Source organism: Eucalyptus grandis, chromosome 5 (assembly GCF_016545825.1).
Source record: "Eucalyptus grandis isolate ANBG69807.140 chromosome 5, ASM1654582v1, whole genome shotgun sequence".
In the NCBI taxonomy this organism is placed as follows: domain Eukaryota; kingdom Viridiplantae; phylum Streptophyta; class Magnoliopsida; order Myrtales; family Myrtaceae; genus Eucalyptus; species Eucalyptus grandis.
In genome coordinates, this window is record NC_052616.1 from 52,147,927 (window position 1) to 52,220,015 (window position 72,089).

The 72,089-nt window shown below is 38.5% G+C and overlaps 5 protein-coding genes, 1 long non-coding RNA gene and 1 pseudogene across 6 annotated transcripts; 6 read left to right on the plus strand and 1 right to left on the minus strand.

The window, feature by feature from the left end:
* Positions 1 to 3,239: 3,239 nt before the first annotated feature.
* LOC104445488 (G-type lectin S-receptor-like serine/threonine-protein kinase At4g27290) lies at positions 3,240 to 7,053 on the plus strand. The gene is made up of 7 exons (XM_010059395.3): positions 3,240 to 4,594; positions 4,686 to 4,796; positions 5,142 to 5,281; positions 5,645 to 5,855; positions 6,005 to 6,242; positions 6,357 to 6,507; positions 6,586 to 7,053. Exons 1-7 carry the CDS (start codon positions 3,310 to 3,312, stop codon positions 6,868 to 6,870), a joined length of 2,421 nt encoding a protein of 806 aa, XP_010057697.2. The 5' UTR covers positions 3,240 to 3,309; the 3' UTR covers positions 6,871 to 7,053.
* Positions 7,054 to 25,816: 18,763 nt separating this feature from the next.
* Positions 25,817 to 26,536, plus strand: LOC120293400 (S-locus-specific glycoprotein S13-like; the record flags this gene model as incomplete). Its single annotated transcript, XM_039312588.1, has 1 exon — positions 25,817 to 26,536. A coding segment is annotated over exon 1 (633 nt), but the record flags the coding sequence as incomplete, so codon positions are not given.
* Positions 26,537 to 26,553: 17 nt separating this feature from the next.
* Positions 26,554 to 27,081, plus strand: LOC120294004 (G-type lectin S-receptor-like serine/threonine-protein kinase At4g27290). Its single transcript, XM_039313858.1, has one exon. It carries the CDS (start codon positions 26,554 to 26,556, stop codon positions 27,079 to 27,081), a length of 528 nt encoding a protein of 175 aa, XP_039169792.1.
* Positions 27,082 to 27,094: 13 nt separating this feature from the next.
* LOC120293399 lies at positions 27,095 to 30,390 on the plus strand (annotated as a pseudogene).
* A 7,044-nt stretch (positions 30,391 to 37,434) lies between these two features.
* LOC104447421 (G-type lectin S-receptor-like serine/threonine-protein kinase At4g27290) lies at positions 37,435 to 41,178 on the plus strand. Its single transcript, XM_039313859.1, is given in 9 exon segments — positions 37,435 to 38,019; positions 38,021 to 38,717; positions 38,809 to 38,919; positions 39,262 to 39,401; positions 39,755 to 39,969; positions 40,035 to 40,042; positions 40,126 to 40,351; positions 40,467 to 40,617; positions 40,696 to 41,178. Coding segments are annotated over 9 exon segments (2,367 nt in total). The 3' UTR covers positions 40,930 to 41,178.
* Positions 41,179 to 47,254: 6,076 nt separating this feature from the next.
* LOC104447403 (G-type lectin S-receptor-like serine/threonine-protein kinase At4g27290) lies at positions 47,255 to 50,970 on the plus strand. Its single transcript, XM_039312336.1, has 7 exons — positions 47,255 to 48,542; positions 48,633 to 48,743; positions 49,089 to 49,228; positions 49,517 to 49,727; positions 49,878 to 50,115; positions 50,228 to 50,378; positions 50,457 to 50,970. Exons 1-7 carry the CDS (start codon positions 47,258 to 47,260, stop codon positions 50,739 to 50,741), a joined length of 2,421 nt encoding a protein of 806 aa, XP_039168270.1. The 5' UTR covers positions 47,255 to 47,257; the 3' UTR covers positions 50,742 to 50,970.
* A 4,185-nt stretch (positions 50,971 to 55,155) lies between these two features.
* Positions 55,156 to 57,470, minus strand: LOC120293414. Its single transcript, XR_005551176.1, has 2 exons — positions 56,505 to 57,470; positions 55,156 to 55,309 (listed from the first exon to the last, which is right to left on the minus strand). It is a non-coding gene; the product is annotated as an uncharacterized LOC120293414 (long non-coding RNA).
* Between the last annotated feature and the right edge of the window lie 14,619 nt (positions 57,471 to 72,089).

Here is a 72,089-nt window from a genome sequence, read left to right on the forward strand (position 1 = left end):
TTTTTAAAAAATAAAAATAAATCCCACTTTTTGACCCAAGTTAAAAAGACCAAAAAAGAAAAGGCAGATATTGCAATAGGAGCATAATTTGGTTTACTGTACAGTCAACCACTATCGGACTTAAACGATACGTCAAGAATACTGTCATCCTCAGTGCACATCGGATCGTGCGTGTATCAAGTTCGTATCGTTTCGCAATGGACACGTCTATCATGCTCTTTTTGTTCTTCAGCACGAATTTGCGTGTGCTCTTCCGCTAGTTATAATGGAAAAAGTGACAGACTACAGAGAATTAGCTAGGAGAGGCGAGAAATACAGATACTCTCACCACCAGTTTCAGGGCGGTGCATACTTCTCCTACATAATATCCTTATCTTCTAGAAGTGGACCAAGAGGTTGGTGATACATGTGGTGATGGGAGACTGACACCACCCAATGATTAATTACTGAAGTCATGGTCTTCATGGCTGACCCAGGACCTGTGCTTGTCTCCCGTCGAGTCTCTCTCACGAGGTCTTGTAGAAAAACAGCGAGTCAAGCACGACACCCACAATCGTCAACGGGGTCAGTCCACGTGAATCAGACCTACACATACCCTAGACATGCTTGCCTTCTCTCATCTTTTATCACTTGGCACTCTCTATTTTCGTAACTACAAATTTGCACCCCCAATTTCAAGGGAGAGTAGATCAATTCAACTCGCGTATTTTTATCGATGTTAAATTTGATTCTTGATCTTTTAATTTTGTTAAATTTACTGTTCATATTATTTTAATAAAATCAATTTAGCCTGTCAAAAAGTATAAGGATCACATTTAGCATTAACCGGGCATGTATAAACTATTTTTGACATTTCCCCCACTTTCTTATAACGGTGCCCCTATCCAATTTCATCTGTCACAGCCACAAACATACGATCTTCGTCCATACAACCATAACCTATACCACTAGCTTAGTCGCCGCCACACCCCAGCAACATCATTGCCATCACCAAACGTCGAGGTCATGTCACCACCTGCTTTTTCCTTCGCCATTACTGCGACGGTACCCACCAGCCATAGCTCTTCCTCTCTCTCATAAAAAAATAAAATAAAATATAAAATATAAAATAAATAAAAAAGCCAAAAAGCATGCATTTCATTACAAGTCTTATAACTAAGTTAGTATTTTGCCATATCTATGTTAGTATTTCGCATACCATATTTGGTTGATTTTATAAGATATCCCCTCCCAAGCTCTACTCAATTATATTTTCATCTTGGATTTTGAGCACATGCTCAAACTAATAAATTTCATTAGAATTTTATAACTTTACGTGCGGGTTTCATTGATCAATTGACTCATTTGATTATGCAATTAAGTCCTTGAGCATTTTCAGGAAATTATGATGAAGTCCTTTGTCATCACTTCTCTTACGCCGGCCAAGTTGAGGCTGTCACTGGTGGGACGTCCCATTGTCACTGTGGACTACACCCGGCAAAGGACTTTGTCGCACTTCTTTAAAGACAAATTACAAAACCAATGGGCCCATGCATATAAATCCAGCCGACCCCACTATTTAATATCTCGTTCATTGAAATTAGCCTTCACTTATGTTGGTAAAAGTCTTGCTCGGAGAGAATAACCCTTATCGCCAAAGTGAGCATTCTTAAACCTGGAACATGTTAGAGGGAAACAATATGAGAACCTCAAAACATTCACTAGCAAGATCTGATTCCGCTACCTGAATCCGAATACCCCCACAAGTCTTTGGAGGTCAAGCTCAGTTTAATTCAAAATTGATCCGCCACTTCCAACACATTTAACTAATTATATATATCATCTAGTAAAAAACATACACATTCGAATTTAGGTTACATACTTATGTCCATTTCATGCAACCATTTTCCCCCGTGTTGGGCTCCAACTTGACCATGAGCTTTCCGCCACGCGTCAAAGATTAAGGTGTCATACTGTAGCTAGCCTGCCGTAAACTTCTTGGATTCTACCAATTTCTACCGTACAAATTATTTTTTTATTAAAAACCCGAAACATTAAAAAGTTGGAACATTTCCTCAAAAGATAGTGTCGGGTCAAATCCCTTTGACTTTGCCATCCGTATTGAATAGGTAATAATGGTGCTTAGCGCTTCTGTTGCTCTCCCGTATTGTCTTCGTTTCGCATGGTTGCAGACTCGAATTGACTTCAATTGTGGGTGCTTTCTCGAGTCCCGTGGGGACAAAGGGGGACCGGTCCGAACTTTCTACTTCTTTTAATTTGTCGGAATTTATCTTGAATCATGTGAACGTTAGTCAATCTGATATAAAGCTATTTCGCTTTGTAGATCGAAATTTACTTATAATCGTTATAACTCGTTTGTTCTTAAAACTAGTAATTTATAGTTTTGGATGGTAGTTTGACAATAGTCTTTTAAAGCAAAAATGTTAAACACTCAATAATTGACCTACAATATAGTGATATGCCTAAATTTTCCATAATTGATGATACATGTTTTCCCAAATAATTGTAATTTTCCGATAAGCCATCGTAATTCACAAGTCAATGCCTCAAAGTATCGTAACTTTGAATGTCCTATAATTGATGGTTTTTCTACGAAAAGTCATGAACTATATCAATTTATCGCAAATTTGCTTTTCCAATCTCGGGATATTGACTAGATGATTGTAACACCTTCTTCAGTTTGTAAGCCTTAGTAATTATTCTCATATGTTGTAACTTTTTCTTAATCAGTAGTGTTATTGACAATCTTACAATCAATAATTTTGCTTAAAATGTTCGTATGTAATTATATTAAATAATATGATGGTCAAAATTTATTATTATTATTATTTTGTTAAAATTTAGAATAGATTGCACAATTATCCAATCATTATTAATGAGATGAGTGGATTCTTTATGAACTATCTAACTAACCTCATGAATTAGATCAAGTGTGAATCATAACCAATTCGAGTAATCCAAACACGAGATTATAATGTGCCTAAAGCACACAGATTGGTCCGTTGTTTGCCGACTAAGCCAATGATGAACCTAATCAACATCTGTACTCTGTCTCTGGGGTATATCCAACAAAATTTTCACTCGGTCTTCCACCAAATTGAATATATCTTTCTGCCACCATCAAGCTTGCCTGAATAACCAATACTGCCACAGAATTTATACTTACGTCTCTTTCTTGCAACCTTCTTTCCAGAGAAAATACCCTCCTCCGTGGCCGCCAACCATGTTTGAAGAAACAAAAATCCGACAAAACTCCAAGCCTGACCGCCACTATTACATATAATTCGCTATCCGGCTTCTGTCTCTTCAATGGAGATTCTTTACTCTCCTTTTCACTTCTTCGTCTTCATCACATTGCTTTCAACAGCAGCAGAGCTCAGCAGATCTGCTGACATGATAACTCGGTTTCAGCCGGTGAGAGATAACGAGACTCTAGTTTCCGCGGGAGCAAAGTTCGAGCTTGGATTCTTCAGCGCTGGAAATTGGTCTAACCGGTATGTTGGGATATGGTTCTACAACATCCCAGTCAAGACTGTTGTCTGGGTCGCGAATAGGGACGATCCAATCAATGGCTCGTCAGGAGTCCTGCGGATTACGAGAGGAGGGAATCTGGTCATTGTTGACGGAACAGGAAGAGCTGTTTGGTCCACGGACACAGCAAATGTGACCTCCGGTACCGTGGCTGCGCAGCTCCTGGACTCCGGGAATCTGGTCCTCACAGATGAAAGCAACAACGGTTCGAGGAATATCCTGTGGCAGAGTTTTGACCATCCTTTCGATACGTTACTCGCAGGGATGAAGCTAGGGTGGGACCTGAGGATCGGTTTGAATCGGTATCTCACTTCTTGGAGGAATTCAGACGATCCTTCAACAGGAGACATCACATACAAAGTCGAACTCAAGGGACTGCCCCAGAAGTTCCTCCGCAGGAATGCTTCAGTAATTGAAAGAAGCGGGCCATGGGAAGGTATCCAGTTCAGTGGATTGCCCCTGAACCCAAATGCAATCATCAAACCCGAGTTCGTGAACACCGCTAAAGAATCGTACTATACCTATCAACTCAACAACAATTCCAACATCACGAGGGCCGTGCTCAACTACTCTGGCACGCTTCAACGCTGGCTCTGGGACAATAATACACACTGGACAGTCATACATGAGTTGCCAAATGATCACTGCGACGAGTACGCAAAATGTGGGCCTAACGCTGTGTGCACGATTGGTGATGCCCCAATATGCAGCTGCCTGACTGGGTACACCACTAGATCGCCCCAGCAATGGGCAATGAACTCTTGGTCCAGCGGGTGCGTTAAGAAGAAGCCCCTGAATTGTCCTAAAGGAGAAGGGTTCAAGAAGCTGAAGGGTGTGAAGGTGCCGGATATGTTGAGTTACTGGGTGAACTTGAGCACGAGCCTTGACAGATGCAGAGCCAAGTGCCTGAAAAATTGTACTTGCACCGCATATTCCAATGCAGACATTGCCAATAAGGGTAGCGGGTGTCTGCTTTGGTATGGAGATCTTCTCGACATCAGAAAGCTCGTTCAACCAAACCACAATCAGAATGTTTTCATCAGGGTCATGGCGTCTGACATAGGTATGTTTTCGAAATTCAGTGAAGTTAGATATATGTCTCCATCGCGTCTCCCTAGCCGTTCCTGAAATTTTTCTTCCATCGTGGGTAATAGGCAATTATAAGTGGAAATTGTGGTTGGTGGCACCAGTAATCGCCGCATCACTCTCTCTAGCAATGCTTTTGCTAATCTGTTTCTGGAAGAGGAGAACCAAAAAACGCCTAGGTAAAGTGTCTTTCTTCCTCAGCAAATATTGACCTCGGTTAATAATCTCCAGTGCAATTGTTTCAGTTTCCTTGAAGCACTTTCAAATATTGTAGTCTATTAGGCATCTTTCATGCTCGACTTTGTAAGAATGCTAGAATCCGGGCTTCATCAGTATTGTTGCAGCAATAAATGTGAGGTTTACATAGATGAGCAATTAAACTAGCCAATGGACCAACTTAAGTTCATTGCTATTCAAACTTCAGGAAGATCTTTTTCCTAAAAGATAAAGTGGGTCGAACAATTTCGAGCTGATATACTGGAAAGGTCTCTAGCCTACACAATTCATCGGCTATTTTTTTGCAGGGAAAACATCAGAAGTGCAGGCTGGGAGTGGAGACAACTTAGAGCTGCCTACGCTAGACTTGGAAGTCATTACTAAAGCGACTAATAGCTTTTCGTCTCTCAATAAAATCGGAGAGGGTGGTTTTGGTCCTGTCTATAAGGTAAGGACCTTTTAAGTATTACTATCTATGAATATGGATATTGGTTCTATGGATATTGACCAGATCTATAAGAATTCGCCTGTCCCAATAACTAGAAAGAGAGAAGGGTGCTTCCTCACAAAGGGGGCAGTCCATCACGATAAAAGTTAAAAGAGGGTATGTATGCTCGTCAACTCTCAAACGAGCTCTGGAGTTTCATTCCTCTTTATATATTTCATTTCAGAGCAGTTGGACAATACCATGATGGCACCCATATAAAGAAAAGAAGACTTGGTTATGTACTTATCGAATTAGACATGGATATGTGATTTTAGCTTCGTCATTTTCAATAGTTGTCTTAAGCGATGAACGTAAATATTGCAGGGTTTAATGTCCGATGGAGTTCAAATAGCTGTCAAGAGGCTGTCGCAGAACTCCAGACAGGGTTGTGATGAGTTCAAGAATGAAGTCTTGCTGATTGCGAGACTTCAGCACCGAAATCTTGTCAAACTATTGGGATGCTGTATTAACGGAGAGGAAAGGATGTTAGTATATGAATATATGCCGAACGGAAGCCTCGACTCCTTAATATTTGGTCTGTTCCAAGCACCTCATCTTAGTATGAAAATGTGGTTAATTACATCAAACGTTTCTTTTCAGATAGGATTGATCCTATTTTAAGTTAGTTTGTGGTTTTGTTTGTGAATTCCTATGGTTGATTTGGGTCCCCAAAAACACTTGTAGGTAATAGAGGAGGTAATTCTCTCGTGTGGAGGCGGCGTTTCAATATCATTGTGGGTGTTGCAAGGGGACTTCTATATTTACACCGCGACTCAAGATTGAGAATAATTCATCGGGATCTAAAAGCTAGTAATGTGCTGCTAGATAGTGAGATGAACCCAAAGATATCAGATTTTGGCATGGCTAGGGCTTGCGGAGGAGATCAATCCGGGGAACAAACGACACGTGTAGTCGGGACTTAGTAAGTGCCTTTAAAAGTTCTCACCATACTAGATATTATCCATATTTTGATGCATGATTTTGTGGCTATTTTTTTTTAATTGACTATGCATTCTTGCCTCGAAATGTAATGCAGTGGATACATGCCTCCAGAGTATGCAATAGATGGAATTTTCTCGACTAAATCAGATGTTTTTAGCTTTGGAGTCCTAGTCCTGGAAATAATTAGCGGCAGGAGGAACAAAGAATTCCATCACCATGATCACAATTTTAACCTTCTTGGACATGTAAGCTTCTACTCCAAGATTCTACTTCGAGTTCTGACATTACTCAAATAAAATTGCCTTGGACTCTGCAACTTTCAGGCCTGGAAATTATGGCTTCAAGGGGAGGCCACCGAACTCATAGACAAACAAATGGAGGATTCATTTCCAAGATCGGAAGTTATCAGGTGCATCCAGATAGGCCTCTTGTGTGTTCAGCGAAGTCCGGAACAAAGGCCGACCATGTCATCTGTAATACGAATGTTGGACAGCGAGAGTGCCTCATTGCCACAGCCCAAGCAACCGGGATTTTACGCAGAGAGGTTCAATGATCAAATAGACGGTGAAACAAACGAGTTAACCATTTCCATAGTCGAGGGTCGGTGAAGATCCACGAGATTTCATGCACACAAAGTTAACACCACGTAATAGTCAAGGTATTAGCTGTTACATTGGAGATTGAAACTCTAGTACACGTAATTTGTCAGGTATTTTCGGCATGAAAATACGAAAAGATTCTCTGCTTTCTTCGACAAAGTACTTGCTCTTGAGAATGCCCTTGGAGTAAACTTCTCTTTCGCTATATGTGTGAAACTCCATTCATATTGACAAATGTCGCGACCTAGATTTTCGGGGACAATCCTAAAGTTTAGGTTAATGGATTACTAAGTCTTTAAGCTTGGCTCAGGCTCTCCCAAGCCCATACCAATTCGCGACTTAGGTTTGAATTTTTAACATGCAAATAATTTTCAATCAGGAGTCGCCACTAATCTATTTTTGGTGGGTTGATTAGAAACCCAAGTAAAGTAACGGGAGATTTACTTTACTCCTACGAACCAGAGATTTATGAGTTCGGGGACTTGGTTACGCTAGATTAATCTAACGCCCTTTCGGTACCTTTTATTTTAATTTCAAAAATATTTTGCAGGCAATGTTGATTAATTTTAACCTAAGCTACTAACATGCAAGTGGTGGTCATGCGAGTGCACAATCAATAAAATAACATTAAAAAAAATGCTAATAAAAATGCATGTCCTAAACATGATCTCTAAATGACGTGACACCTAATTTTTCTTTTTCTTTTAAAAAAATATTTAATTATATGCAATCTTAATTTAAACTTAATATGCATGAATTTTGCTTTAATGACATATGAGATGCAATTCATGTGGCATAATTCAAATCATTACAATATGTGTGCAATCTAATTTACATAATCCTAAATATGCATATGCTGTATGATATGAAATGTATGACGTGATAATTTTATATGCATGTTCTTTTTATGATTTTTAATATTTTTTTATTACACATATGCAACCTGCACTAACAATGATGACATGAAATATGTTCAACTATAAACTAATTTATTAACTAACCAAGTAAATGACCTCTTGTGTTTTCTTTTTCAAATGACTTAATGATTCTTATTAAAAAGAAAATAATGATGCAATATTAATCTTCGGCCTTTTTTATTAAAAAAATGCATGACTAGAATATTAAAATATTAACCTATGACCCACTAACTAAAGCGCAACATGTGGTGTACACATTATGAAATCTATATAACCTAAATAACATTTTTTGTTCTTTTTTGTTTTATTAAAGGAAAATTAATCTAATCCTATATGAATCTAAAAAATCGAAACGCAAAGCTTTAAATATGAAATGCATATGAACCTAAGTACTTAAATTCTAGATATGTGATGTGCAAATAACAATGATGCATCAAAATATATGTACCATTGAAAATTTATCTATGTAAATCAATGACCTTTCAATGATGCAAAGCAAATCATGAATTTGTCATAAAAAGTCAAAATAATCAAAAATCTAACCCGCCGTCTCGCAGTCAATATTTTTTATTATTATGGCTTAATATGACAAATTTCCTGATGGGGGTAATGATAAAATAAATCAGAACAAATCAAGTCGAATTCATAGATTACGAAAACGAATATTTGATCTAAATTGAGTCTATAGGAATTACCTAACCTAGTCAAGGGTACGGCTTCTTATCACTAATAACAGCACCTGCACAAAGAGAAATTAGAGAACACCCCCAAGGAAAAATCACGTCTCGATGCGGGGGTGTAATTTAGCTGAGTATGAATGATGGGAGAGAACCAGTATCGGAACAGCCACGTCAAACTCACAGCAACACTTGTTCCTCCAGTAACAAAAGTGATAAAAACCAGTCAACAAAACCGCCGAGTTGACATAACGTTGGACGGTAACTCAAAGGCAACAGGAACCAGCAAGTGACCTCCGGAAAACAGCGGTGGCGAGCGGCGGAGGTGCAGGCACAGCGGAGGGCAGGTGTCGCGGTAGTCGGAGCGAGACGCCGGCGTTCGGAGTCTCAGTGGTGCAGCGAGGTGCGGGGACGTGGGCTCGCAGGCAAGGGTTCCTGGCGAGATGGGACGGTGACGACTTCGCGGGTGTAGCTCTGGCGGAGGCGTGTCGACTAGCTCGGGATCTACTGGCGTCGGGGCAAGAGCGTCGGTCGAGAGTATTGCAGCAGCGGTGGATCGCGGTGAGGCAGGGCGCGACGGTGCTGGGTTGAGGGTTGCAGAGGCGCGGTCGTCGGGCGTCAGGCACCGGGTGGTCGCGGACGGAACAGGAGCGGCGGTGTTGGTGCAGTGGGCCGCGGAGCGATGGTGGGCGACAGTAGCAGCGCGGCGATCAGGGGGGTTTGGGGACCGGCGGTGCTCGGGGAGATGCAAGGACGTTGGCTGCTCGGGGCTGTAGCGGAGGTGCTGGATCAACGGCGTCGGGGCAAACTCGCGGGTGCAGAGGTGCGGCGGGCCACAATGCGGTGGCCGAGCAGCAGGTGGTGCCTCGCGACGGTCAGCGCAATGGAGAAGATGAACAGTTCTCTGCTCTGCTTTTCTTTTTTGCTTTTTGTTTCTTCTTTTCCACTGCTGCACGTCCTCTTTCTCTCACGTCATTTTCATGTCTCCTCCTTCTGTCTCTCTCTGCATTTTCTGCAGCTTCTTTTCTTTTTGACTTTTTCTCCTTTGCTCCCCCTCCCTCAAAGTTGTTGAAGATTTGCAAATATTCGCTCAACCATCTAACAGTAAAAAAGCTCCAAAAATCAAACGGTTAATTTTTTAAATATTAGGTGTCAACAACAAATAACAGTTATCTGCTTGGATGTTACAAATTCCAAATCAAAGGCATTAGTTGATAGATTAGGTGGATGAGATTCCGTGTGGGCCATCGAAAATTCATAGTACATTTGTAAAGCGGAAATCCTTCCACTTTCCAAGATGCCTTTGAGAAGGGGCGACATCAGGGTTGGAAGTTTCCCGTTCCCCCCTGTTATCTGAAATCGTGGGTATTGCTTTTTTTCTTCTCTTTCATCGTGTGGAAAGCAACTGCAAGCCCACGCAATTAATCAGTATTTGGTCAAAATTCTGGCTCGAACTTGCTTTCATCCTCATGCTTTGAGTACCTATCTAATCAGCAATCTAAAAAAGGACAGAAGGCAATGTCAGTTGCTGAAAATAAGGAATGAAGTATATAATCATCATGACGTATGTTCGTCGGGAAATGGAAAATTTCTCTGCTGTCGCGTTTATCGAATGTTTCATCGACTGAAGGAAACACTTCCGCTGACCTCATTCCCCACATAAGAACTTGTCGAAAAATCTAGCTTGTCCTGGACAACGAACAGATGAAAAGGAAAGAGTTAAGGTGCAAAGAGTAATCAATATTCAACAGAGGACAAAACCACAGAACATGGGAAATGATGCTTGCCAGAGAATACAGAAATTTTGGGAAATTTGAAATGGTATATATTTGAAGTCGATAGATCGATGCTGTCCAAATCATCTGACATTGCCTAGTCTGATTGCACTGTTCATCAACAGGCGGGTCAATCTAGCTATCTAAAATTTAAGGGTTAATACTCTGAAAAATTCTAAACTGGTATATCTGTAATAAATTTATCCCAAATTATTTTTTGACTATGAAAAATCCAAACTAGTATCACCCGTGACAAATTTACCTCGACTAACCATAAAAAACCATAAACCGGTTTGTTCATGATAAATTTACCCCAAACTAATTTATTCAACTGAAAAATATCAAAAACTGGTAAATTTATGATGAATATACCCTATGCTAAATTGGATTAATACTACAAAAACATCACAAAAATTGTAAATTGTGACAAACGAAGCATAAAATCTCAAATTGATATACCAGTCAACGGTCACGTGTCATTTAACTTAATAATTTAACGATAAAATTTAACTAACCGAAGGTAAATTTGTCACAAGTATACCGGTTTATAATAAATTTGTCAAAAATATATCAGTTTTGGGTTTTTGGTGGTTAAAAAAATAATTTTGGGTAAATTTGTTACAGGTGTATCAATTTGGGATTTTTCACGGTATTAACCCAAAATTTAAAGCATGGGATTGTGTAGCACTGCAACCGTTGACTTGGGTGGAAAAAGATGACCTAACCTACTAAATTTCATTATGAGTTATCTACATTCCACCTCTATATTAATCTTAGCATTTTCCAATATATGGCAAAATGATAGATTATTGTAAAATAAAAAAGAAGAAGAGATGATCACTCTATTCGTCCAAAGATAGAATAGTAGGGCGTGACAAATCAATAACAATAACAGCATGATAAATGTGAAGCTTGATGCACTCATTGCATAGTAGTATGACCCATGTGATTGTATATGACGTGTGTCACATTAAATGCATGCTGGCATTACTCGTGTGACTGGAAATGATCTCTCATTATAGAGCACCCGTCATGCTAGAGGGCGAGCATTACGAGTTTATCGATCTGGACTTTATGGGCATGGTGTTTGTTCGTGTTAAATTATTGATCCAATTTTCTAGAAACTTCAAGATAAATATGAGCTAGAAAATTCAAGAAAATTTATAGAAGACTCTATGGAATTATCTCTGAAAATGGCAGAGATATTTGCCTTTAAAAAAAGCCTATTTTTCTAGAAAAAATTGTAAAAGAAACTCCTAGAAGATGGGCTAAGTCGGTGGAGTGTCCCTATAAATAGGGAAGGAGGGGGGGAGCATAGAAGGGCAGAGCAAAAGGTAAGCTCCTCCCCTTCCTTTGTACTTTGTACTACAACTAAGGGCCCATTTGGTTCAACTTTGGGGAAATGTCCTTGGGAGAATGCAAATATCTTTAAGATAAAGGGTTTCCCAAAATCTTCACCGTTTGGTAAATTAAATCTCAAGTAGCTTTGAAAAATAATTTTAGCAAAAAAAAACGTTTGGCAAAACTTGCATTTCTAATTAGCTTTTGCTATTTTTTTTAAGTCTGAAAATAAAATCCGGTGATCGGCGAACCGTCGGCGAACAACCGGCCAACCGCGACGGCCAATCTAGCCGCCGGACCGCCGATCTGGCGGCTTTGAGGTCGCGGAGGCCGGCGGGAGGCGGATCTGGCCGTCGACAGCCAGATCTGGCCTCCCGACGGCCTCTGGCGGGGGCGTGACCTCGGGCGGCGTCACCTAGTCGCCCGGGTCCGCATGACCTCGGCGGCGTCGCCTGGTTCGCGCGCGCCGGGCGATGCCGCCAGGTCCGCGCGACCTCGGGGGCGTCGCTGGGTTCGCGCGCGCCCGAGCGACGCTTTGCCTGGTCGCGGGTCGCGACGCTGCACGGGTCGCGGGTCGCGACGCCGCCTAGGTCGCGGTCGCGCCACCCCGGGCGGTGGTCACCGGGGACGCGCGACCCCCACGCGGTGGTGGTGGTTGCCGGAGAAGCCGAACTCTGAGGCGGCGGGAAGACGAAGACGAATGGAGAAGAAGATGAGCCGGAGAAGAAGATGAACAAGAATGACGATGAACAGTAAATTTGCATTTCCAAAATGCCCAATGCTCAAAGCTGGTCCTACCCAGCATTCAGCTTTCAGCTTGTAGAATGCCCGCATTTCGCAAATGGGCATTCAAAAATCATTGCCAAACACACAAAATTTTCCCCAAGGGGCTTTGGGGCTCAAAGCCCCTTGGGAAAGCCCAACCAAACGCCCCCTAAATAAAAAAGCTTTCTTTTGTTGTTCCCTTGCTGCCATTCTCTTTTATATATCCTTATAATTACTTTGTCCAACCATTTCTTACCCATATTGTTCTTTACTTAGCCCTCTTGAAAGTTCACACACAAAACACACTTGCACACACATTAATCACACGCTTCCGCAAATACTAATAGTGGTATCAGAGCCACGTTCTTTGGTTGGTATTGGACGTTTGTCCTACCTACCCATTCCTAAAACTACCCTTTCCAAATACCCACTAACTAAACCATGGCCATTCTACCTCATCCTCATTTCCCATTCCCATTTTGATGGGAACAACTATGACTTTTGGAGCATAAAAATGACTACATTCTTGATGGCCCAAGACTTATGGGAGATCGTGGAAAAAGGTTGTGAGGCTCCGCCAGAAGGTGCAAGTGTTTCAAAGGATCAACTACAAAAGGATGCAAGAGAGCTATATTTTATCCAACAAGCACTCTCGGAAACCGTATTTCCAAGAATTATTGGAGCGAGGACTGCAAAAGAGGCTTGGGATATACTACGAGAAGAATTTCAAGGATTGGAAAAGGTACGCACTATTCACCTTCAAACTCTAAGAAGAGATTTTGAGAATTCTAAAATGAAAAATTATGAGACCGTACAAGACTATTGTGGAAAATTAAAGGAACTCGTTAATCAAATGAGAGCCTATGGAGATGGGATAACTGATCAAAGGGTTGTTGAGAAAATATTTGTGTCACTTATCAAAAAATACAACTCCATAGTTACAACTATAGAAGGAACTAAAGACTTGACGACCCTATCAATAAGTGAATTAATTGGCTCTCTAGAAGCACATGAGAAAAGACTAATGGCACAAGATGAAGATTCAGTTGAAAGTGCCTTTCAGTCTAAAGTAAATATACGGTCTCATCAAACTAAAAATGGTGGAAGGAGCTCATGGAAAAACAAAAGAGGAGGAGAAATAATAAAAAAAAAAAAAAAAAAAGGAAAAGTATCCACCTTGTGGTATTTGCAAGAAAACAAATCATTTGGAGAAGGATTGTTGGTTTAAAAATGAAAAACAATGCCGCTTTTGTAAAAGATATGGCCACGTAGAAAAAAGATTGTCGCTCAAAAACAAATAATCGAGCAAACTATGTAGAAAAAAAAAGAAAGTGAAGAGAATACATTCTACGTAGTTCAAGCGGCAAATGACAATAAAAGTGAAACATGGTACATCGATAATGGGTGTAGCAATCACATGACAGGGGACGAATCTATATTCACTGATATTGATAAGTCGGTGAAATCCCAAGTAAAGTTGGGCAATGGTGCATTAGTAGATGTCAAAGGAAAAGGCACCATCATTGTGGAAATGATTTAAGGCCCAAAATATATACATAACGTATATCTAGTCCCTCGTCTTGCACAAAATCTTTTAAGTGTGGGCCAAATGATACAAAGTGGGTATTCTCTATATTTTAATAGAGATACCTGCATTATCTATGATAAATATAAAAATATCATTGCCTCTGTTAAGATGAAAAATAACAATTTTCCTATTCAATGGAAATATGTCAAAGATATAGCCATGAAAGCTCAACTTGATGATTCATGGCTATGGCATCGAAGATTTGGCCACTTCAATTTTGCTAGGCTAAAAATTCTCCATCAGAAAAATATAATGAGAGATTTTCCAGCCATCATAGAAATTTCAGATGTTTGTGAAGGCTGTCTTCTTGGAAAACAACATAGACAGTCCTTCCCATCTGGAGTTGCATGGAAAGCTAAGGAGCCATTAGAACTTGTCCACACGAACGTGTGCGGTCCGATGAGGACACCTACACCTAGTCAAAATAAATATTTTATCCTATTCATTGACAATTACACAAGAATGACGTGAGTATGCTTTCTTCAAGAAATATCTGAGGTTTTCTCTATCTTTAGAATATTCAAGAACCACGTCGAGAATCAAAGTCCTAAGGAGTGATAGAGGCATAGAATACAATTCAAAGGAGTTTAATAAATTTTGTGAAGATAAAGGAGTCCATCATCAACTAACTGTTGGCTACGGCCAAAAACAAAATGGAGTAGCTGAAAGAAAAAATAGAACTGTCATGGAGATGGCAAGATCCATGCTAAAGGAGAAATGCCTTCCCAACACTTTCTGGACAGAAGCAGTTTATACTGCTATATACCTACTAAAAAGGTGTCCAACTAAAGTAGTTCAAAATAAAACTCCAGTAGAAGCATGGAGTGGACGGAAGCCTTCAGCAAAGCATCTCAAAGTGTTTGGATGCATTTCCTACGTCCACATCCCTGCTCAGAAAAGGAGTAAGCAAGATGAAAAGACAGAAAAATGAATATTCCTTGGCTACAATGACCAATCAAAAGGCTATCGGGTTTACAACCTAAGAACCAAGAAGCTTATGATTAGTCCAGACGTCGAGTTCGATGAAAATGCTGCCTGGAATTGGGAGAGCGAGAAGATCGAGAAAAAGTACATCACTTTGCCAGACATACCACCTGCTCAAGAAGAGTCAACGTCACAAGAAGAATGAGAAGTACCGGATTCCACCACTCATGACATAACTCCACCAAGCTCTCCAAGAGCAACACAAGAAGAATATACTCCAGAGTCTCCAATACTAAGGGTAAAAGCCCTTAGAAGAATTTACGACACATGCAACTTTGCTATTTTGGAACCAGAAAACTACGAACAAGCATCCAAAGAAGAAGTTTGGATAAAAGCCATGGAGGAAGAGATCAAGATGATTGAGAAAAATGAAACTTGGGAGCTTGTCGACCGACTTGAAGATAAAGAGATCATTGGAGTCAAGTGGGTCTACAAGATGAAGCTCAATGTGGATGGATCAATCCAGAAGCATAAAGCAAGGCTTGTGGCGAAAGAATACTTGCAACAACTAGGTATCGACTATACTGAAACTTTTGCTCCCGTTGCTCGTCTTGATACTATTCGAGCACTCATAGCCCTAGCGGCACAAAAAGAATGGAAGATCTATCAACTAGATATAAAATCAGCATTCCTAAATGGATATCTTCAAGAAGAAATTTATGTAGTTCAACCAGAAGGCTTTATTGTCAAAGGCAACGAAGAAAAAGTCTTAAAGCTTAAGAAGGCCCTATACGGGTTAAAACAAGCACCACGTGCGTGGTATAGTAGAATCGATGAGTACTTCATCAAACAAGGATTTAGGAGGAGTATGAGTGAGCCGACACCCTACATCAAGACCCAAGGTAAGTCCAACACTCTCATTGTCTCTCTATATGTAGATGATCTTATATATACAGGGAACAATGAGACAATGACCCAATAATTCAAAGAAGAAATGATGAAAACATTTGAAATGACGGACTTGGGCTTGATGAACTATTTCCTCGGTATTGAAGTCAATCAAGATGAAGGAATTTTCATCTCGCAAAAGAAATATACCGAAAACCTCTTAAAGAAATTCAAGATGAACTATTGCAAAGCAATTTCAACTCTGCTCATGACAAATGAGAAACTATTGAAGGAAGATTGAGCAGAAAAAACAGATGCCTCTCTCTACAGAAGTCTGATTGGCAGTCTACCATATCTCACTGCTACACGACCGGATATTATGTATGCGACAATTCTACTATCACGATTCATGTAAAGTCTGAGTCAAATTCACTTCGGAGCTACCAAGAGAATTCTCAAATATTTACGATGAACTATAGATTACGGCATTTGGTATCGCCCAAGTGCTAACGCCAAGCTCATTGGCTACACTGATAGCGACTAGGCTGGTTCAGCTGATGATAGGAAAAGTACAACTGGCTATGAATTCACTCTAGGTTCTGGAATATTCTCATGGGCATCCAAAAAACAAGACTCAGTGGTACAATCTACTGCCGAAGTTGAATACATCGCAGCTGCAATGACCGCCGGTCAAGCAATATGGCTTCGAAGAATTCTAGAAGACATTGGAGAAGCACAGATGGAATCAACTCCAATACTTTGTGACAATAAGTCCGCAATTGCTATATCAAAGAATCCAGTATTCCATAGAAGAACCAAACATATCGACATCAAATATCACTTCATACAAGAGGCGCAATATAACAAAGAGATCGAGCTGAAATATTGCAAAACCGAGGAACAAGTAGCCGACATCTTCACTAAAGTACTATCGCGAGCCAAGTTTGAGACATTTCGGGAAATGCTCGGAGTAACACGAAATTGGATCAAGGAGGAGTATTAAATTATTGACCCAATTTTCTAGAAACTTCAAGATAAATATGAGCTAGAAAATTCTAGAAAAATTCTAGAAGACTCTATGGAATTATCTCTGAAAATGGCAGAGATATTTGCCTTAAAAAAGCCTATTTTTCTAGAAAAAAAATTGTAAAAGAAACTCCTAGAAGATGGGCTAAGTCGGTGGAGTGTCTCTATAAATAGGGAAGGAGGGGGAGCGTAGAAGGGCAGAGCAAAAGGTAAGCTCCTCCCTTTCCTTTGTACTTTGTACTACAACTAAATTAAAAAAAAAGCTTTCTTTTGTTGTTCCCTTGCTGCCATTCTCTTTTATATATTCTTATAATTACTTTGTCCAACCATTTCTTACCCATATTGTTCTTTCCTTAGCCCTCTTGAAAGTTCACACACAAAACACACTTGCACACACATTAATCACATACTTCCGCAAATACCAACAGTTCGTACACGATTGTCTTTCTATTGGATATAGGATAGTTTGGTCTGATTTCCTACCATTTTGTTGCTATATTTGTACTAATGAACGGTCACCTATTAGGACCAATTCCATTCCTGATGCTCTTGGTATAGGTGGAGGTAGGAGTGATGTGGACGATTAGAAGCCGGGGTTGGACGGAGCAAAGGGGTCATCCATGTATTTTGACATGATCGTAACTTTTTGGGCGTGGGATCATGTAGTCGGGATAGTCGGATGGAGGGACTTATGTACAGATAAGGAACTTGCTATAATAGGGTTTAGGGAGGCATACACCTTTTTGATTTCTCCCAGTTTAGGTCCTTCCTTTTGATGTATAATTCGCCACCCGATGTACATATATGTATGGTAAATAATGGAAGCATGATTCCCTCTCTTATTGTGTTTTTAGAGGCACGTGTATAAGTCATGTTATAAATTCTAACCTTTAGAAAAGACTTACGCTTGCATGATAACTTAAAGTAAATACAAAACAAGGATTAATGAGTGGTGGACTGGGACACCACAAGGTCACCCTCGCTTGGGTGAGCATGGGCCACATTTGTTTAGGCTGGTGAGGGCATCAGATCTGGCAAAGGCCTCCCTTGCCCTCGCATGAGGTCAGCCATTGACCATCGATTAGGTCTGGTGAAGACCATTGGAGGGAAAAAGGGAAAAAGAAAAAAGAAAAGGAAAGGAAAAAAAAAAAACTGTAAAATTCAAAATAATTTAAAAATTGGCCTTGCCATGTTGGATGGTCAGCATTGATTAGACTGCCAGTTCAGTAATTTTTTTTATCAAAATTGGAAAATTGTTAAAATATTTAAAACTAAATCGACAAATTATCAAAAGGTTTTGGATTAAATTGGTAAGTTATCAAGAACAATTTTCTTGTTAGAGTTAACTCCTGATTTTCTAAAGTAATGAAAATAAGAAGACAGATGGCAAATAAGATGGAGAAACTTGGCATTTGCTCGCTAATCGAACATAAAATCCGGGTGTTGATTATCTAGCTTACAAGCATTTCTACTCTAAAGTTTCACCTAAGAAGTCTAAAGGACACAACTTGTCCAAAAAAGCAATGACAAGAATAATAGGACTTTATTTGGAAGATGAACCCACCCATTTCCCAAAATCATCTTAAATTGTCATCAATTATTGTCAAAACAAATCAAATTATATAACACCCTTATTATTCCTCATCTCCAATGAACATCATTAATGCACAGATTATAGACACAATACTATAGTAGATAGATTATGGATATTGTCGTGACCTACCCCTTGGTGGAGGGAATATCGATTTAGGAGTATTGCTTAAGTGACAGGACTACGACCAACGATTAGGCACGGATTCTCTCAAGTCCATACCTCACGCGACATTGAGGTGTTCATAATTTTACGTGAAATGATTATGCAGGTGCACATTCATTAACATAACAATCGGCTACCGAAGAAAGTATTAAATAGATTGCATTTAATAAAAAGACCTAACATAAAGAAAAAAGATAAATACCAATCCTAACTAGACTAAAAGGAGCCATAAACGACAAAAGCATGTGAATGAGAGTAATTATCTTCGAGGACAATTAAAACCCAAATGTAAAGTTCTATGAGCTTACTAAATTTTATAGCACAACTTTAGAATTAAGAAGCTTCCATTTTTTCTAAGAAGATAACTCAAAAAGTCCATTTTAAAAAATTTTCAAGGAATTATAAATTTTGAGGGATTTTGTAATTTTTAATGAACTTTTGAATTTTCCAATTTTTTTTTTTTTTTTTTTTTATATTTATTTAAAATATTATAATTTTAAAAAAATCAAAGAACATCATATTTTCAAATTTTCTGAAAAATGTTGAATTTTTTTATATTTTCTGAATTTTTATAATTCTTGAAAGTTTTGAATTATTTTATATTTTCTGAATTTTTCATTTTCATTTTTCAAAATTTGAATTTATTAAAGAATTTAATTTTTTTAAAATTTTTCTGCAATTTTTAATATTTTAAATTATTTTTGATGTTCTTTTCTCTTTTCTTTCTAATTTTTAAGACTTTTAATTTTGATTAATTTTTTTAATTTTTTAATTCTTTAAATATTATATCCAAGAAAAGCGGGTTCAGATTAAGTGAACCCGATTTAGTTGGTTGATTGGATCCGACTACTTTTTTTAATCTCTTTTTCTCTCTTTTTAAGGCTTAATACCCTGAAATATCCTAAGCGATACACGTGTGATAAATCTATCATAAACTAATTTTTTTACTATAAAAAATCAACTAGTACATATATGATAAATTTACCCCAACTGACCATAAAAAAAACCCCAAATTGGTATACTTGTGACAAATTATTCAACCGCCAAAAACCTAAGATGATATATTTATGACAATACCCTCCGTTGAATTGGATTAATATCACAAAAAATCACAAAAATTGTATAATTGTGACAAACGGAAAGTAAAATCACAAATTTGTACACTAGTCAAAACTGTCATGTGTCATTTAATTTAGTAATTTGACAATAAAATTTAACGGAAATGAGTTAACACACATATAAAGGAATATTAGTTAACACTAACCACCATTAATCTCATCCCTAAACGCAATTAATTCTCTAATCAAGGATTATGAGTTAACTCACATTTTTCGATAGCAGTGAGTTCACGGCAACGGTGGCATGGTGGCGATGAGAATGAGGGGCTCACAATTCTAATGGCGGCATGAACGGCATCGGCTCGGTAGCTTAAGCTCGCAACTTGGGCTTGGGGCAGCTTGGTGGTGGCTCATGGACAAAGGACAGCGTGAGGGATAGTATCGAGTGGACGATGATGGCACGGCGGTGTGAGGGACGAATGGTGGTGGAAGGGCGACGAAGGTGGAGGAAGTGAATGGGCAGCAATTTGGGGGGGGGGTTGGCCATGGAGAGAAATGGAGGAAGAAGAAGAAGATGAGAGAGAGAGATGGTGGAGGAGGAAGGGTCGGCCAAGGGGGAAAGAATGGAGGGGAGAGAGAAAGAAAGAAAGAGGAAGAGAGAGGTTTTTGGATAGGGTTTTGCCAAAAAAATCCAACTAACCTTCCTCAAATTCCTCTCATCTATGCTTCATGTCTCCTCTTGTCTTTTTCTTAAATGCCAAAACCCTTCCAGAAGGGGCAAAATGGTCTTTTTACACTTTTAACTCAAATTCCAATTTTACCCTTGGGCTCGCTTACTTGAAATTGGCTTGAAATGGCTTGGGGGGCTTGTCTTGGGCCAACTTGGGCCCTCATCACTGAATCCAATGAGCGTGAGGCTGTTGGGCCTTCGCTCAGCCCAACTCCCTTTTTCTGCCCGATTCTCAACTTGCTAATTCTTATCGAGAATTTTAAGCTTGTTGATAAATTGACAAATAAATGAGGCGACATCCAATAAATTAGTCTCATAATCCTTGAAATAATCTAATTAAAATCTGTGGTTAAAATCACTTAGATGCGACTTTAGTATGACCTAAACTATTGGGTGGCTTTTAAGGGTTTTCATGCAGTTGACCCGTGGCCGATTATATTCGATCCATATTTGTGCCTCTTCAATAGTTGATGACCATCGCTTATCATGTAATCGCGAGGATCAATTACTAATCCTCGAGTACAAGATCAATAGAAAATTGATTTATTGTCATTCATCGCGAATATCGTAATCATGAAGAATTACTTGCAAATTAACTATATATTTCTGTCAAATCGATTTATATTCGTTTTCTAATTGACTTATAACATTGTAGTATTGACAATTGTCGATCCTTATGATTGAGCAATCTATTCTTGATTGAATTCTTTGGTCGTTTGCGTTTTAATCATTTATAGCCGCTTTCAATAGATTAGTTAACTTATGAGTGATCAATTCATAATCAATTAACTATCAGTGCATTGATGAAATAACTATTTCATATATTTTGAAGGGGTTGAATTTTTGGATATCACAAGTGAGGCCTCGTCGACCCTCGCTTAGGGCCATAAGGCTCACCTAGATTTGGGTAACGTCTCACCGGCCCTTGCCTAAGGTGGCGAGAGCTATACTTCCCCCCTCTCACCCTTAGGGTTAGCAACGTTTGCCAACCTCTTTAATGAAGGGCACTTGTTGTCACTAACCCTTCGACGATAACGCAACAACATTGCCTAGCCACGAGTCCTTGCCTTTTTTTCTTTTCTTTTCTTCCTATTTTATTTTTGATTTTTTTAGTTTTCTAATATTATTTAAATAAGATTGGAAGAAAAATTAATTAAAAAAATGCCATGTAAGAGAGAAAAATAATTTTAAAATACCACATCAACATTTTTCATTAGAGAAACTAATGATGTTAACGGGGGAGGGGACTTGATTATGTCAATTTAACAAGTTTTAAAACTTGATTGCATTTTGAAAGTTTTAAGATTTGATTGTATTTTCACAATAAGTTTTAGAACTTATAGTACATATATTCATTTTAATGATAACTCCACACTTCTTGCTGGGGTAATATCGTCCCTTGTCACCTTTAGTGCACCAAGGTTTTGCTCAATTACCATATCACAACCCTTCAGGCCTATAATAATAGCCTTCACATTATCTACAAGGTCTTCCAATACTATTAAGTATCAAACAAAATTCCACTTAGGAGCCATAATTTCGGAAATTCCTCCCATTTAACAAATAAAAAGGTCAAGCACTAACCAAACATTGCAAAACATAATTAATCCGGCTTGTTAACGTTCTCGTGGCGTGGACGCACAAAACCCCCTTTTCTCTTTTTTTACTCTTCTTTTCCTCTCTCTTTTCTCCTCCTCCTTTCTTTTCTCTTCTCTCTCTTTTTCCCTTCTTTTTAGTGCAAGGTCTCTGCCTTTTAGAACACTTATTTCCCCTTTTTCTTTTCTCTTTTTTTTTTTAATTAAAATCAATCCCACTTTTTGACCCAAGTTAAAAGGACCAAAAAAGAAAAGGTAGATATTGAAATAGGAGCATTATTTGGTTTACTGTACAGTCAACCACTATCGGACTTAAACGATACGTCAAGAACACTGTCATCCTCAGTGCACATCGGATCACGTTCGAACCGTGTCGCTATGGACACGTCTATCATGCTCTTTTTGTTCTTTAGCACGAATTTGCGTGTGCTCTTCCGCTAGTTACAATGGAAAAAGTGACAGGCTACAGAGAATTAGCTAGGAGAGGCGAGAAATACAGATACTCTCACCACCAGTTTCAGGGCGGTGCATACTTCTCCTACATAATATCCTTATCTTCTAGAAGAGGGCCAAGAGCTTCGTGATACATGTGGTGATGGGAGACTGACACCACCCAATGATCAATTACTGAAGTCTTGGTCTTCATGGCTGGCCCAGGACCTGTGTTTGTCGTGAAGCTGACTCAATGGACACTTCAAAAGGGCCTGGTCTGATGGTCTCCGTCGAGTCTCTCTCACGAGGTCTTATAAAAAAAACAGCGAGTCAAGCACGACACTCACAATCGTCAACGGGGTCAGTCCACGTGAATCAGACCTACACATACCCGAGACATGCTTGCCTTGCCTTCTCTCATCTTTCATCACTTGGCACCCTCTACTTTCGTAACTACAAATTTGCACCCTCAATTTCAAGGGAGGGTACATCAATTCAACTCTCGTATTTTTTATCGATGTTAAATTTGATTCTTGATCTTTTAATTTTGTTAAATTTACTGTTCATATTATTTTAATAAAATCAATTTAGCCTGTCAAAGAGTATAAGAATCACATTTAACATTGACTGGGCATGTATAGACTATTTTTGACATTTCCCCCTCTTTCTTATAATAGTACCCCTGTCCAATTTCATCTGTCACAGTCACAAACATACGATCTTAGTCCGTAAAATCATAACCTATACCACTAGCTTAGTCGCCGCCACACCCCAGCAACATCATTGCCATCACCAAATGTCCAGGTCATGTCACCACCTTCGCATTACCACATTTGGTTGATTTTATGTGATATCCCCTCCCAAGCTCCCCTCAATTATACTTTCATCTTGAATTTTGAGCACATGCTCAAACTAATAAATTTCATTAGAATTTTATAACTTTACGTGCGGGTTTCATTGATCAATTGACTCATTTGATTATGCAATTAAGTCCTGGAGCATTTTCAGGAAATTATGATGAAGTCCTTTGTCATCACTTCTCTTACGCCGGCCAAGTTGAAGCTGTCACAAGAGTGACGTCCCATTGTCACTGTGGACTACACCCAGTAAATGACTTTGTCGCACTTCTTTAAAGACAAATTACAAAACCAATGGGCCCATGCATATAAATCCAGCCGACCCCACTATTTAATATCTCCTTCATTGGAATTAGCCTTCACTTATTTGGTAAAAGTCGTGGTCAGAGAGAATAATCCTTATCGCCAAAGTGAGCATTCTTAAACCTGGAACATGTTAGAGGGAAACAACATAAGAACCTCAAAACATTCACTAGAAAGATCCGATTCCGCTACCTGAATCCGAATACCCCCGAGGCAATGTTCCGATCTCACTTGAGTACGGAGGAGGGGGTGACCCCATGGTCTCGTGAGGTGGTTTATCCTCCATTACCGGAATGAGTAACCCTTGAGATAATGCCCCAACCTCGTTTGATTGTGGAGGGGGTTATTGTTTGCATAAGTCATAGTTGGCATAAGTAAGAAAGGCGTGAACTTTCCCCATAATTCAAATGCCTCGTAACGTAATGTCCCTAACTTCCTTCAAGTATGGGGGAGGGGGTCCCCATGGTCTCATGAGATGGTTTAGCAACTACAATCAGAATAAGAAACCCCCTAAGGCGATGTCCCAATCTTGTTTGAATGTAGGGAAGGGGTTTACCCCAAGGTCCCATAAAGATATTTCATTTTCATCCAACACAATTGGCATAAATAAGAACACTGCCAATTCCGCCCATGATTGTGAAAAAAATTGATTCATAAATCAAACATAAAGTGATGTTGCATTCTTTGCCTTGAGTTTTTCTTACTTACGACTATTCATCGTACATGCCGCTTTCCAAATCAATTTTATAAATGGGTCACATCAACTTATAGTGCTCTTTTCCGCAAATCTCGGGTCTTGGCTTGCGTCTTGGACACCCACAAGTCTGGAGGTCAAGCTCGGTTTAATTCAAAATTGATCCGCCACTTCCAACACATTTAACTAATTATATATATCATCTACTAAGAAACATGCACATTCGAATTTAGGTTACATGCTTATGTCCATTTCATGTAACCATTTTCCCCCGTGTTGGGCTCCAACTTGACTATGAGCTTTCCGCCACGCGTCAAAGATTAAGGTGTCATACTGTAGCTAGCCTGCCCTAAACTTCTTGGATTCTACCAATTTCCACCGCACAAATTTTATTTTTTTTTAAATTTAAAACCCGAAACATTAAAAAATTGGAAAATTTCCTCGAAAGATAGTGTCGGGTCAAATCCCTTTTTTGACTTTGCCATCCGTATTGAATAGGTAATAGTGGCGCTTAGCGCTTATGTTGCCCTCCCGTATTGTCTTCGTTCCACATGGTTGCAGACTCGAATTGACTTCAATTGTGGGTGCTTTCTAGAGTCCCGTGGGGACAAAGGGGGACCGATCCGAATTTTCTACTTTTTTTAATTTGTCGGAATTTATCTTGAATCATGTGAAGGTTATTCAATCTGATATAAAGCTATTTCGCTTTGTAGATCGAAATTTACTTATAATCGTTATAACTCGCTTGTTCTTATAACTAGCAATTTATAGTTTTGGATGGTAGTTTGACAATAGTCTTTTAAAGAAAAAATGTTCAACACTCAGTAATTGACCTACAATATAGTGATTATACATGTTTTCCCAAGTAATTGTAATTTTCCGATAGGTCATCGTAATTCACAAGTCAATGCCTCAAAGTATCATAAGGTTGAATGTCCTATAATTGATGGTTTTCCTACGAAAAGTCATGAACTATATAAATTTATCGCAAATTTGCTTTTCCAATCTTGGAAAATTGACTAGATGATTGTAACACCTTTTTCAGTTTGTAAGCCTTAGTAATTATTCTCATATGTTGTAATTTTTTCTTAATCAGCAGTGTTATTGACAATCTTAGAACCAATAATTTTGCTTAAAATGTTCGTAAGTAATTATATTAAATAATCTAATGGTTGAAATTTATTCTTTTTTTTTTTTGGGTTAAAATTTAGAATGGATTGCACAATTATCCAATCATTATTAATGAGATGAATGGATTCTTTATGAACTATTTGACTAACCTCATGAATTAGATCAAGTGTGAATCATAACCAATTTGAGTAATCCAAACACGATATTATGATGCGCCTAAACCACACATATTGGTCCGTTCTTTGCCGACTAAGACAATGACGAACCTAATCAACATCTATACTCTGTCTCTGGGGTATATCCAACAAAATTTTCACTTAGTCTTCCACCAAATAGGTGGCATATATTAACATTCGACTCTGGCCAAACCAAATTGAATATATCTTTCTGCCACCATCAAGCTTGTCTGAATAACGAATACTGCCACAGAATTTATACTTACGTCTCTTTCTTGCAACCTTCTTTCCAGAGAAAATACCCCCCTCCGTGGCCGCCAACCATGTTTGAAAAAACAAAAATCCTATAAAACTCCTAGCCTGACCCTCGCTATTACATATAATTCGCTATCCGGCTTCTGTCTCTTCAATGGAGATTCTTTACTCTCCTTTTCACTTCTTCATCTTCATCACCTTGCTTTCAACAGCAGCAGAGCTCAGCAGATCTGCTGACACAATAACTCTGTCTCGGCCGGTCAGAGATAATGAGACTCTAGTTTCCGCGGGAGCAAAGTTCGAGCTTGGATTCTTCAGCGCTGGAAATTCGTTTAACCGGTATGTTGGGATATGGTTCTACAACATCTCGGTCAGGACTGTTGTCTGGGTCGCGAATAGGGATGATCCAATCAATGGCTCGTCAGGAGTCCTGCGGATTGAGAGAGGAGGAAATCTGGTCATTGTTGACGGAACAGGAAGAGCTGTTTGGTCCACGGACACAGCAAATGTGACCTCCGGTACCGTGGCTGCGCAGCTCCTGGACTCCGGGAATCTGGTCCTCACAAATGAAAGCAACAACGGTTCGAGGAATATCCTGTGGCAGAGTTTTGACCATCCTTTCGATACGTTACTCGCAGGGATGAAGCTAGGGTGGGATTTGAGGATCGGTTTGAATCGGTATCTCACTTCTTGGAGGAATTCAGACGATCCTTCAACAGGAGACATCACATACAAAGTCGAACTCAAGGGACTGCCCCAGAAGTTCCTCCGCAGGAATGCTTCAGTAATTGAAAGAAGCGGGCCATGGAAGGTGTCCAGTTCAGTGGATTGCCCCTGAACCCAAATGCAATCATCAAACCCGAGTTCGTGAACACCGCTGAAGAAGCGTACTATACCTATCAACTCAACAACAATTACAACATCACGAGGGCCGTGCTCAACCACTCTGGCACGCTTCAACGCTGGCTCTGGAACAATAATACACAGTGGACAGTCATACATGAGTTGCCATATGATCAGTGCGACGAGTATGCAAAATGTGGGCCTAACGCTGTGTGCACGATTGGTGATGCCCCAATATGCAGCTGCCTGACTGGGTACACCCCTAATTCGCCCCAGGAATGGGCAATGAACTCTTGGTCCAGCGGGTGTGTTAAGAAGAAGCCCTTGAATTGTCCTAAAGGAGAAGGGTTCAAGAAGCTGAAGGGTGTGAAGGTTCCGGATATGTTGAGTTACTGGGTGAACTTGAGCACGAGCCTTGACGAATGCAGAGCCAAGTGCCTGAAAAAATTGTACTTGCACCGCATATACCAATGCAGACATTGCCAATAAGGGTAGCGGTGTCTGCTTTGGTATGGAGATCTTCTCGACATCAGAAAGCTCGTTCAACCAAACCACAATCAGAATGTTTTCATCAGGGTCATGGCGTCTGACATAGGTATATTTTCGAAATTCAGTGAAGTTAGATATTTGTCTCCATCTCGTCTCCCTAGCCGATCCTGAAATTTTCTTCCATCGTGGGTAATAGGCAATTATAAGTGGAAACTGTGGCTGGTGGCACCAGTAATCGCCGCATCTCTCTCTCTAGCAATGCTTTTGCTAATCTGTTTCTGGAGGAGGAGAACCAAAAAACGTCTAGGTAAAGTGTCTTTCTTCCTCGGCAAATATTGACCTCGGTTAATAATCTCCAGTGCAATTGTTTCAGTTTCCTTGAAGCACTTTCAAATATTGTATAGTCTATTAGGCATCTTTCATGCTCGACTTTGTAAGAATGCTAGAATCTGGGCTTCATCGGTATTGTTGCAGCAATAAATGTGAGGTTTACATAGATGAGCAATTAAAGACGCGTTTGGTAATATTTCTGTTTAAAAATTGTTCCAGGAAAACGAAACGGAAAAAATATTTCTATTCCGGAGAACAATTTTTGAACAAAAAACGCGTTTGGTAAACTTGTTCCGGAATAAAAAATGAACGAAACACGTTTGGTAAATTTGTATAATTTTTTTTTTTTTATTTCTTTTAATTTTTTAATATTTTTAATTTATTTTTCTATTTTCTTTCTTATTTATTTTTCCTTTTTTTCTTTTTTCTTTTTTCTTCTTTCGGCGGCGGCTCGCTCAACCACAACGAGGCTCACCGGCCCCGGCGAGGCCGAGCCTCGCCATAGCCCCTCGAGCTCGCCCGGATCCGGCGAGGCTCGGTGTCGCCAGCCACCAACGACGCTAGCCTGGCGGTGGCCTGTGAGGCCGAGCCTCGCCGGCGGCCGGGCGAGCTCAGGCCCGTCGCCGCGGGGCCCGGCGACACTCGGTGGGTCGCACTGCCCTTGGCGTCGCCGGCCATGGCCGAGGCCGCGACCCGGCCAAAGAAAATAGAAAGAAAAAGAAGAAGAAAAGAAAAGAAAAAAAAAGAGAGGAAGAAAATATTCCTAAATTTTGTTCGAAACAAGAAACAACTTTTTTTTTTTTTTTGTTTCTTGTTTATGTTCTATATGTGTTTTTGAGAACAAAAAAATAATTTTGGAACAAAAATGCAAAAAACCCATTTACATTTCCTTTTTTTGTTTCTCATGAATAAAAAAAAAAAAAATTGTTTAAAAACAGAAAAAGAAATCAAAACAAACGCAGCCTAAACTAGCCAATGGACCAACTTAAGTTCATTGCTATTAAAACTTCAGGAAGATCTTTTCCCCAAAAGATAAAGTGGGTCGAACAATTTCGAGCTGATATACTGAAAAAGTCTCTCCCCTACACAATTCATTGGTTATTTTTTTGCAGGGAAAACATCAGAAGTGCAGGCTGGGAGTGGAGACAACTTAGAGCTGCCTACGCTAGACTTGGAAGTCATTACTAAAGCGACTGATAGCTTTTCGTCTCTCAATAAAATCGGAGAGGGCGGTTTTGGTCCTGTCTATAAGGTAAGGACCTTTTAAGTATTACTATTTACGAATATGGACATTGGTTCTATGGATATTGACCAGATCTATAAGAATTCGCCTGTCCCAATAACTAGAAAGAGAGAAGGGTGCTTCCTCACAAAGGGAGGGTATGTATGCTCGTCAACTCTCAAACGAGCTCTGGAGTTTCATTCCTCTTTATATATTTCATTTCAGAGCAGTTGGACAATACCATGATGGCACCCATATAAAGAAAAGAAGACTTGGTTATGTACTTATCGAATTAGACATGGATATGTGATTTTAGCTTCGTCATTTTGAATAGTTGTCTTAAGCGATGAACGTAAATATTGCAGGGTTTAATGTCCGATGGAGTTCAAATAGCCGTCAAGAGGCTGTCGCAGAACTCCAGACAGGGTTGTGATGAGTTCAAGAATGAAGTCTTGCTGATTGCGAGACTTCAGCACCGAAATCTTGTCAAACTATTGGGATGCTGTATTAACGGAGAGGAAAGGATGTTAGTATATGAATATATGCCGAACGGAAGCCTCGACTCCTTAATATTTGGTCTGTTCCAAGCACCTCATCTTAGTATGAAAATGTGGTTAATTACTTCAAACGTTTCTTTTCAGATAGGATCGATCCTATTTTAAGTTAGTTTGTGGTTTTGTTTGTGAATTCCTATGGTTGATTTGGGTCCCCAAAAACAATTGTAGGTAATAGAGGAGGTAATTCTCTCGTGTGGAGGCGGCGTTTCGATATCATTGTGGGTGTTGCAAGGGGACTTCTGTATTTACATCGCGACTCAAGATTGAGAATAATTCATCGGGATCTAAAAGCTAGTAATGTGCTGCTAGATAGTGAGATGAACCTAAGATATCAGATTTTGGCATGGCTAGGGCTTGCAGAGGAAATCAATCTGGGGAACAGACTACACGTGTAGTCGGGACTTAGTAAGTGCCCTTAGAAGTTCTCGCCACACTAGATATTATCCATATTTTTATGCATGATTCTGTGGCTATATTTTTTAATTGACTAAGCATTCTTGCCTCAAAATGTGATGCAGTGGATACATGCCTCCAGAGTATGCAATAGATGGAATTTTCTCGACTAAATCAGATGTTTTTAGCTTTGGAGTCCTAGTCCTGGAAATAATTAGCGGCAGGAGGAACAAAGAATTCCATCACCGTGATCACAATTTTAACCTTCTTGGACATGTAAGCTTCTACTCCAAGATTCTACTTCGAGTTCTGACATTACTCAAATAAAATTGCCTTGGACTCTGCAACTTTCAGGCCTGGAAATTATGGCTTCAACGGGAGGCCACCGAACTCATAGACAAACAAATGGAGGATTCATTTCCAAGATCGGAAGTTATCAGGTGCATCCAGATAGGCCTCTTGTGTGTTCAGCGAAGTCCGGAACAAAGGCCCACTATGTCATCTGTAATACGAATGATGGACAGCGAGAGTGCCTCATTGCCACAGCCCAAGCAACCGGGATTTTACGCGGAGAGGTTCAATGATCAAATAGACGGTGAAACAAACGAGTTAACCATTTCCATAGTCGAGGCTCGGTGAAGATCCACGAGATTTCATGCACACAAGGTTAACACCACGTAATAGTCAAGGTATTAGCTGTTACATTGGAGATTGAAACTCTAGTACACGTAATTTGTCAGGGTATTTTCGGCATGAAAATGTGAAAAGATTCTCTGTTTTCTTCGACAAAGTACTTGCTCTTGAGAATGCCCTTGGAGTAAACTTCTCTTTCGCTATATGTGTGAAACTCCATTCACATTGACAAATAACAGTTATCTGCTTGGATGTTACAAATTCCAAATTAAAGGCATTAGTTGATAGATTAGAGTAGGTGGATGAGATTCCGTGTGGGCCATCGAAAATTCATAGTACATTTGTAAAGCTGAAATCCTTCCACTTTCCAAGATGCCTTTGAGAAGGGCGACATCAGGGTTGGAAGTTTCCCGTTCCCCACTGTTATCTGAAATCGTGGGTATTGCTTTTTTTCTTCTCTTTCATCGTGTGGAAAGCAACTGCAAGCCCACGCAATTAATCAGTATTTGGTCAAAATTCTGGCTCGAACTTGCTTTCATCCATGCTTGCCAAAGAATACAGAAATTTTGAGAAATTTGAAACGGTATATATTTGAAGTCGATAGATCGATGCTGTCCAAATCATCCGACATTGCCTAGTCTGATTGTACCGTTCATCGATAGGCAAGTCAATCTAGCTGTCTAAAGTTTAAGAATTAATATCCCGAAAAACTCAAAATTATACATTATGATAAATTTATCCAAAATTATTTTTTGATATGAAAAACCTAAACTAGTATATGTAACAAATTTATCCCGACTGATTATAAAAAACCATAAACTAGTTCATTCATGACAAATTTAATCCTAAACTAATTTATTAGACCAAAAAAAACCAAAACTGATAAATTTATGACAAATATACCATATATTAAATTGGATTAATATCACAAAAAAAATTACAAAAATTGTAAATTGTGACAAACAAAGTAAAATCCCAAATTGGTATACTGGTCAATTATCACATATTTTAATATAATAATTTAATGGTAAAATTTAACGAAAACTAACAAATGGTAAATTTTGTCACAAGTGTACCGATTTAGGTAAATTTTCAAAAGTATACTAGTTTGGGGTTTTTGATGGTCAAAAAAATAGTTTTGGTAAATTTGTTTCAAGTGTATCGGTTTTGGTTTTTTAGGGTATTAATCTAAAGTTTAAAGTTTGGGATTGTGCAGCATTGCAGCCATCGACTTGGGTGGAAAAATACCTAACCTACTAAATTTCATTATGAGTTATCTACATTCTGCCTCTAAATTAATCTTAGCATTTTCCAATATATGGCAAAACGATAGATTATTGTAAAATAAAAAAGAAGAAGAGATGATCACTCTATTAGTCCAAAGATGATCACTCTATTTGTCCACAGATGATCACTCTACCATGATTACGACACAATACTTGGTGATAAGGCGACCAAGATTTTCCCCTTGGCAAGTACTCCACTTACAAAGCCAGTAGCTCGGCTCAAAAGGATATCTTAAATCTTGTATGCATACTCCAAAACCTCTCACTAGGTTCACAGTCATATTAATATTAAGCATAAATAACAATCCTCTAATACCAAAGATCAAATCCAGAAATCAATATCTTTTATGTCAAGCAAATAACATTTTGCAACATAGCCCATCATCCATTTCCTATCCATTTCTCAAATCATCATAAACATATCCATAAATAAGTCACAAAGTAATTCCATATATATTACTCAACAAACTTTGTATAACACGCTTTTAAATATTCATAATCAACCAAAGAGTAGCAAATGCTCGATATGGGTTTTATGTAATAAAAATGCTCTAAATTCAATACAACACACACACACACACACACACACATATTTCAAGACATGATTTTACAAAACCAAAGAATATATAGTACCACTCACCTCGTTGTCTACGATCAAACGACAAACAATACTTGTATCGTCAAACTCATGGCCCTATCAAATAACTGAGGAATAATGTTAAAATCTAATAAAACTCTATCTTAACTACAAAACAACTAAATTATGCCTTAACTCTAACGAAAGGACTCTAATGCACTAAAAAATCACTTAGCCAAAGTGATTGTTCTAGCTGTTCGCAACACGAAGTTTAAGCGTAAAACTTAGTTACGCTATAACTTCGTCCTCCGAACCCTATTCTGAACGTACTTATAGTCAAAAGAAAGCCCTCCAAACATACTAGAGGAATCCCATCTTGACTGTCCCAAAATCAAGCTGAAAAATGACAAAAAAATGGGCCTAAAGCTGCTGGACGTGTACTGTTCACTGCACGTAGGAAACTTTAAAATTTTGTTTTGGGCAAACCATAACCTCAAATCATGATCCGTAAAAACCTATGGCTCCACAATAACCTAAAATATGATTTCTATAAAAATATGTGGCTCAACAACTCCAAAATCAGACTTCGCCGCTCAATTTTCTAAATTTATGAATTTAAGCCATATACCCATAAAATACTTCAATTGGACTAATGAGGGGCCTAATCCCTTACCGGCACTGCATTATGGAGTCGAGTTAGCTTGACGAGGCATCTGCAGCTTGCACATACCAAAACCCCTTTCATTTCTTTCCCTTTCTTTTCTTATTCTTCTTCTTCTTTTCTCTTTCTTTCCTTTCTTTTCTCTTTCTCCTGAAGTGGTTTAGCTCTTTAAAGTGAGCAACCACTGCTCACCCCTTTTTCTCTTTTATTTATTAATTTTTTTCCTTCTTTTTTGACTTTTCAACCCTTTCTTTTGTTTTCTTCTTTTGGGCCCACCAGCCAAATATTACAAATGCACAGATTTGAGATACAATACAATAATAGATGGATTCTAGACCTTTGTTGCAATCCTTTATATGTTTTATAACTTCTTTTAACACATATTTTAAAGAATATTTTTTTTAAATTGTTTATTTGAATATATTCATATACAATTTAAAAATATTCTTTTGTGAAATCAATGTTAGATAAGTGGAATAATACTTAAGTTTTATTTATATATCTAATTTAGGGTAATATGTAATGGTTCCTAAGCAATTTAAAGGGAAGTGGAAGGAAATGGTGGATTGTGATGACTTGGGCTCGACCACAAAATTCTATTCCACCCAACTTTCTTATCATTTATTTGATTGTCTAGCTACACACGAATCACCTTTTTTTGTCCCAAACCTCCTAGATTGGAATCTTCCGGTACTCTTTATCAGTGAACTGAAGAATTCCCCCTGCTGGTGGGTCAATGAAGCTATGTGAACTATAGACCCACTTCTTAGTTGGGACAAGTTGTCTCGTGTTCAAAGCATAAAGTGAGATGAACAAAGTCATTTCCTGTTGCCGAAAATCTGAGATGAAGCATATAATCATTTATTCCTGTTGGCGCATGGAGTTATGTTCGTCAGGAGATTTGCAATCACCAAGTGTTAGTCAATTTTAAAGTCTATATTATACCTGGAACTGCAAAATTAATCACAAGTCTGGAGTCATCTTATGTAAGCTACGTCTGTTTGCCGATAACTCCATGAAGTGCCCCGAACAGGCGGGATAAAAACCTAGAAAAAGACCGTAATCAATAGAAAGATGTTGATATTTGAGCTAGGGCTACACCGCAAAATATCCTTCTAGATGATCCTCAAAGTATCATTTACTTTAGCAACTTACAGAGTTATATTCTATAAAGGAAGCACGTTCACGGACCTCATTCCACACGTAAGAACTCATCCGAAAATTATGGGCGCTTAGTACAATGAATCGATTGAAAAAGAGCAAGGTGTAAAGATTTAGACAGATTTAATAGAAGACATAGACAAAGCATGGATAATGATGTTTGCTATGGACTTCCGAAATTTTGGGCAGATTGATTTGGTATAGATTCAAAGCCGACGGCTCGGTGCTGAACAAACATTGTCTTGTTTTTTAGTATCATTGACCCCCAGGGCGGGTCAATTAAGCTATAAGGAGAAGTGCTCTGTTACAATCGTGCCCCACGTTGTGTGTGAAGCCAAAGAGAAGCCGTCAAGATTGACAATAGACCAAATGAAAAATTCGATTCCTTATTCTGCAAATATTTCATCTTATTTTACTGTCACTCACTAGTATGCTTTTCCTCTGGCTTCATTAATTCTAGACCAAATGAAGTAAATTCTATAGAAGTAGGTGAAATCCTCATCTTATTCTAAAAGAAATCAAATCTCATTTCATCTTATTTTACTGTCCTCACTCACATCTCCACGTATGCTTTTCCTCTGGCTTCATTAGTTCCACCCGGGACAATTCTATCCATGAGATGGTGATCTTTTGATCTCTAAGAAAGATTTGTCTGTCATTGTTGATCAGAGCCCAATACTTGGGGTACCCCACTACAACTGCAAAATTTTATTTATTTAATATCTAATTAAACCAAAATTCACTAAAAAAAGTAAAATCATTTAGTTATTTTCAATTGCTTCTTTTATATTTCAGGCATCAAATGTGAATTCGTTCTTTCCTTCACACTATGTCCGTGAACTTAAATAGAGAAAAAGTCACAAAAAGCCCCAAACTTTACCAAAAGTGATAAATTTACCTCAAATTTTTTTTCGTGATACAAAAAACCCTAAATTTGTATATGTGTAATATATTTACCTCAAACTATGGGGTATTTTCATCTTTTACTTTTTACTTTTTCTTTTCTTTTTTTCTTCTTCTTCTCTCTTCCCTCTGCCATGGTTGGTGGAGGGAAGCCAAACTCAAGCGAGGGCCGCCCTCGCCTGGTTCGGGCAAGGATTGCCCTCGCTCGACGCCGGCAAGGGCAGATCCAGCCCAAGCAAGGGCCACCCTCGGTTTGTGTCGGGCGAGGGTTGCCCTCATCAAATCTGGTGAGGACTGTCCTCGCTTGGGCTGGCGAGGGCAACACCCAAGCAAGGGGAGCCCTCACTTGAGTTTGACTTCCCTTCGCGATGGCCGGCATAGGGAAGAGAGAAGAAGAAAAAAGGGGGAAAAATAAAAAATAAAAAACAAAAAGAAAAAAATGAAAAATAATAAGACAAAAATGCTTTTAGTCATAGAGTTTGGAATAAATGTGTCATGGTTAGCAAAGTTTGAGATTTTAGGTGAATTTTTCCCTTCTTATTAAAAAGCTGAAACATTAACCATTGGAGCATTTTCCTCGAAAGATACCGTTTGGGTAACAACCCCTTTTGACTTTACCATCCGTATTGAATAAGTAATACTGGTGCTTAGCGTTTTTGTTGCTTTAGCATAGTCTTCTTTTCACATGGTTGCAGACTCAAATTGATTTCAATAGTGGGTGCTTTCTAGAGTCCAGTGGGAACGAAAAGAGGACCGGTCCGTTGCCCTACTTTTTTTTTAAAAAAATTGTCGTAATTTATCTTTAATCACGCGAAGGTTTTATAGATCCTAATTTACTTGTAACCGTCATGACTCATTCGTGCATGTAACTAGTAATTTATCATTTTGGATGATAATTTGACAATAGACTCTTTAATGTGAAAATGAAAGAAGTACACTTCAAGTATCAAACTTGACACGAATGGACATTTAAGTATCAAAGTTAGGAAATTGATACTTAAATGTCACATTCAGCGAATCCCGAAAATCCTACATGGCTATTTTTTTTTTTTTCGCCTACATGGTTCGCGGAGAGCTAACTTAGCAAAAAAATACAAAAAACGACGTTTTTGGCATGGATTTAAATTTTAATATAAAAATTAATTAAATTTAAATTGTACAAAATTGATTAATTAATTAATTAAAAAAGGAGGGAGGAAGAAGGTGGCGAGGGCCGCCGCCTTCCTCCCATTGCTTTAGGAAAGGCCGGTGATGATGGGGAGGGTTGGCTAGGGTTGCTGGCCCCTGGCCCTCCCCTAGATCCGGAGGGTCAATGACCCTAGTCTCGGCCGTGGTCGTCGGCCCCTAGCTAGGGCTTGGCGACCCCAGGTCCTCTCCTCCACCGTCATCGGCCCTTCTCAATGACATCGGGAGATAGCAGCAGGCGGGCTCGGCCTCGGCCGCGTGCTTCCTCCCTCCTTTTTTTTTTTTTTTTTTTTTTTTTTTTAAATGTCATAAATTTAATTTAATTAATTTTTATATTAATTATTTACCATGTTAGTAGCAAAATGACGTTGTTTTACATTTACCTTGCCAGAAAATTGCCATGTCAGCATTTTGGCTGGATTTTCTCGCCGTTGACACTTAAGTGTCACTTTTTAACTTTTGACACTTAATGTCCATCCATGCCAAGTTTTAACACTCTAGATGTCCGGCACTCACGTGAAAATGCTAACCACTCAGTAATTGACCTACAGCATAGCAATATGCCGGAAATTTCCGTAACTGATGATACATATTTTCCAAAGTAATTGTAATTTTCTTGTAAGTCATCGTAATTGACAAGTTATTATCTCAAAGCATTGTTAGATTGAATATCCTATAATTGGGGAGTTCCTATGAAAAATCACGAAATATATGAATTTATCGCGGAGTTGCTTTTCCAATCTCAAAAACTTATCTCAATGATTGAAATGCCTTTTTTAGCTTGTAATCCTTAGGGCACTATCAATTAGTAATTATTCTGTCGCATCGTTGTGATATTGGCAAACTTACAATCAATAATTTTTTTTTCTAAATGTTCATAAGTAATTATAATTAAATAATCTGATGTTGAAATTTACTTTTTTTTTTAAATTTAGAATAGACGAAACAAGTTATCACACTATTAATGAGAGGAATGGATTCCTTAAGGATGAGTCAATAGAATGAGGAATCTCTATGAACTATTCAACTAGCCTCTTAAATCACATGAGGTGCGCACCATGACCAATTCAGATAATTAAAACATGAGATTGTGATGTGCCTAAACAACGCAGATTGGTCTGTTCTTTACCAACTAAGCACCAACCTAATCAGCATCTGTACTATCTCTGGGGTATATCCAACAAAATTTTCACTTGGTCTTCCACCAAATAGGCGGCGTATATCCACATTCGACTTCGATCAAACCAATTGAATAAATATTTCTGCCACCCACAAGGTTGTCTGAATAACGTATACCGCCACAAAATTTATACTTACGTCTCTTTCTAGAAAAAATACCCTCCTCCGTAGCCGCCAACCATGTTTGGAAAAACGAAAATCCGACAAAACTCCAAGCCTGAACCTCACTATTACATATAATACGCTATCTGAGTTCTGTATCTTCAATGGAGATTCTTCACTTTCCTCTTCACTTCATCTTCATCACCTTGCTTACAACAGCAGTAGGGCTTAGCAGATCTGCTGACACGATAACTCTGTCTCAGCCGATGAGAGATAACGAGACTCTAGTTTCGGCAGGAGCAAAGTTCGAGCTCGGATTCTTCAGCGCAGGAAATTCATCTAACCGACATGTTGGGATATGGTTCTACAACATCCCGGTCAAGACCGTCATCTGGGTTGCGAATAGGGACGATCCAGTCAATGGCTCATCAGGAGTCCTACAGATTGCGACAGGAGGGAATCTAGTGATCGTTGACGGAACAGGAAGAGCCGTTTGGTCCACGAACACAAAGAATATGGCCTCTAATTCTGTGGCTGCGCATCTCCTGGACTCCGGGAATCTGGTCCTCACAGATGAAAGCAACAACAGTTTGGGGAATTTCCTGTGGCAGAGTTTTGACCATCCTTTCGATACGTTACTCGCAGGGATGAAGCTAGGGTGGGACCTGAGGATCGGTTTGAATCGGTACCTCACTTCTTGGAGGGATTCGGATGATCCTTCAACAGGAGACATCACATACAAAGTCGAACTGCCAGGGACTGCCCCAGAAGTTCCTCCGCAGGAATGCTTCGGTAATTGAACGAAGCGGGCCATGGGATGGTATCCAGTTTAGCGGACTGCCCCTGAGCCCAAATGCAATCATCAACCCCGAGTTCGTGACAATCGCTCAAGAAGTGTACTATTCCTATCAACTCATCAACGATTCCACCATCACGAGGGCCGTGCTCAACCACTCTGGCACACTTCAACGCTGGCTTTGGAACAATAATACGCAGTGGACAGTGATACATGAGTTGCCAAATGATTCCTGCGATGAGTATGCAAAATGTGGGCCTAACGCTGTGTGCAGGATTGGTGATGCCCCGATATGCAGCTGCCTGACTGGGTACACTCCGAAATCGCCCCAGGAATGGGCGATGTTTGTTTGGTCCAGCGGGTGCGTTAAGAAGAAGCCCTTGAATTGTCCTAAAGAGGAAGGTTTTGTGAAGCTGAAGGGTGTGAAGGTTCCTGATATGTTGAGTTACTGGGTGAACACGAGCATGAGCCTTGACGAATGTAGAACCAAGTGCCTGAAAAATTGTACTTGCACTGCATATACCAATGCCGACATTGTTGGGAAGGGTAGTGGGTGTCTGCTTTGGTATGGAGATCTTCTCGACATCAGAAAGCTCATTCAATCAAGCCGCAGTCAGAATGTTTTCATCAGGGTCATGGCGTCTGACTTAGGTATATATTCGAAATTCAGTGAACTTAGATTTTTGTCTCCATCTTGTCTCCCAAGCTGTTCCTGAAATTTTTCTTCCATTGTGGGTCGTAGGTCACCATAAGTGGAAATTGCGGTTGGTGGTGCCAGTAGTCACCGCATCACTCTATCTGGCAATTCTTTTGCTACTCTGTCTCTGGAGGAGGAGAACCAAAAAACGTCTAGGTAAAGTGTCTTTCTTACTCAGTAAATATTGACCTTGGTTAATAATCTCTAGTGCAATCCTTTCAGTTTCCTCAAGGCACTTTCAAACACTGTATAATCTATTAGGCATCTTTCATGCTCAACTGTAAGAATGCTAGAATCAGGGCTTCATCGGTATTGTTGCAGGTATAAATGGGAGGTTCATATAGACGAACAATTAAACTGGCCGATCGATTAACTTAAGTTCATTGCTATTCAAATTTCAGGAAGATCTTTTCCTAAAAGGACAGTGGATCGAACAATCTCGAGCTGATATACTGCAAAAGTCTCTCCCTTACACAAGTCATTGGTTATTTTTGGCAGGGAAAACTTCAGAGGTACAGGCTGGGAGTGGAGACAACTTCGAGCTGCCTACACTAGACTTGGAAGACATTACTAGAGCGACTAATAGCTTTTCATCTCTCAACAAAATCGGAGAGGGCGGTTCTGGTTCTGTCTATAAGGTGAGGACCTTTTCAGTATTACTATCTACGAATATGGATATTGGTTCTATGGATATTGACCGGATCTATAAGAATTCACCTATCCCAATAACAAGAAAGGGAAAGGGGTGCTTCCTCACAAAGGGGGTTAGTCCATCAAAATAAACGTTAAAGAGGGTATATATGCTCATCAACTCTCATTAGAGCTCTGGGGTTTCCGTCTTTCATTTTAGAGCAATTAAAACATATAATGATGGCCCCCATACAAAGAAAAGAAGACTTGGTTTATGTACTTATCGATTTAGACATGGATTTGTAGTTTTTGCTGCGTCATTTTGAATGGTTGTCTTAAACGATGAACGTAAATATCGCAGGGTCTAACGTCTGATGGAGTTCAAATAGCTGTCAAGAGGCTGTTGCAGAACTCGAGACAGGGTTTTGATGAATTCAAGAATGAAGTCTTGTTAATTACGAGACTTCAACACCGAAATCTTGTCAAGCTGTTGGGATGCTGCATTAACGGAGAGGAAAAGGTGTTAGTATATGAATATATGCCAAATGGAAGCCTCAACTCCTTAATATTTGGTCCGTTCCTAGTACCTCAACTTAGTCTGAAAATGTGATTGATAACTTGGAACTTCCCTTTCAAGATAGAATTGATAGTATTTTAAGTTAGTTTGTGGTTTTGATTGTGAATTTCTATGGTTGATTTGGGCCCCGAAAACACTTTTAGGTAATAGAGAAGGTAATTCTCTTGTGTGGAGGCAGCGGTTCAATATCATTGTGGGTGTTGCAAGGGGACTTCTGTATTTACATCGCGACTCAAGATTAAGTATAATTCATCGGGATCTAAAAGCTAGTAACGTGTTGCTGGATGGTGAGATGAATCCAAAGATATCAGATTTTGGCATGGCTAGGGCTTGCAGAGGAGATCAACTCCTGGAAAAGACTGAACGTGTAGTGGGAACTTAGTAAGTTCCTCTCAAAGTTCTCAACATACAAAATATTTCCTATATTCTTATGCATTATTTAGTGACCATTGTTTTTTTAATTGACTATGCATTCCTGCCTTGAAATGTAATGCAGTGGATACATGTCTCCAGAGTATGCAATAGATGGAATTTTCTCAATTAAATCAGATGTTTTTAGCTTTGGAATCCTAGTTCTGGAAATAATTAGCGGCAGGAGGAACAGAGAATTTCATCAGCATGACCACAATTTTAACCTTCTTGGACATGTAAGCTACTACCCCAAGTTTCTACTTGGAGTTCTGACATTACTCAAATTAAATTGCCTAAGACTCTGCAACTTTCAGGCCTGGAAATTATGGCTTCAAGGGAAGGCCACCGAAATCATAGACAAACAAATGGAGGATTCATTTCCAATGTTGGAAGTTACTAGGTGCATCCAGATAGGCCTCTTGTGCGTTCAGCAAAGTCCGGAACAAAGGCCGACCATCTCATCTGTGCTTCTGATGTTGGAGAGCGAAAGTACCACGTTGCCACAGCCCAAGCAACCGGGATTTTACACGGAGAGGTTCAATGATTAAATAGACAGCGGATCAAACGAGTTAACTTTTACCATAGTCGAGCGTCGGTGAAGATCCACGAGAATTCATGAACACAAAGTTAGAAACACGTAGTAGTCAAGGTATCAGCAGTCACATTTGTCGATGGAAACTCTAGTACATGGTATTGTCGGCATGAAAATATGAAAAGAATCTCTGCCTTCTTTGACAAAGTGTACTTCCTCTTGAGAATGCACCTGGTGTATATTTCTCTTTCCCTATATGTAAGGAACTCCGTTCATATTCACCAATAAAAAGTCTCTTTCGGTAGAAAAGCAAAGGTCGGACCTTCTTGAAAGTTAATGGATTGGATAGTTGGAAAGTGTTGTCTGCTTGGCTGTAATGAATTCTAACCCAAAAGCAAAGTTGATAAATTAGATTGGATGAGTTTTAGCGAGGGTCATCAAAACTTTATAGTGTTAGGATTTGGCGCTCAAATACAACGTAATAGAGAGTAAAAGTGAGAAAGAAAAGTCTAGACACATGGTTTATCTAGTTTTCCCTTAAACTAGGGCCACATCCAACATAGGATTCCACTATAATTAGCATTTTGCATCTCTTCGTTTTTACCCTCAATTATAATAAAAAGAGATTATATATACATAATAGCTATTCATAGGTCTAAACCCAAACTACTAGTAGAATATGAACTCAAACTATAAAACCTCTCTAGCAACTTGGGGCTCTGTCCTCATGACCACCGCCAATGTATCCTCGAACCCGGCTTGCTCACCAAGGAGCAAGACCTCTTATGCTTTCTTGTTAATGGAGAGTATGAATCACACCCAATGCATTGTACATTTGCAAATCTGAATTCTTTCTCTCTCCCTGTCCCTCCTTTTCTCTCCATCTTTGAGTTTTGGCCTCTCTCCATTTCTTCAATTTTTTTAGTGGAGGGGATTTTACCTAGACTCTCCCTCCCCTCCCTAGTTGCTTTCCTTTTTATTTCCTCTTGTTTTTTTTCCTTACTCTCCCGATCTTAAATCTAAGAGCTTTTCTCTCTGATCTAATTATTGATTTAGGAGTTTTAATGAATAAGTACTATGGCTCCAATTTTAATGGCTCAGATTTTAATGGCTCCGATATTTTTGTTAAAAACTTCGGTGTCTCACACTTGCTAAAGGGCTTGCTCTCATAGCTATCGAACTTGAGCTTGGTCAACATATTTATATTGTCTCCATACAGTGATGATATTGGAGATACTGAACCTAGGCGCACATTGCCGAAAGACAAGGTAAACCAAAGGCACAAAGTATTTTACATATCAAGTAGGAGAAGCTAAACGAGTCCGAGTCCTCGATTTATGGATTTGCATGGAACCCACATAGGACCCATCATATTGGATGATTGAGATTTAATCTAGCATAACTCATTAGATCCTTTAAGTCATGAATGACATATAATAATATGTCATGGCTCCCCCATAATGTGAATGTTTTAATAACATAATGAACCTGTTTGCTTAAATTATAGTGTAGTTCAATCATTCTGTCTTGGCATGTCCTAATCAAACAAAGACCATGGTAATGACTTGTCAAGTCACCAATTCAATCATATGCACAAACCTAATTGACATGTACTTTTAACAAGACATGAACTTCATTTTTTATTATAACCCCAGTTGAAGATTTTAATATAGTGTCATGATTAGAAGCATAGAACATCATTATTGTACATTGTATATAACAAGAAGATAGACTACATATTGTGCACATGTGTGCCTTCATATGTGAACAAACTATGATTATCAAGTATAGTGAAGGTTCAACAGGCCTTCATATGTGAACAAACTATGATCATCAAGTACAGAGAAGGTTCTCTACATGGGCTTGACAACCCACTAGGAGATGTTGATAGGTAGGTGCTGTCCCTTCCTAATGGAACCATGGACAACCTCAAGTCCAACTCCAACTATAATCCAGAGCTCGAGCTATTGCCATGAGGACATCAGCGAGAGATGGGAACCATTTTTGGTAGCTCCCTTGGTAAAATGAGCTAGGATTAAGAGTGTGTTTGGTTCAACTTTCCCAAGGAGCTTTCAACCTCCAAAGCCCCTTAGGGAATTGCTGGGGTGTTTAGCAAACATGTCCAAGTGGCTTTCAGTCAAATGCTAGTCTTGGGAAATCTGAAAGCCCAATGCTGATAGAGATCAGCTTTGGGATTTTAGCATTCAACCAAATGCCGAAACTATTTTTTTTTTCAAAATTACTATCATAATTTTTTTTTAGTTTTTCGATTTTACCTCTCATTATTACAAAACTATCCCTATCTTTACTAAAGTTGGCAAAGACTTTAATATTTTTTTAATAAAAAAGAAAAATGAAATCCAAAAGCCCCTTATAAAAAAAGATTTGCCAAACACTTTTTATGTCAAAATAGCTTTGTAAAGATTTTTTTACCAAACATAATTTTCATTTTCCCAAAGCTCTTTAGGCTAAAGATATTTGCATTTTGACCTATTTCAAAAGCTGAACCAAACACAATGTAACCCTCCGTTTGATATCTTTTTGTACAAGGGGATGACTAGTTTCGGAATGGCCCTACAAATGAAGGCATGTAAATTGTAATCATTCAGCATAAAAAAATAAAGATGGAAGTTGTACAGTATGCATGTTTATGTGTGTCTTCTCCTGACTATCCATTGATTGTTTGTTGATTGATTGGGTGATTAGAGATCACATGCTTCCGCATGTGCTTAAAGTCCAAGATAAAAATTTATGGGATGATAACGCTCGAACGGTCGATTCCTAAAACCGAATTCAATTTCGTGGTTAAAATCGACCGAATGCGATTTTAGTACAACATAACATATAGGGTAGCTTTTAGGGATTTTAGCGTGTTCGACCCGTGATCAATAATTTTCGATCCATATTTGTGCATCTCCGACTCATAGACAACTCTCGGTTGTCGTAAAAATCGCAAGATTTTAATTATGTGTCTTGAGTATAAAATCGATAGAAAATAATGTTAGTGCTGTTTAATGCAAATTTCACAATCATGCGGAATCACCCACAATTCAATTACGTTTTTCCATCGAATTGACTTATAACCGATCGCAATTCGATTATAAGGGTGTCGTATTAACCATTGTCAATTATTATGGTCAAGTGATTGATTTCCGATTGAATTCTTTGGTTTGCAGCGTTTATATCCTTTAACGGCCTCATCTAATAGATTAGTTAACTCGTGAGGGATCAGCTCAGAGTAAAATGACCATAAGCGCATCGATGAAATAACCATTTCATATTATCAAGACATGGTAGAATTTCAAGATGTCACAATTCTCCCTCATGATCCTTAATAGAAAAGCATCCTTTTCGCTTCATATATGCGAATGCCCTCACAATAGCTTGATGAGACCTTCAAATCGAGTCTGAACTTCCTACTCCTTATTAAGCTTCAATTGTCGGTACAAGTTAGTTCTCCTAGCGTGCTTGCACCTTCCTTCAGTGTCATTTGCAATTCCCTAGTTAGAAGTGGCCTCTTCACATTCTTTCATTACTTTGAAAAATGACTGTCAAACTCTTCCTGAGTCCGAGTGTCGTTGAAATCCCCTTCAAGGACAGCAACATCAAGCTTCACAGTGGACTCTAGACCTGATGGTGACAACACAGCCTGTATCCGCAATAATTAAGACGACTTAAATTGCAGTACCTTGCTCGTTTTCTACTTTGTCTCTAGTAAAGAGCGGAGGTGACAACCTTAGTCCTAAATTATAACTAGAAATTTCTTCCATTTAATCCTTCAATGCATTTAGGAGAACTCCCAATAAAATCCTCTTCCGTCAATGGATAATGTCTTCACATCAGAGATTGTCATAACACCCTCCATGCCAACTTCTTCCCCGACCTTTGCGATCAACTCATCAATTTCCCTCTCGCTCTTAGCTGACATTATTCTTACCTGTTCAATCTCCTATGATGCGTTGATCATCCGTGCCTACTTTTAAAATTTGTTACCACTGCATCAATTGCTAGGTGAAGTCTTGTCTCAAGTCCATTGCATTCATCTCAGCTACAACTGACTTACATCCTTCAATGAAAATTGCTTGTGTAAGGATTGTATCATATGAGCTGTCATCTCAAACGACATCATTAGTTGTACTTGCAACCTAATTTACAAGACTAGCACAAATGGTTTTTACTATTTCCTTGAACTCAACACTTCTTGTCACAGTAACAACGTCTTTCATCACCTTTGGTGCACCAAAGCTTTGTTCGATCACCACATCACGCCCCTTCACATCATCTACAAAGTCTTCCACACTATAAAGCATCAAACAAAATTCTACTTTGTTCCAAATTTGAGCCATGATTCCGAAAATTTCTCCGATTGAACAAATAAAGAGACCGATAGATAGCAAAAGTTGCACACCGTAACTAATCTGGATTGTCGAGGTTCTCGTGGAGTGTACGTGCAAAACGCCCACTTTCTTTTTCCTCTTCTTTTCCTTTCTTTCTTTCTCCCTTTTTATTTTCTCTTCTTTCTCTTTTTCCTTTTTGTTTCGTGCAAGGTCTGCGCCTTTTTGGGCACTTCTTTTTTCTTTTCCCTTTTTCTTTTCTTTTTATATTAAAAATCTATCCCACTTTTTCACTTGGTCAAAAAGACAAAAAAAAAAAGGCAACGCTTACAATAGGAGCATAATCTGGTTTACTGTACATTCAAACGCTATCGGACTTATACGATACGTCAAGAACAATGACATCCTCAGTGAACGTCGGACCATGCGTGCATCACGTTCGTTTCGCTTCGCTATGGACACGTCCATCACGCTCTTTCTGTTCTTCAGCACGAATTTGCGTGTGCTCTTCTGCTAGTTATAACGGACAAAGTCAGAGGCTACAGAGAATTAGCTAGGAGAGGCGAGAAATACTGATATTCTCACCACCAGTTTCAGGGCGGTGCGCACTTCTTCTATATAGTATCTTATCTTATAGAAGTGGGCCAAGAGCTTCGTGATACATGAGGCAATGGGAGATTGACCCCACACGATAGACAATTACTAAAGTCACGGTCTTTAGGACTAACGCAGGATATGCGCTTGTCGTGAAGCTGAGTCAATGGACACTTCAAAAAGGCCAGGTCTCCGGTCAAACAATGGCGAGTCAAGCACGACACCCGCAATCATCTGGGACAGGGCCACGGACTAATCACCAACAGGGTCAATCCACATGAATCAGACCTTCTTGGCTTCTCGCATCTTTTTCACTTGGCACCCTCTATTTTCATAACTGCAAATGTGCACTCTCTATTCTTGATCGATGTTCAGTTTGGTTCTTAATGTTTTAGTTTTGTTCAATGTACTCCTTATACTCTTTCAATGGAATTGATTTAGCCCGTCTAATCAATTAGGTCTCGCTCTCTCTTTCTGATGTACCTGAAATTTCCATAAGTGATGATACATGTTTTCCCAAGTTATTGTAATTTTCCGCTAAGTCATCATAATTGACAAGTTAATATCCCAAAGTATTGTAATTTTGAACATCCTATAATCGGTGGCTTCCTACAAAAAATCATGAACTATATAAATATATTGTGAATTTGCTTTTCCAATCTTAGTAACTTATCTCAATGATTGTAAGGCATTTTTCAGTTTGTAATCCTTAGGGCCCTATCAATTAGAAATTGTTCTCATACCTTGTAATTTTTTCTTAATCAACAGTGACGTTGACGATCTCAAAATCAGCAATTTTTCTTGAAATGTTGTAAATAAATATTAAATAATCTGACAGTCGAAACTGATTCTTTTTTTTCTTTTTTTTTTAAAGTTTAGAATGGACAATACGAATTATTCAGACACTATCGACAAGACGAATGGATTTATTATGGATGAGTCGATAGAATGAAGGAGTTCTATGAACTATTCGACTAACCTCATGAATCAGATCAACTACGAATCATAACCAATCCGAGTAATCCAAATACGAGATTTTGATGTTCCTAAACCACACAGAGTGATCCATTCTTTACCGACTAAGCCAATGACAAACCTAATCAACATCTGTACTCTTGTCACTGGGATTTATCCAACAAATTTTTCACCTGGTCTTCCACCAAGTACGTGACGTATATGCACATTCGACTTTGATCAAACCAAGTAAATAATTCTTTCCGCCACCATCAAGCCTGTCTGAATAACGAATACTGCCATAAAATTTATAATTACTTCTGTTTCTTACAACCATCTTTCTAGATAAAATACCCTCCTCCGTAGCCGCCAACCATGTTTGAAAAAACAAAAATCCGACAAAAACTCCAAGCCTGACCCTCACTATTACATATAATTCGCTATCCGGGTTCTGTTTCTTCAATGGAGATTCTTCACTCTCCTCTTCACTTCTTCATCTTCATCACTTTGCTTTCAACAGTAGCAGAGCTCAGCAGATCAGCTGACATAATAACTCTGTCTCAGCCGGTCAGAGATAACGAGACTCTAGTTTCGGCAGGAGGAAAGTTCAAGCTTGGATTCTTCAGCACTGGAAATTCGTCTAACCGGTATGTTGGGATCTGGTTCTACAACATCCCGGTGCAGACCATTGTCTGGGTGGCAAATAGGGACGATCCAATCAACGGCTCGTCAGGAGTCCTGCAGATTGAGACGGGAGGGAATCTAGTCATCGTTGATGGAGCAGGAAGAGCTATTTGGTCCACGAACACAACAAATCTGGCCTCCGATAACGTGACTGCGCGGCTCCTGGACTCCGGGAATCTGGTTCTCACAAATGAAAGCAACAACGGTTCGGGGAATTTCCTGTGGCAGAGTTTTGACCATCCTTTTGATACGTTACTAGCGGGGATGAAGCTAGGATGGGATCGGAGGATCGGTTTGAATCGGTACCTCACTTCTTGGAGGGATTCGGACGATCCTTCAACCGGAGACATCACATACAAAGTCGAACTCCAGGGACTGCCCCAGAAGTTCCTCCGCAGCAACACTTTGGTAATTGAACGAAGTGGGCCATGGGATGGGATCCAGTTCAGTGGATTGCCCCTGAACCCAAATGCAATCATCAAACCCGAGTTTGTGACAACTGCCGAAGAAGTGTACTATACCTATCAACTCAACAAAGATTCCACCATCACGAGGGCCGTGCTCAACCACTCCGGCACACTTCAACGCTGGGTCTGGGACAATAATACACAGTGGGCAGTCGTACATGAGTTGCCAAACGATTCCTGCGACGTGTATGCAAAATGTGGGCCTAACGCTGTGTGCACGATTGGTGATGCCCCGATATGCAGCTGCCTGACTGGGTACACGCCGAAATTGCCCCAGGAATGGGCGATGTACGTTTGGTCCAGTGGGTGTGTTAAGAAGAAGCCCTTGAATTGTCCTAAAGGAGAAGGGTTCAAGAAGCTGAAGGGTGTGAAGGTTCCAGATATGCTGAGTTACTATGTGAACAGAAGTATAAGCCTGGACGAATGTAGAACTAAGTGCCTGAAAAGTTGTACTTGCACAGCATATACTAATGCGGACATTGTCGGGAAGGGTAGCGGGTGTCTGCTTTGGTATGGAGATCTTCTCGACATCAGAAAGCTCATCCAATCAAGCCGAAATCAGAATGTTTTCATCAGGGTCATGGCGTCTGACCTAGGTATATCTTCGAAATTCAGTGAAGTTATATTTTTGTCTCCATCTTTTCTACCAAATTGTTCCTGAAATTTTCTTCCATTGTGGGTCGTAGGCAATCATAAGTGGAAATTGTGGTTGGTGGTGGCAGCAGTCGCCGCATCACTGTCTCTAGCAATTCTTTTGCTACTCTGTTTCTGGAGGAGAAGAACCAAAAAATGTCTAGGTAAAGTGTCTTTCTTCCTCAGCAAATGTTGACCTTGGTTAATAATCTCTAGTGCAATTGTTTCAGTTTCCTCAGGGCAATTTTAAACATTGTATAATCTATTAGGCATCTTTCCAGCTCAACTTTGAAAGAATGCTAGAATCAGGGCTTCATCGGCATTGTTGAAGCAATAAATGGGAGGTTTATATAAATGAGCACTTAAACTAGCCAATGGATCAACTTAAGTTCATTGATATTCAAACTTCATGAAGATCTTTTCTAAAAGAACAAAGGGGATCCAACAATTTCGAGCTGATATACTGCAAAAGTCTCTCCCTTTCACGAGTCTTCAACTATTTTTGGCAGGGAAAACATCGGAGGTGCAGTCTGGAAGTGAAGACAACTTAGAGCTGCCGTTACTAGACTTGGAAGACATTACGAAAGCGACTAGTAGCTTCTCGTCTCTTAATAAAATCGGAGAGGGCGGTTTTGGTCCTGTGTATAAGGTAAGGACCTTTTCAGTATAAGAATTCACCTTTCCTATAACAAGAAAGGGAGAAGGGTGCTTCCTCACAAAGGGTATCGAGTATTTACGCTCGTCAACTCTCATACGAGCTTAAAAGTTTCATTCATCTTTCCGTCTTTCATTTCAGAGCAATTAAAAAAATAATATGATGGCCCCCATATGAAGAAAAGAAGATTTGGATATGTACTTATCGAATTAGATATGGTTATGTGATTTTAGCTTCATCATTTTGAATGGTTGTCTTAAATGTTGAACATAAATATTGTAGGGTCTAATGTCCGATGGAGTTCAAATAGCTGTCAAGAGGCTGTCGCGGAACTCGAGACAGGGTTGTGATGAGTTCAAGAATGAAGTCTTGTTGATTGCGAGACTTCAACACCGAAATCTTGTCAAGCTGTTGGGATGCTGTATTACTGGAGAGGAAAGGATGTTAGTTTATGAATATATGCCAAATGGAAGCCTCGACTCCTTAATATTTGGTCTGTTCCTAGCACCTCAACTTAGTATGAAAATGTTGTTGATTACTTCGAACTTTTCTTCTCAGATAGGACAGATCGTATTTTAAGTTATTTTGTGGTTTTGACTGTGAATTTCTATGGCTGATTTTGGTCCGCCAAAAACACTTGTAGCTAATAGAGCAGGTAATTCTCTCGTGTGGAGGCGACGGTTCAACATCATTGTGGGTGTTGCAAGGGGACTTTTGTATTTACATCGCGACTCAAGATTGAGAATAATTCATCGGGATCTAAAAGCTAGTAATGTGTTGCTGGATAGTGAGATGAACCCAAAGATATCAGATTTTGGCATGGCTAGGGCTTTCAGAGGAGATCAACTACCAGACAAGACGAAACGTGTGGTTGGGACTTAGTAAGTGCCTTTCAAAGTTATCAGAATACTGATTATTTCCCATATTCAGCTGCATTATTTAGTGGGTATTTTTTTAATTAACTATGCATTTCTGCCTTGAAATGTAATGCAGCGGATACATGTCTCCAGAGTATGCAATAGATGGAATTTTCTCAACTAAATCGGATGTTTTTAGTTTTGGAGTCCTAGTCCTGGAAATAATTAGCGGCAGGAGGAACAGAGAATTCCATCACCATGATCACAATTTTAACCTTCTTGGACATGTAAGCTTCTACTCCAAGTTTCTACTTCGAGTTCTGACATTACTCAAATAAAATTGCCTAAGACTCTGCAATTTTCAGGCCTGGAAATTATGGCTTCAAGGGGAGGCCACCGAACTCATAGACAAACAAATGGAGGATTCATTTCCAAGATCGGAAGCTATCAGGTGCATCCAGATAGGCCTCTTGTGCGTTCAGCAAAGGCCGGAACAAAGGCCGACCATGTCATCTGTGCTACGAATGTTGGACAGCGAGAGTGCCTCACTGCCGCAGCCCAAGCAACCGGGGTTTTACACGGAGAGATTCAATGATAAAATAGATGGCGAAACAAGCGAGTTAACCTTTACCACACTCGATGGTCGGTGAAGATCCACGAGATTTCATGCACACATAGTTAACAGCACGTAATAGTCAAGGTATTAGCTGCTACATTGTAGATGGAAACTCTAGTACATGGTATTGTCTTCATGAGGATATGAAAAAAAACGTCTGCCTTCTTTGACAAAGTACTTGCTCTTGAGAATGCACCTGGTGTATCCTTCTCGTTCCCTATATGTACGCAACTCTATATATTGACAAATAAAAGAGTGTCTTCCGGAAGAAAAGCAAGGACTGACTTTTTCGAAGGTTATTGAACTGGATATTTGGATACAGTTACCAACTTGGGTTGTTACGAATTCCAATCCAAAAGCATAAATTGATAAATTAGGCAGATGAGTTTCCGTGAAGTTTCCCATTCCCCACGTTGTCTGAAATCGTGGGTATTGCTCTTTTTTCTCTTTCATTATGTGGAAAGCAAGTGCAAGTATGCGCAAATAATCATTGTTTGGTCTTCTCATGGAAAATAAATTTTGCTTGATCTTGCTTTCATCTTTATGTTTTGAGTGGTAATCTAATCAGCAAGGTCAAAAAAGACAGAAGGCAATGTCATTTACTGAAAATAAGGAATGAAGTATACAATCATCTGCCGTCCGTCAGTGCATGATATTTGTTAGTCGGGAAATGGAAATTCTCTCTCCCGTCCCGTATATTGAATTTTCCTTAAGAACTTGTTGGAAAAACTTGCTTGTTCTGTACTGTCACGCCCCAAACCCAGAGTGTGCAAACATTCCTCAGTGGTCAATTAAATTGCGACGTCCCAATATGCATCGCCGACCCATTCTTTTTATCTTTCGATTAAACACATGCAGAAGCAGTTAAAATAAACACCCAGTCAATAAACAAACAATAGGGATAGTAAAACACATAATATATTGCCGAAAACAACATATTTATTTGTCCATTGTTACCCCTAGGAAGTTTAATAATTACAAGCCTTTTTACGGCCACTTCCTATTGACCCTCTCTAAAACTTTCAGGGATTAGGGTTAACCTAAACTTTACTAAGGCAAGGCTAGCCAAAAAGGTGTCGCATCTCGCGCCCATTACAACCGCACCTAGCAATTCTCCATGCTACAGCCCCGAAAATGGTTAACAACAACAGGGTGAGATAAATCTTAGCGAGTTGATAGCCTAAACCTCAATTATGACGCAAATTAGTCTTGGAGGCAGCTTAAACATGCAATGGCATACAATCTTACATTGTCTTGGCACACTCCTGCATATTAGTACATTAGATATGCCATTATAAATACAACAAGCATAATCAATAATTAGAACACATAACTCTTGTGCACCAAGCATCCACATGGGTTATAATTATAAGGTAAAATCCGTTTTGGCACATCTCATACCATATCTAATAGTTTTACCCCATAATCAAGTACAATGCGTCACAATAATTCACACGTGTTCCGATTATTACAACCCCTTGGGCCACGGCTAACACACGAGTTGACGATCTTCCAGCATGATCAGGCATCATCCCACCCCATCGAACATGACATCGTCTAGAACCCCCGCCTAAACAGCATTCCATAAAAGAGCATTGGTCTAGCCTCAACCACTACTCGGCATCCAAACCCCCGCCGGGCATTGTCCCCAAATTCCCGTTGGATGACGGGTTCAATTAAATGATCACATAATCACGCCAACACTCAAGCCGATTTTTATCTTCCGTCAATTAGCCTAGTGTAAAAGAGTTTGCGTTTAAATAACAAACCTCGGAAAATCTTTACATTTAAAATTCCGGTAAAATAATCGCACATGGTCACGTATTTAAAATCAACCTATCAAACTTTGCACACTATCATTTTAAAACATCATTGTCCCTTTTATCATGTAAAATACGGCGTCCAATCACGACACTTCAAAGTTTGCTATTTTCTTACCAATAAACCATCTTTGAAAAAATAGCATTTAAAATACATGATATGGGTAATCAAATATCATGGCATTACATGCTCAAACGATCAAAATTAAGTGTAAATTCATCTCGTAAAACGAGCATAAAATTTTACTTAACGGTTAATCCGTCATTAATTACGCTAGTTGCGATTAATTAAGATAATCACAATTAATTAGACTAATTACGATTAATTAGAATAATTAAAATTAATTAAATTAAACTCGATTAATTAGCTTAACTATAATTAATTAAAAATTAAACAACGTTAACTAAAATAATTACGATTAATTAAATAAATAATGTTTAATTAAATAAATAACGATTAAAATTAAATAAAAGAAGAAGAAGATGGTGAAGAAAATGAAGAGGCTTGAGGCAAAATGGAAGCAAGAGAAGAGGAGGGAGGATCGGCAGAGACGTGAGAGTGGTGGGGAAGAAAAAATGCGCGAGAGAAAAAGGGATGGAAGAGTTAGGAAAAGAAGAGGAAAGAAAAGAAAGAGGGAAAGAAAAGAAGAAGGGGCTGACTTGCTTGGGGGTTGGCATGAGGAAGAAGGGGGAGGGGAGAGAGAAACAATAAATAAAAAAAAAAAAAGTGGAGAGGAAGCTGGGGCGAAATTGTGGCAGAAAAGTTGGTGTGAGGGGGAGGAAAAAGTAGGGGAGAGAGAGAGAGAGAAAGAGAAGAGAAAAAGAGGGGGGGGAAATTTCGGTAGGAGGGGTTGGCGGCGTGAGGGGGAGGAAAAGTGGGAGAGAGAGAGAAGAAAAGAGAGGGAGAGGAAATATCATGAGAAGGAGGGGGCAGAAGACGTGAGGGAGAGAACGAAAAGGAGGGAGAAAAAATAATAATATGTATTTGTGTGCCAAAATGTAATGTAGTGGATACATGTCACCGGAGTATGCAATAGACGGAATCTTCTCAACCAAATCAGATGCTTTTAGCTTTGGAGTCCTAGTCCTAAAAATAATGAGTGGCAGGAGGAAAGAGAATTGCTCCATCACGATCATAATCTCAACCTTCTCGGACATGTAAGTTTATACTCCAAGTTTCTACTCTGTATTCTGATTCTTTACGGTTATAATTGCCTAAAACTCTGCAACTTTCAGACATGGAAATTATGGCATCAAGGGAGGGCCATTGAACTCATAGACAAACAAATGGAGGATTCATTTCCTATGTCGGAAGTTATAAGATGCATCCAGATAGGTCTCTTGTGCGTTCAGCAAAGTCCGGAACAGAGGCCAACTATGTTATCTGTGCTTCTAATGTTGGACAGTGAGATCACCTCGCTGCGGCAGCCCAAGTAGCCGGGATTTTACATGGAGAGGTTTCGCAATCAAATAGACAGTGAAAGAAATGAGTTAAATGTTACCTTAGTTGAGGGTCGGTGACATTCCATGAGATTTTTACAAGTTAACAGCGCGCAGTCAATGTATATTGCTGTTCACGTGGTATATGCTCTTGGGAATGCACCTGGTGTATACTCCTCCCTGACTACATGTATTCAATGCATATCGTAAAATAACGAAGTGTCTGTTCTGCAAGAAAAACAGAGACTAGACCTTTTGAAAATTCATGTATGGGATATTGGGAAATAGTTGCCTGCTTGTTTTTTTTTTTTTTTTTTTTTTTGGGTAAATGTAAGTAAGTTGTCTGCTTGTTTGTTACGACATGTAACCCAAAAGCATAAGTTGATGAACAAGGTGGACGAGTTTCAACATGGCCTATCGACTTCACATTATTTTGTAATCTGAATGCTCTCATTTTCCAATGTGCCTTTCAAGAGTGCAATATTAGGACTACAGTTTCCCATTCCCCCGTTGACTGAAATCATGGGCATTACTGTTTCTTTATTTCACTATGTGGAAAGCAGGTGCAAGCATACGTAATCGGCGCCAGGTCCTCTCACGATAGAATAATCCTTGTTTGATCTTGCTTGTACCTTCATGCTTTGAGTTCCAATAAAATCAGCAATGCAGAAAATGACATAAAACAATCTCATTTGCTGTAAATAAGGAATGAAGTATGTAATCATCCAGGTCTTTTGGCGCACGACATTCTCTAGTCAGGAAATGGAAAATCTTTCTGATATTCTTAAGGGACTCCAGAAATTTTGAGAAAATTGAAATGGTATTTATTCGAAGTCTATTAATTTTCAACACACGAATAGCTTCTCTAAGAAATATCAGAAAAAGGTAATGTACTTGGACCAATTGAAATAATAAAAGCAATTTTGACGAACTTTTTTTTATAGCAATCAAGATAACAATATCTCCACTGTATCTAATAGAGTTTCGTCGAAAAAATATAATCGATCATCAATTGGTGTGGTTTAACTAATATTATTATATCACGCCCCGAACCCTGAGTGCATGTCCATCCCTCTCTGATCGATAATATTTTGTGACTTCCCAAGACGAATCGCCGACCCTTTTCGTTTTATCGAAAATAAATCCCTTGACAATAATCATCTCAGAATAGAAAAGCAAGACAAAAGATTCACAAACAAACACGTTTTTATATTCACATAGAGTCATGTACAAGGTCTAAGACCAAAAGACTACAAAGACTGGCTTTCCAAAAAGAAGCGATCTTAATTAATCTACACTTCAGATCACCTCCTCTCGGCTCCAGGTCCTCCACTCGACGACCCTGAAAAATTATCTCACGACAGGATGAGATATAAATCTCAGCGAGTTCACCCTCTAAACCCCGATTAGGAGGGTAATATGCTAAGAGGTATCCTAACCACACAACCACACAATCACAGAGACTTACCTCGTCTCAACCTGCAGGTCAGCACAATTCATAACACAAATGCATATAATTAATGCACATGACAATTGAAATGTCTCAACAACTCATTTAATCACAAAGGTCCCGATTATAAAGCCAAACCATTATTACACGTTCCATATCATGCCACATAGTTTTGTCTCATAATCGGGCGCATCAAACTCAGACAATCATGCGTTCCAATTGTTAATTAAGCCACTCAAGGCACTGCTAATTTCCATGTTCGGCATTCTACTGGCGTTGCCAGTAAAGCACGACTACGTCACATTAACGGCTATCCCAAAGAAGCTTAGGTCTAAAATCTACTGCGACTTGTTACCCTAATGCATGGGTAACCCAAAAGTGGGATTTAGTAACGTTCGGCTTAAACGCTAGGACGGTTTCTCTTTAACCAACACACGATCAATTAATTTCGGCTACACCATGCATTGCATTCAAATGCCTCAATTAAAATGGTGATCCTGGCATGTTTTCTTCGTATTAAAAACATCCTAAAAATAGTTATGTATGGGTACACGGTCAATTCCAACCAAAAAACTAATACCTTTCTTTTTCAAACCCCACTACTTAATATAGTGCTTAAAATCTATTTTCAATGTTAAAATCCGACACTTAGGATTTTCTAAATAAATATCAAAATTCACAAATTTTGAAGTAGACTAAATTTCCAATCAGCACTCAATTTGCACAAATTAACACTCAATTGTAGAATTTAACCACACGATTGCAATTAGCATGAAATTCCGATCACCGGCTATTTAAGTCTAATTTCCGGAAATTATTTAATAATTAAATAATTTCTAAAATTAATTAAATAAATGCATTAAATACTAAAAATGCTAACTTAGGCTAAATAATTCTAATATAACCACCTCTTGAGCTAAATAAATTATTCTAAGCATCCTAGCTATTTTCTAACCACCTAATTAAATAATCTAACTATCCTAATTTAACTAAACAAACTGATAATTAAACTAATTACATTTAAATAAATCTAAACACTCATTAAATGTCATTGGCCTACTAAAAAGAGTTTAGTGCATAAACTCACCGGTTTAAAGCGAAAACTGGTTCACCGCGACGGCGGCGTGACGGCGGCCGACACTTGAATTGTGACGGCGCCAACGGGCTTGGACCAAGCCTAAAACCGGCCCAACAAATCTCAGCCCAAACTGAGATTTATTATTGAGTTGGGCTAGGCTTGCTTCGCGGGCTTGGGCTGCTGAAAATGAAGATGGGCTAACTTCTTGGGCTGGGCTTCAAATGGGCTGAAATAAGCTGAAATTCACGGGCTGTCTTGCATGAAGATGGGCTGTAGAAAAATGGCAACTTGCTGGGCTTCAAATGGCCCGACTGCTGGGCCGAGCAAAAAAAAAGAAACTGCCAGGCCGTTGATGCAGGCTGAATTGTGGTCGGGCACTGAAGACGGGCCGAAATTGGTGTGGGCTGCCGCTGAAGTTTTGGGCTGGATCCGAACTAGGCTGGTGGACTGAAAAATTGCTTCGCTGGGCCAAGCTTCGCTGGAGGTGCTGCTCGGTGAAGAATTCGGTGGAACGGCAGACTCATGGAGGCGTGAGGAAGTATGCTGGTGGCGGTCAATGAGGGGGAGAGGGAGTGGACTCGGTTTGCTGCACTCGCATGGATGCGAGAGAAAGTGGAAGAAGCTTCTGTGGGATGTGGGCGGTGTGTGCTGGCAGCTGGCTCACGCTGGCTCTACAAGGGTCAACACGTGAAATTTGCTGAAGAAGGTTGACTCATGGGGGATTTAAATCGAGGACGTGTGGCAGAGAAATCCGGTGGAGAGCTGCGTGAACGTGGGGCTTCGGTTGGGGGAAACAATTGAAGGTGGCAGGCAAAACTTGGTGGAGAGAGAGAGACGGTAGTCTTCCTTAGTGGGCGAGGATGGCAGAATAAAGGAAAAGAAAAATGAAAGAAAGGAAGGAAGAGCTGCTGGTTTGGTGAGGATGCCGAGAAGGAGAGAGAGAGGTTTCGCACGATGAAGAAGGAGGGGCGGATGATCTTGATGTGCGAAGGAAAGAGGGAATGGATGAGGATGAAGTGCCAAAAGTCCACAAAAATATTTTGATTCATCATGAATTTGTCCAACAAAGCCTTCAAGTTTATCTACTTGGTCTTCTATTACTTTCCAACCAGTAGATTCCACAATAAACTCAAATTAATACCAAAATTGCAGCCCCCTAAGCCAAGGCTCCGAATTTCACTAAATTACTTCAATCTCCTCACGAAATTTTTCAATTTGAGATCCGATTTCGCTGAAGAAAAATCCCGTACAATTTTTGACAAGCCCTCGACACCCAAAGGCTCGGCTTGGAAGTCCAAATTTCCTTCAACTTAGCCCATCTGAATTTTCGTTATTTTTTTCGCAATATCTTAATCGATTTTCCGTAAAAATCTCGGAATCTCAGAAATTTTTTTGGAGGATGAGTCGACGTTTCTAAAATAGATCGTGACATGATAGAACTTTCAATTTCTGAAATCGGGTTCAAATTCGCGGTTAATTTTAATCTAACGCGACTTTAGCGTGACCTAACTTACCGAGTAACTTTTAGGAATTTTTAGTGCAATTGACCCGTGATCAATTTATCTCGAGACACAATGTACATCTTCGACACATTGGCAACTCTCAGTTGTCATGGAAATCTCAAGGTTTCAATTACAAACACAGGGTATCCAAAACGACAGAAAATCAATTTAGTGCTGATCAATGAGAATTTTGCAATCAGGTGGAATCACCCACACTTTGATCACATATCTCAGTCAAAATCGACCTATCTCTGATCTTTGATTGATTTTGACAATGCAGTAATGACTCTTGCAGATCGACACAGTCGAGCAATTGATTCATGGTCGAATTCTCAAGTCTATTGCGTTAAAATCCCTTAACAGTTTTCCCAGATAGTCTAGTTATCTTATGAGTGATCAGTTTAGAGAATAGCACTATCGGCGCATCGACGAAATGCCCGATTTATTTAATCAAAAACGAAATCTGAAAATTGAGGCTGTCACATATTATCCCAAAACATACTTAATGATTGACAGGTATGTCTATATGGCATATCAAATATAGTAACGTAAGTGAAAAAATATTAACCAATAATTATGACACAACCAAATTAAAATTTATAAAGTTGGAAAAAAAAATTAACCTAAAACATCAACAAATGCAAAATATAGGTGCATTTGTTTGATGGAAATTGTTTTCCAGGGATTCATTGTCCAAACTTTCACATGTTTGATTCACCGAATATAATTAGTCAACCGATAACACTTTCCTTTCAAGGAAAATATTCATGTATGAAATTAGAAAAGTGAATTCCCTAATCTAAGAAGGTGAAAACACTTCCCGAAATTGCTCATATGAATTTGTTAGTATTTTTTTTTTCTTCCTTGTTATTTTTCCATTTTCCTCCCTCTACCGGTCGCTAGGCCTTAGCAACAGCTGGCGAAGCCACAAGCCTTGACATATCCCTGTGAGGGGCAAGCTAGACCTCCCCCAAGGCTAACGAGGCTCGCCCTCGCCTAAGGCAGGACAAGTCGGCCCTCGCCGGCCGTGGGAGGAAGACAGAAAAAAGAAAAAAGAAAAAAGAAATATAAATAATTTTCAATTTCAATTTTTTGGGCCTAAAATAAAGTCATGAGATTGAAATAATTTTCCAAACGAGATATAAATACCAAAAAAAAAAAAAAAAATTTCGATCACATATAACTAAACAAAGGGAAACTAACCATTTTTCTAGAATATCCTAGAAAACATTTTTCAGAAACATTATGTGTTATGTTAAATAAACTAGCCCTAGTATCCCAACTCTTGGCAATGAATTTATCATGAGAAAACGAAGGAATATGTGAACATATTCTTAATTCGAAAATAAATTGAGGGATTAGATATACATTCTTGAGAAAAAAAGTATGACAAATTTCTTTAATATCTAAATTGAAAATTACATATTTCCGCAAAATATCCAATAACTCTTCTTGTGATACATGGTCATGGATAATGAGATATCCATGAACTTTTGCCATAGGGGAAAAAAAGGACGTCATATAGTATCCATAAAGAAAGGAAGAATTTTCCGTAAACTAGTAAACGGACGTATCTGGAATTGGAACATGATCTTGAACAAATCACTTGCAATTGCAGATGGAGAAGAGAAACCAATCATTTTAGTCTCGAGTAGATTTTACACAAATTAACTGGCTAACTTTTTTCCAATCCGCCAATCGAAAAGCAAAAATTTTCCAAACCAAGCCGATGGCTTAATGTGAAGATTCCGATCACATTTTTTTTTTTTTAATTGGAGAAAAGCGTACTTGATGGAGTTTAGACCCTCTTTTAAGTAAAAATCCACATAATCTCTATTGGGGAATTTAATCGGTGTGAATATTTATTTTGCGATAATTTTTTGCATGCGATTTTCTTGTAAAAATTAATTTTGATACTACATTTAGAATAATATAACATATACAAACCGGGCAACTTACGGTCATTTTGCTAGTAATACATGAAAAACTTTCTTGTTATTTCACAAATAAAAGTACTGACGTTGCAGTATCATGGGAGGTGTGTCAATTCTGCTCCCATAATCGATGAAACTAAAGAAAGACTGACGTTGCGGTATCATGCGAGACGTATCAGTTCTGCTCTCATAATCGATGAAACTAAAGAAAAAGAATAGGTGCGATCTTTCGGGGATAAATAAGAGGACAAACGCATTTAGGCATACTAATTATATATTGGCTTCTTTGACGGGCCAAAAAAGGGAGGGCCCCCACCAGGAAAAAAAAAGTTAGAAAAGTGTAGGCTTATTATAAGGGGAAAAGAAAGGGACCTGCTCAGAAAAAGGAGGAGGAAGAAAAGAAGAAAAGAAAAGAAAGGAAAGGAAGAAGAAATAACAAAGAAAAGAGAAATGAGTGGACGCTTCAAAGACCTTGCTAAGCCTAATTAACTTTGTTTCGCAATGCTCGATAGGATTCAAGTCCTTTGTTCCTTTAATCGAAGTAATTTTTACAATTGAGGCATAAATTCGAAGTTATGTAAATTTTAAATTGCACAGTCCGATTTTGGAGTTATTAAACTGTGATATTATATGAAAATTATAGCTCAAGATGTTGTGAAGCTACAAACACAAATCGATTTGAAGTTATGATTTAGTTGAAGCGAATTTTAGAAGTTTCGCACTATACTCTACGTGACAACTTTGAATAACTGCTTTAGGCAAGCTTTTGCATTTTCTTGGCATGTAGGACTCATTTTGTCAACGATCAAATTTAGTTTATTTGATGCGTATTTAAGGTAGTACTTTACTTGATTTTGATATTATTTCTTGTTTAATTGATATGATTACAAGTGCGTTTGCTCATGAGTATGGAAGACAGGTCATGGCATGATATTTATGAAAAGGGAACAAGTGATGTTTAGAGCATAATTGTTGCATAAATTTGGATCACGTATTTACTACCCTTTTAATTATTTTGAAATGACATGGTGAAGCACTTCTGAAAATGGTTGTGAATTGAATTACTATCACTTGGCTTGGAAAATACTTTATGAAAGGGATTAAAAATGTATATATTGACTTGTGAACCCAGTTTATGAAAGATGTTATGTTGTTAAAAGATATAGTTTTGATTTGTGAAATGTATTTTGATTTAATAGATGGATGTTTTTATTAGTTTTGCTAATTATTAGCATATGATAGTTTGATACTCATTATTGTTGTGAACTAAGTGAAGCGTTTGGTTTATGGGTATGCATATAGGTCAAGGCAAGGACTAAGTGCTACACATTGACACGAGTTTCATGGGAGTTTCCTCTAGAATCCTATACTATTGATATATGTTAAAAAGGACTAAGTGCCACACAATACTATGGATCTTGTGGGAGCTACCTCTAGAACCTTGTGGTCAAGGATTAAGTGTTATATGGTGATGTGAGTCCTATGAAAGCCTCCTTTAGAACCTTTTACTATTGATATATATACTTCTCAAGATTAAGTATTACGTGATCACCTGGGTCTCATGGAAGCCACCTATAAATCCTTGAATTGAATAATGAGCATAAGAGACTAGTCAATGGAATAGACAATTGATGTATAGTTTGACTAAAACTGATCAATAGATTTGACTATTGATGTTAAGAGTATTTCCATATTTCACTATTCATGTTGACCATAATATATGTACAAAATCTCTATTAAAAAGGTATAGCTCATTTTTTTATTTTTTTAATATTGAATTTGAGACTATTAAATTTCTATATAGTTTTATAAATATACATATGGACGTTCGATCTACTTAGAAGAGATTTGTACTACTAATTGAGTTATGTTTGCTCAAACCGTTCATTCCAAATCATTTTCAGGTTCATCAACTACTAGCAAGTACAACGAACGATGTCGATGGGAAATTTTGGTAGTTGAATTTTAGGCATGAGTTGAAATAGTTAAATGCATGTCTGACATGATTTTTGCTAGGCTTAGTTGAGTTGGAGATATACAAATTCGTCTTGATGGATTATAAAAATAATTGTGTAATCAACTCAGTCTTATCAATTATATAGATTGATGTATACAATGGTTTGCATTTGAGGTCACGTTCTTTAGAAAGAAGGATGGCCATGCATTATCCATACACTTGTAAGGGTCGGGTGTGATAGAATTTTCTTGTTTTTGACACCCCACAGTGCCTATCGTACTTTAGCACATATTTAGAATAATCGAACAGAAAGGCAAAAATAATTAGAAATTCAGGGGAAAATAGCGCAAAGCAAACACTACATCAATAATAACTAAAAATATTTATTGGAACTAAGGGCTAACTTATGAGTCATCTAGTGCCTCTAAATAATCTTAGCTTTTCTAAAATGTGACAAAATGATACATTATTGTGAACTAAAAAGAAAAGGGGATGATCACATTATTTCTCCCATAATAGATTAGTAGCTGTAACAAATCAAAAACGAATACCACCCCTGAGTTGGAATCCTAAAAATCGCGGCAAATAAGAGGTGATCATTTACAGTAATCAAGCAAACTCCTTACATGGGAAAAGATCAGTGTTGTCAAAGATAATTAAAATATCTCCTTCAATTTTCAACATGTCTCTGCATATGACTCTTGATCGTGCATATCTCCAATTGATTATAATTGGTATTATATTAATCTTGTCATCTAATAAAGCCTATTGCTCATTTACTCTTCATTACCGCACACAAAAATATACAGGTATTACACAATTTTCCCTTTCACATATTTCTTATCTGGTGCAGTGTTCCTGTACCTCGACCTTTTTGTCTTTTACCAGAGAAAATATGGTTAGAGTTAACTCTAAATATGCTAAAGTGATGGAAAATAAGAAGACAAGTAGAAAATAAGACGATGAAGGAATGCGGCATTTGTCCACTAACTAAACGTACAATCTGGGTGTTGATTGCCCAACTGGTGGGGTGGCTTCTCTGAAGTTTCACTGAGAGAAGTCTAGAGACACAACTTGTTGAGAAAAGCAATGACAAGAATAAGTGGAATCTATTTGGTGCATGAACCAACCCATTCCCCAAAATCATTGTCACCGTTTATTGTCGAAATCAAATTATACAACACCCTTATTCTTCCTCATCTCTAGTGAAGATCAGTAATGCACAAATATTGTAATACTTTGACTTGTTGAAGGGTGGGGCCCACAAGAGAGAAAAAGAAAGAAGAAGAATGGACATTCAGCCCGTTATAGACGGAAAAGAAGAGGCCAAGAGCATGCGCAGCCGAGAAAGAACAGAAAAAGAAATTAGGGAAAGAAAGAAAGGGTCGTTGTGCGTACATGCCACGGATGTGTCACAAAGCCGATTCAACTTCAATTTGCAACATCTGATAAGTACTCGCACCTCTCGTTTGTCTAATCGGAGTAATTTTTGGGGTTAAGGCTCAAATTCAAAGTTTCGTGAAATTTGAGTTGTTAAATCCGATTTTTGAGTGATTGAACTTTGAGATTTCATGGAAATTGTGGATTAAGGCGTCACAAAGCTATGAGTTTTGATGGGAGTTGATTTAAAGCAACGGTTTAGTCGGAGTGAAATTTTAGGTTTTTGTGCACGAGTTTCGCATTGTATTTAAGTTTGAATAATCACTTCAAGTGAGCAATTTGCTAGCGCATAGGAATCGTTTTGTTAGTATTTAGGCATAGTTTAATTATTTCATAGTCAATGTAATGTTTTACTTAATTTTGATGTTCATTCTCATTTAATTGCTAGGATTACGAAATTGTCCGCTCATAACACTACGTGTTGTTTGGTTTGTGCATTACGAGAAGAGTGGTGCTATATTTTTTTTTTCGAGTTTGTAAACTCATATTTCCGAAGTGAAATGGATTATAAATAGTATGAGTTATGAATGACATATTAATTGCCTAAGAAAATGGATTGGGCATTTACTTTGTTTTTGTATTTATCAATGGTCTGAAAAATGTTTTACGAAATGTGTTGCAAATTGTTCTAGATATATATAATTTGCGAACTTGGTTTACGAAATGGACTGTAAAATTGGTATGTGAAATGAATTCTGGTTTAAGAAATGAGTTCCGAAATGACTTGAGAAATATTTTACATAAAGTATCTTTGGTGGTCGAGCCAAGTTGAGAAAGTTTATATGTTTGTTTGTGAAATGTATCTTGATTGATGAAAGGAGTTGAGAAATTTAATGTATTTTTTTTTTAAGAATCAATTGTTAATATTGATTCTGGATTTGATTCGTAAAATTAGAGGATGTTGGTTTGGTGCTCAATATCACTATGAGCCTATTGAGGGGCTTATGGATATAAATACTAATTTAGGATATTCTTTTGGACCAAGGCACCAATTGTGTAGGTGGAGACCTTGCCAAGGAAGGAATCTTAATTGCCTTATCACCAAACGTTGTCTCGTGATAATAGTAGTATATTGACCAAAAGATTGATCGATAGATGGACCCTAGATGTGTAATTTGATATGAGATGGATCAATAGAATAAACCATTGATATGTGAATTGATGAAATTGATAAATGGACTGAACTATTAAGACAAATGAGTTTTAATATTGTTTTGTAAAGGTGCAGAGTGAATGTTTAATCCACTTGGAAGAGATGCATTACTAATTGAGCTGTGGTTTCTCACCCATTTCCTTCTCAATCTTTTCAAGTTCCTTAGGTAGTGGTCAATAGAACGAGAGCGAAATTAAGGGGGACTTTTGGGAATTGGATTTTAAGTGGTTTAAAGCTTTATCCTCCCAATGGAAAGACAGCCATATCATCTCCCTTTTCTGCTAGGAATTGGGATGTGATAAATATAAATATAAATATCTATATTTGTATTTACATTTAGCCTATACATAAGAAATGTCTTATATATTAAAAGGTTTCACAATTTATATTATTAGTCAACATATATAGTTAACTAGACATGACTTCTTTACATATTACATCAAAGCAATTTCAAAATATTCTTTTGTAAAATCAATGTTAGATAAGTGGAATAACAGTTAAGTTTTTTTTGTCAAATTAAGGTAAAAGGTAATGGTTTCTAAATAATTTAAAGGGAGGCGGAAAGAAATGGAGCTTTGTTATGACTTTTTTATCGAAAGAAAATTATATTCATAACTCAAATAGATATATCATGAATACTTAAATTTCATGGCAAAACAAGTTGAAACAAACCTACAAACTAGCCAAATTCAGGGAAAAAAAAAAGCACACATTAATTCCACAAGAATGAATCCATCAATTAAATATCGACATCCAATCATTGGATTTCATATATTTATCAGTGATGAGCACATATTGGAAGAACCTTCTCCAATAATTACGATATTGTCAGTTGATAGTCGCTCCTACATTCGGCTTCCTCTACACCATTATCGTAAGGACATGACCAAAATAGGTTAAACAAATACATAGCTAACATCTGGAAGAACAAAATTTCATGGGTCAATGAGACGCCAGAACTCTTGCAATCACCATTGAAGCTGGAGGCAAAGGACCTGTACACAAACAAACTAGAGATGTATCAAATCCCCACAATCATATTTATTAAACTTCCAAATCTAGATCGAGGGAGGATAGATCCCAAATCTAGAATTAGATTGGGAGAGTCGAGACTTTTTAATTAGAACTAGATTAGGAGAAAAAAGTTCTCAAATCTAAATGGAGAGATGGAGAGGAGGGTTCCCCTATGGTTAAAGGTTGAACAAGAAAATGGAGAGAGAAGATAGGGAGAGAAAAAGGAGTTTTGTGTTGACTTGACTCAACCACAAACCTCTATTCTACCTAACTTTCTATCATTCATCTAATTGCCTAGCTTCACGCAAACGGGCAACCAGCACCTCTTTTGTCCTAAACCTCCTAGATTGGAATTTTATCATACTCTTCATCAGTGAACTGAAGAATTCCCCTAACTGGCAGGCCAACAAAGCAAGAAGCACTACCTTGTGATCATTACCCACTTATTAGTTGGGACAAGTTGTCTATAGTCTAAATCATTAGGAACCAAAGAAAGTGGCATGAATTGCCACACCCCAAAACCATTAATAATGGAGATGATAAGATTGTCCTTCTACTCAAAAGACGTAGCCTCAAACCACCAAAAATTATTCTCCTGAAAATCCTTTCATCGTTGTCACTCTCGTATTACTCATTGCTAACTAAAGAACCTAAAAAGATTAAAAAAATAAATAAATGGGTAAGCAACCATAGCTTAGTGAGTAGTGCATATCTCTTCTAAGTAGATCAAGCATCCCCTATGCACTTTATGAAACCAAACTACAATTCATTTAACCCAAATCCAAAATATAATACACATACTAGATAAAACTAGGTTATATTACTTTAACATAATCATATACATATCATAAAACACTTGTTAAATCAATAATATCATAACAAATATCAATGGTCCAATCCAATAATCAATCTCATCAATTCACATGCCAATGGTCCATTCCATTGGTTGATCTCATGCCACACATCAATAATCTACTTCACTGATCCATACCATATGAAACCACATGTCGATGATGCACCCATCGACCAATCCTTTGCTTAATATCAAACCATAGTCACGACACAACACATGGTGATAAGATGACTAAGGGTGTGCATGGCAACACTTTTTAGCTGGGGAACAGTTTCTTTTTAGAAATAATTCTTTTCTATTTCTACTATGGGGAACAATTTTTGAGTTAAGGCGTTTGGTAACTACATAAAATTTTTACTCTTGAAATAGAAAAAGAATAGAAATGTGTTTGGTACGAAACGGTTTCTTTTTTGTATTTATTCATTTTTTATTCTTGTTCACAAATTGCCGACCGCCGACCGCCGACCGCCGCCCGCCGCCGCCGCCCTTCGCCGCTGCTGACGATCGGAGGCGGCCGGTGGTGTCGATGATCAGCGGTGACCAGCAGCATCGATGGCGAGCGACGGTCAGCGGTTGGAGGTGGCCACAACAAGGGAGAAGAACAAAATAAAAATAAATAAATAATTGTCTAGAAATTGTTCCCGAGAACAAGAAGTTATTTTTTTTTTTGGATTGATACCCTAAAAAATCCTAAATTGGTACATCTCGTGACAAATTTACCCAAAACAATTTTTTTGACCATAAAAAACCTTAAACCGGTACACCTATGACAAATTTACCCCGACTGACCATAAAAAACTCTAAACTTGTACATTTATGACAAATTTACCCCAAACTAATTTATTCGATCATTAAAAAACCCCAAACTAGTGAATTTGTGACAATTATACCATTCGCTAAATTGGATTAATACCACAAAAAATTCACAAAAATTGTAAACTGTAACAAACGAAGTATAAAATCTCAAATTAGTATACCAGTCAATTGTCATGTATTATTTAACTTAATTAAAATTTAACAAAAACTAACATATGGCAAATTTGTCACAAGTGTATCAGTTTGGGATTTTTTAGGGTATTAACCCTTTTTTTTCTTGTTTCTGTTACAAAAAAATAGAGAAATTGTTCCAAAGAACAAAAATTTTACCAAACGGATTTCTGTTCTTTTTTTACTCCGACGAACAAAAGAACGGAAATTTGGAGAAACATAAATATTACCATGTACACCCTAAGATTCCCCTCTGGTTAGGTCTTCACATATTATTAGCCGATGGCTCAACCCACAAGAATATCCTAGATTAGTATGCGTACACCCACAATTCCCTTATTGGGCTCATAGCAATATTGATCACTAAACTCACATCCTCCACTATTTAGAAATTTAATCCATAATCAATCTCATAATCCACAATACATTTAAAAACCAATCATATAACATTTCATAATTTGGTTCCTCCGATATATATATATATTACAAAGCATTTCTCGTATCATTTCATAAAACAAATTCACAATCAAAAACCATAATCCATCTCATAATCCGATTTCGCAAACCAAATCAAATCAATTTTTGCAACTCAATTCATCAAACAAAATTTGTTTCTTAAAGCATTTCTCAAATTTATACCCATAACTTTTGGTAGTTCCTTCACAAAGCATTTGATCAAAGCATTTACAAATAATCATTTCAAATTATTTTAAACAATGTCTTTTTCAATTCCTCACGAACCCAAATGTGATGCAGCCCGCATTGAAGACCAGCTCTCTCGACCAAGAAGATTGGCCCGCATTCAAGCTCGACGAAACCGAGAAGCCGTATCAACATCTTGAGTCCATCCCGGAAGTTGGAAAGACACCTTGCCATGAAGACGTTATGCTTTTACTATTTCCGCTAATTTTAATGTTCTGTCTTTATTTCTCTTAGTTTTAATGTTCTGTCTTTATTTCTCCTAGTTAATGATATAAGCCCAATTTCTTGTAGAAGACGAACGACTTTTGATGAATGAAAAAAAAAAAAAAAAAAACCTTTGCTTTAAAGCAAGTATCGTGAACCTTGTAGAGTTCATCCCTTTGAAAACCTAGAAGAGTTTTCACTCCGTAAGAGTTGCAGTCATCGATCTAGAAGAATCGGTGCCCCCTCAACTTCCTTGGAGGCCTTGAAGAGCAACCAACGGAGTTTCTATCTTTTCATATTTTGTTCGTTATTTCCAACCCAATTTTGACCATCCTACAGTAATTATTTCAGAAAAGCCAAAACACAGAAATTGTAGATCCAGAAGTCTTTGTTCATTTGGCTTTGAAATCAGGTCAATCCGATCTATATCAACAAAGATACGACTGTTCTCCTAAGCTTGCGCAGTGCTGAAATTTCTGTTCATCTTGTTTCTTGTGCGCGAGTCACTCTCCCAATCCTATTGTTTGAGAAAGCCTACCTAGGCTTGCATCATTTGGTATCAGAGCTTTGGAGGAGAGGACAATGCCTCCAAGACAAGCTAGACGTCGTGGCGGCAGAACCCTTCCCCTCGATGAATTGCACACACTCGCTGAGAATATGCAACAACAAATTGACGAATTGACACAAGAAGTTCAGCAATTGAGGGCTGAAGCAAATAATTCTCCACCCTGTTCCAAGACTGAAGATTCCCATGGTGACTCTTCCTCTTCGGAGAGTGTTGAATCTATTCACGGTCGGAGGCATGTTTGACATCGTTTACAACATATTCGTGAGCCAGATTGGGAAAAGGAAGTCAAGAAAGATGTTTCAGAATTCACAAGTCCTCGACATTTGGGACTTAGGAGATGCACACCAACGGACACTCAAAATAGAGCGCTCTCGTTCTCGGAGACAACAATCTGCTAGTAAGCCTTCTACTCAGCCCCATGTTTCGAAGCAACTTGCTACGCCCGAAATACGTTGCTATTCTTGTGGGGAGTTGGGTCATCGTGCTAGCAATTGTTGAATCAATAAGAATCGACCAGCCGGTAGAGCCTTTTTGGTGAATGATGATTTTGATGAGAATGCTGAGGATCCAGTCAAAGAGAAGTTGAACAATGATGAAGAAGTTGTGGATGATGAACAAATAGTGCATGCTGACACTAGCGAACTTCTTATGGTTAGGAAAATTTTTCTTACTCCTCGAGACGACACTGGAGATAGGTGACTGCGTACCAATATTTTTCATTCTGCTTGTACAATCATGGGAAAGGTGTGTCAATTAATTATTGACTTTGGTTGTGAGAATATAATTTCTAAAGTAGCGGCAAACAAGCTAAAGTTGGAATTAAAAACGCACCCTATGCCTTGTAAAATGTTGTGGTTGATAATAGGTGCTGAGGTAACTGTTTCAAAATGACGTCTTGTTAATCTATCCATTGGTTCTGTTTATAGTGACAAGATATGGTGTGATGTTCTGCCGATGGATGCTAGTGACATTATTCTTGATCGACCATGGCAATTCGATAAGAGAACTATGCATGATGGTTATCGAAATACATATTCTTTTGAATTTGGAGGCAAGAAGATTACCTTGGCACCTAGTAGGGTGGGAGATTCTTCTGATGATGATGGTGAGAATTCGAGGACGAATCTTTTAAAGATGGGGAGGATGATGCAGCCCGCATTGAAGACCAACTCTCTCGACCAAGAAGATCGGCCCGCATTCAAGCTCGACAAAACCAAGAAGCCGTATCGACATCTTGAGTCCATCCCAAAAGTTGGAAAGACACCTTGCCATGAAGACGTTATGCTTTTATTATTTCCACTAATTTTAATGTTCTGTCTTTATTTCTCTTAGTTTTAATGTTCTGTCTTTATTTCTCCTAGTTTCAATGCTCCGTCTTTATTTCTTTAATGATATAAGCCCAATTTCTTGTAGAAGACGAACGACTTTTGATGAATGAAAAAAAAAAAAAACGTTGCTTTGAAGCAAGTATCGTGAACCTTGTAGAGTTCATCCATTTGAAAACCTAGAAGAGTTTTCACTCCGTCCTTGAAGAGTCGGAGCTTTTGAAATCTGCAATCTTGAAGAGTTGCAGTCATCGATCTAGAAGAATCGGTGCCCCCTCAACTTCCTTGGAGGCCTAGAAGAGCAACCAACGGAGTTTCTATCTTTTCATATTTTGTTCGTTATTTCCAACCCAATTTCGACCATCCTACGGTGCTTATTTCAGAAAACCCAAAATATAGAAATTGTAGATCCAGAAGTCTTTGTTCATTTGGCTTTGGAATAAGGTCGATCCGATCTGTATCGACAAAGATACGACTGTTCTCCTAAGCTTGTGCAGTGCTGAAATTTCTGTTCGTCTTGTTTCCCGTGTGCGAGTCACTCTCCCGATCCTATTGTTTGAGAAAGCCTACCCTAGGCTTGCATCAAAATGTATAACATGCAACAAAAGAACTATTTTCATGAAGAATTTTCTCCATTCATTGCATAATAATCGACTCATGAGTCATCTTCAAAAATGCTTTATCATGACATTTCAAAATCAATAGGGTAGTAAATGTTTGATTTGACTTTTATGCAACAATAATGTCATTTCTAATTGATAATATATATATATACTCACCTGGATATACTCCATACCAAACAACAAAGCTCACTTAAATCAATGAACTCACATTCCTATTATATAAGCGAGAAATAGCGTCAAAACCAAGTAAAATGGTATCTCAATAATGGCTCAACTAAACTACACATAAAATGGCACCCATGTGCTAAAAAATCACATACGCAAAGAGATTATTCAAGCCATCCACAATGTAGAGCTTAAGCACGAAACTTGGTCACGTTGTAACTTTCTCTACCAAACCCCATTTCAAACATTGTTACGGTCAATAATTGTTACGGTCAATAAAAAGCTCTTTCAACGTACTATAAGGATCCCAACTCAACCATTCCAAAATAAGCCGAGAACCGACAAAATATGGCCCCAAATTTGCTAGACGTGCACTATTCACCACGCACGGGAAACTTCAAAATTTTGTTCCAAACAAACTATAAGTTCAAATCAATTTTCGTAAAATGTTATAGTTCCATGACACCCTAAACTATTATTTCTATACTATTATGTAGCTCAACAATTTCAAAATCAGAGTTCGCCGCACGAATTTTCAATAAGTCCGAATTTCAAGCCATGTGTCTGAAACTACTCTGATTGGAAGAACGATGAGCACGAGTACTTACCGGACATTGCAATACATAGTTGATTCGTCTTGACAAGGTCCCCGCGGTGCAAACGCGCAATCCCTTTTTTCTTTTCCCCTTTCTTCTTCTTCTTTCACTTTTTTCCTCCTTTCCCATTCTTTCTCTGTTTCTCGGTCGCTCAAGCTCTCGGCCTCTTCATAACGAGCCCACTCTTGCTACCTTTGTTGACTAAGTCAACATTTCCTTTTTTTCTTCTTTTTTTCCGTGTGGGTCTCATCACCTTTGAAAAGTCAAAATATTACACATGAACAAAGTCGTTTGCTGTTGTTGCAATTACAGGATGAAGTATATGATTATCGTGTTCTGTCAGTGGTTGGGAAATTCGCCAATGTTTGTCGACTTAAGGTTTATATTTTACTTGAAAGACCTGCAGTTGCAAAGTTAATCACAAGTTTGAAGTCATCGAGTCATCTTATGTCAACTAAGGCTACACCATAAAATATCATTTAAGATGCTTTACAAAATACAAACTTAAATTGATATGTGAAGAAGACCGCATATATATAAAGAACTTATATGCCTTATTATCAAGCGATTT

What these genes read in the sequence shown, in the direction of transcription:
- LOC120294004 (XM_039313858.1), top strand. Translation starts at nt 26,554, where the DNA reads ATGGAAGGTGTCCAGTTCAGTGGATTGCCCCTGAACCCAAATGCAATC.
- LOC104447403 (XM_039312336.1), top strand. Translation starts at nt 47,258, where the DNA reads ATGGAGATTCTTCACTCTCCTCTTCACTTCTTCATCTTCATCACTTTG. An exon ending in AAGAACCAAAAAATGTCTAG is followed by an intron (nt 48,744 to 49,088) that starts GTAAAGTGTCTT and finishes TATTTTTGGCAG; the next exon opens with GGAAAACATCGGAGGTGCAG. An exon ending in CCTCGACTCCTTAATATTTG is followed by an intron (nt 49,728 to 49,877) that starts GTCTGTTCCTAG and finishes AAACACTTGTAG; the next exon opens with CTAATAGAGCAGGTAATTCT.
- LOC104445488 (XM_010059395.3), top strand. Translation starts at nt 3,310, where the DNA reads ATGGAGATTCTTTACTCTCCTTTTCACTTCTTCGTCTTCATCACATTG. An exon ending in CCTCGACTCCTTAATATTTG is followed by an intron (nt 5,856 to 6,004) that starts GTCTGTTCCAAG and finishes AAACACTTGTAG; the next exon opens with GTAATAGAGGAGGTAATTCT. An exon ending in ATTTTAACCTTCTTGGACAT is followed by an intron (nt 6,508 to 6,585) that starts GTAAGCTTCTAC and finishes TGCAACTTTCAG; the next exon opens with GCCTGGAAATTATGGCTTCA.